Consider the following 72089-nt stretch of genomic DNA (forward strand, 5'->3'; position numbering starts at 1 on the left):
TAAGAGTAATAAAAGATATTTCTTGGGAGGAATGGGAGAAGAAGAAATCCATAGTATTTAGAAATCTTGCTTCAAATCTTCATTAGAAATGGGGGAAAAAAAAAAAAAAAGCTTAAAAGATAATGAGATTTGCTTCAAAATCATGAGATCTGATACACAAATAAATTTGGGGTAATTTATCTGCCATTGAAATTTTGAGCCTCTAGAGTGTGCTCCAGCCATATTTTCAAGCATTTCCTCAGAAACTGAAATGTGTAGATACTTTATGTCCAGTGAAAGCTGAGATGCATTCATAAAGGCAGTAATTCAGAACAGAGAACTGTGATTTCTTAAAAAATCTGAACATTTGAAAAATATAAAATATATCTCATTATAAAATTAATAAGATCACATAACTAGCACTACAGTAGAATATTAGAAATATAATAGAGGAGGAGATTATTAATGACAGAAGAAGGCCTGGAAATGCATATGCATTTCTGAAGAAAGGAAGAAAAATTTCTTCTGGTGCCAAGGAAAATAAACTCTGGAATTTAGGCTGTAGCTTAGCAAGCCTTTTGAGGTATCAGTTGTTATCCTCTCAATAAGCATCAATACCAACTGCACCAGAGAGACTTTTCACAATATTGAACACTCTATGCCTTTACAAGTTATGATTCCTTAAACATAAAGAGGGTTGGCTTGCAAAATGTTCCATATTTGCTTTGCAACAATTCATTTTCAGCTTCTTTTATTTGTCTTCCAAGGCTTTTATCACATTATTTTTAACATTTCAAGACACTCCAATATCTAAGGCTAGAAAGGTTGTTTTTATTTAAAAGAAAACAGGTTTTTAAACTAGAAGAGAATCACAAAACATCCCTCATTAGAAGTGACTTCGAAATGTTGCGTGGCCCAACATTTCATGACGAAAGGGAGCCCTGAAGAGATTATCTAGCACCCTGTCCAACGGCATCTTGCAAATCTCCAGTGGTGGGGATTCCAACACTGGGGAAGATGTTCCGGTGAATGATTCTTATCGCTGTAAAAAATTTTCTTTCTTATATGGAGATAAAACCTCTACTGGTGCAGCATTTACTTAAATACTGTGATGATGTGCCCCCCAAGCCTTCTATTCTCCAGGGAGTAGGGATCTGACTCCTTCAGTCCCTCCTTGCTGTGCAGGTTCTCCAGCCCTCTGTTCATCTTTGTGGTCCTCCCTTGGACCCTCCCCACTCCATCTGCCACTTTCCGGAGTTGTGGGATGAGAACTGAACACCGCACTGCCGGTGTGGCCAGACGAGTGCTAAGTGGAGTGGGATGATCACATCTCTGACTCTGCCAGTCACAGCCCTGCGGACACAGCCCAGGATCTGACATGCCTTGGCTACTGTAGCGGCACAATGCTGCGCCCTGTCCACCAGGAGCCCCAGGGGTCTTTCAGCAAGGCTGCTCCTCAGCCACACTTCATTAAACTTCACACTGTTCTTGCTTGCCCACTCTTGCAGTCTGGCCAGGTCCCTGTGCGAGATGGTTCTCCCTTCTGACATGTCCATCTCGACCACTCAGGTTGGTATCACCAGCAAACTTGGTAAGGGTGCTTTTAACCCCATCATCCAGATCATTTATGAAGATGTTGAATAGCATGGGGTCCTGCATTCATCCCTGGGGTTTTTGACTTGTGGCAGGCTTTCAGCCTGAGTACAAACCATTGATCACTACCCTCTGAGTGCCTCCTCTTAGCCAATTTCATTACCATCTCACAGACCACCCGTGCAGTCACTTGCCACTTTGTGCAGGAGAAGGCTGAAGGAAACCATGTTGAACACTTTGCTGAAGCCAAACAAAAGGCTGAAATCTTAAGGAAGATGCCAAACATTGCACTAGAAGCATGAAGGCTAGCAACCCTGTATCCACTAACTTAAGCATTTACTAGAGACCAAATCAACATGAGATGGCAGTGCCTGTTGGCTCTATCAAGTCCACACTAAGCCCCAACTGTTCTGTTCACAAATAAGAAAGCAAAATTCTGTATTATGCATTAGATGTGGAATACAATTTAACCATGCCAATAATCTTCTAATTTTTCCAGCAGTTCCGCAACAAGGATGTAGAATTAACCATGGTAACAGGCATAAGCGCATTCAATTAATATTTGTTCACTGACATGACACATTTGCTCCACTGAATGCCTGCATGATAATTTGATAAGATAGAAGATTCTAAGTGGCGAAAAAAGGCAGGGCTTTGCTCCTACATATTCAGACTCAGATGGTCAGTAAATTTGAATCTTATACTCCATTTTTCCTACTGTCCCTAAGTTGAAGAAATAGCACTTGAGATTCTCCTTAAGCTTCCCATGTCACACATTGGCCAAGCTTCAACTAGGGCGATGAATTCTCTAGCCCTCAACTCGTCCTATAGCCCAGTGGCTAAAGCACTCCTATAGGCAGTAGATGGACATCAGACTTCTCTGCAGCCTGTGAAGTGTGTGCTGTAAGTACTAAAAAAATCAATAGAGTCCTTCTATTGACCTGGCAAGAGTATGAATAGCCATCAGATTAATTTTCCTGCAGCTTAAACCTATGAATTTCTCCATTAACAATGGTAGTATTTATGTTAGGTTGGTAAATGAGGATGAAAAGCTCTTCCTTTCTGGCATAACAAGGAATAATAAAAATTTAACACACCTTAAAAACTGTATGGATTCAGATCTGGTAGCAGGTAATTGTTGAACTGTGAAATATGGCTTCATAATCATCTGATTTGTCACTCAGCCCTCACCCAGGTAACACACACATAGATTTATTCCGGAGATTTACTTAAGCACGCACTCCGGTATTCATGTGTACACGCTACACTCTGCAAAGCCACGCTTCCAAGCAGACTGGAACACAGCCAGATTTCCTCATACAGTTGGGAGAGACAGATTTCCTGAGGGAGAAAAACTACTGTCCAGAGTCTGACAAACAGTTCCAGATGCATAAAGCAGTTCAAAAGCAGACAGGTGCAGCACGTGGGCCGGGAGAGTAAAATGAACAAAGGATGGTGAGAACATCTTGGCAGAGACACAGTCAGGAAATAAACCCATGTGATAGTTGGACTTCAGAGTGCGTGGCAAATCGCTAATAGATTCTCGTACAGAAAAAAGATTAACAGGAACTGGCATTGGCCTCCATTTTCCTATTCATACCCTGTGCAGGGCTTCATCAGAATAGCAAACACTATGCCTCAGCTATAAACCAGTACACAATAGCCCCATGCCAGGCCTGTGGCTCACAGAGAGCCTTTAGCTTCTGCAGTGTCTTGATTAGCTCCCTGATTGGGCCTTTCTCACAAGGGCTAACACAAAGACGTATTTTTCTACCCAGCGAGTCAGGCTCTGTCCTCCCCTCTCTTACACCTGCTGTGTGTGCTTCAAATATTAGAAAGACAAGGAGCTTGAAAATACTTCTGAAGCAAGCATCATAATTCAACACCATTGTGAATTTCATTATTTAAATAAAATGCTATTACTAAGCAAATCTCATGTTGCTCATGAGATTGTGCCTCAGATAGTAATCACAGTGATTTTTAACTGAGCTAAAAGAATAGAAAACAGTCTGGTAAATACAAGAAAGCTGGTACTGAGTTCATGGGACACTTCACTCCAGTATAATATACAAAGAACTGAAAGAAACCCTATGGTTTTATGAACCAGCTAATGAGGAGTACTACTGAATGCACACTGCTAGTGAGCTTGTTCAGGGATTGACCTTGTAATCACCAGCTATAGAAACATGTATGCAATGAAATAACACATCCATAGAGAATCAAGTTTAAAAAAACCCACCAAAGCATATGATTTTTGCCACTCTAAAAATGAAACAATTTAAAACATCATGAATTATAACCAAAACTTATAAGGAGGAAACAATGTGAAAGCAGGATGCAATTGAACCCAAAAAGTATGGGTAAACACAATGAGACTTGTTATCCCTCAGTCACCAAAACAATCTTGATAGTGAGTTCAAATCATTATTACCTGATAGCTGTGTATTATGACTTTGAAGCAAACAATTCCAACAGTCTCTAGACAAGCCCTCATGAGAATGCGCACAGACTACCAAATTCTTGTTGCATTTGGTCTCATTTCTGCAAGAACTCCCAAAAAACAAACTTTCCCTTTTGCCTATTCAGAAGTCTGGATGCACTGATGGTGAGGAGTGCGACTCCCTGTTGCTTCTCCTTAGTTCTGGTTCATGCTCCAAGGCATGCAAGCACCTGGAACATTCTTCTCAGGGCACAGCAAACAAGAAGCAGCTCCTTCATTTTCTCCTCTGTGTCCCTCACAGTTCTTTAATACCTGCCTCTGTTTTCTTTCAAAGCTGAAGTCAGTTCTTCCCCTACAATCATGCACAAAACATACAAATTCTGCAGCTGAGTTGCTTTGACTCAAGTAAATCTCCATCAATTTCTCAATATTATCCAGTAAATTTATTGTGTTTATCTTTCTATTCCTTCACCTAGCATGCCAGGCAAGTGATTTAAACCTGCTCAATATTTAAGTTCAGATGGGTAAGGATTCAACACCTACAAGTAAAGACAAACCATGTGTGCAGTACAGTCTATGTATTAGTGTTTCTAGCTACAGGAAAATGTAAGGCAAAAGCCTTGACCTAATTATGTATATCTATATTTATTGCACTACACATTTCCTGGCCCAACTACAGGAGCATAGGTCATTGCCTTTCCACTAAAAAAACTAAGAACCAGTGAGGTTCCTAAGCATGGCTATAAGAAGCCACACAAACTTCTCATTGATCCACGTGACAACTTCTGTATTTTGCAAGATGGTTTTGTGACATCAAAAACATCCTTGGTTCTCAAAATTGTTGGCAAACATGACAAAGCCATAAGAAAACAAGATAAACTTTCTATTAAAACACATGTGAAATTCTGTTCTAAGGCTACCTAACTTTATTTGAATAACCGAACTACAGATTTTTCCAACTTGTGAACTAATTCTGTAAAACTCAGCTGAACCAGAAACACTGCATTTTGGTCTCTTACTAGGTATTCCCAATAGAAAGAAGCCATAAATGGAGTCACTCTTCTAATATGCTGATTACTTCATGATCTCCCTCTCCCAAACCCTCCCTTAACAATCATCTGCTCTAAACACCAGAGCAGCCATATGTTGATGCAGAATATTCTTTTGTTAAAAAGCTCTCCTTTACTCCAGACTGGCTGCAGGCACAAAAGTTCAGGCTAAAAAAGCTCATTCAACATTTGTGTTTAGACATAAACTCTTCAACATATTCCACGTTCATAGACGGGCTTTTGGCTCTCCACTCTTCTGACCATCTGTTGGAGGGCAGGATGCCCACTGATGTTAGCCAGAATCTGTGCCACTTGCCAAAAGAAAGGGATATATAGTCCTTCAAGTGACATCTGTTTCACCAGAAGCCCTTTTCTCCCTGAACAATGTTTCATTTTATCTCAGGCACACTTTTTGAAAAAGCATTAAAAAGACAAACTAATGAAAAACCCTGGAAAGTATTGAAAGGGAAACATAAGGATGGTCAGCATAAGGGTACATTTCACACATCTATGGAGAATTCTTTTAGTATTAAGATGATGGGAATATTGGAAGAAAATTGTAGGTGCTTTAGCTATATGGACAACCTCATGGCAGATGAAGTCACCAAGGCATAAGAATAACCACAAAGGACTCACTGTAATTTCCCCCAAGACAACAGCTGAGCTCTTAAAGAGAACACTGGAGGAAATGAATGTTTAATAAGATAATGCCTTTTCATGTGCATGAAAGATAGAAGAAAGAACAAGCCATTATGTACCCTTAATCAAATCTTATTGATTCGGTGAGACACACGGCACTTTGTGTGTGAGGAGGGATACCAAACAATGCAGGTTGTCTGTCCTCTGCTTGTAGACTTATTGGGCACACGTAGAAGTTGAGTCCATAATGCAGAGCAAGCACTATTCAATCCACTAACATTCATGAGATTTCTGCAGAACATAATGTCTCTGGCAGTTACATCCTAAACAGACTTGAGAAGTATTACCAACAAATGGACCAGAGGAAAAGAGGAAAATTGATGAAGGAAAGAGGGAGAGATCATCGAGGAGTCATTAGCACTTATAGAAACATAGAGATGAGTATGATAGAGTGACTGTTTCTGGAATGGTGAATGAAAGGAGGGTATATAATCCAAGAAGATACAAAACTCATCTCAGAGACCTATTGACTGCATTCACTCAATCTTTTGTGCATTAAACACATACATCACACATAGAAATCTACACCATAAACATCTAATCTGAGCTCTGAGTCCGAAGCTGACTCCTGCTCTAGGAGTTCTCATTCAAGATTAGTGATGATTTGTCCTGGATATGTGTGCTTCATCGGATTATGTAGCTGGGTTAAGGCTAAGGCATGTACCCACACCAAAGAGCCTGGAAATGTTCCTGAGCTTCTCAACACAGAATAGTGATACAACCTTTTTTCCATCCAACAATTTGAGTCCATTGAGGACATTGAAAAAAGTCATCTCTCCCATTCCCCCAAGATTTTTGTCCTGTTTCAACTGTGTCTCAATTGGAAAACTGAGCTGCTGAAGTACTACTTTTGGTAGAACAATTTAAGTTTTAATCTAGTTTAGTTTCAAGGTAAGCCAAAAATTATTTGGGCTTACCTTAATATGCTTGGCTGCAAATTAAAGAAATTCAGCAGCTGCTACATTGAACAGCTGAACCATCTTCGCACTGAGGGCGGAAAACCGCATGTCATGGGATGGAAAGGACAGCTGGGAGCAGCAAGTGTCACAGCCATCACTAGATGAGCCTCACCACTTGTGATTCAGCACCCTCACTGCTCCTATTCTTAACACACTGGTCTTACAAATATGTAGTTCTGAACAACTGGCTTTCCCATTTACATTTCGAGCAGTATGTCATTTGTATAATAGTAACTGTAGAGCCTAGGTGACACTAGAACACCTATATTGTGCAAGAATTACATTAGTATTAGAAAAAACATCATAAAGCATCATAGGAAATCTTGGCAGTTATGGTTTTTTTTTCCCATAATATAAGACACAGGGGAAAACTGAGTTATTTTCAGTTAAACTGCCTGGAAGTAAAACCATGGAAAATCTGAATAAAATTGAGCTAATGCTTCTAAGAAATTGCTAAGTACGTAGCAAATCTAAACTGCTGGATTAAACTCAAATAGTGGAACTTATTACATAAGAACTACCCTAGAACTATTCAGCATTTGGTCAGAATGGTCCAAAGGGGTGACTAAAGGTGAGAAATATAAAGTCAGGCTAAAAAAAATCATAAGTATTTTCTTTCTTGATTTTCATTTTCTGGAGACATTCTATCTGTTTGAAACTCCAGCACTATGCCCATTCCCAAACTCCCTGCTAGCTACATACCCCTTTAAAAGCTCTGCTCCTAAGTTCATGATAGACCTGATCAGCAACCATCCTTGCAATTTCCCAGTGAATTTACAGACTCATATTCCTATTTGAGTTAAGCTTCTTCCCAAAACTGAAAATTTTAAATATATTTCCTTTTCATCCCAAGCACTATATATTTTGAAAAGTATGCAGACTCCCGTATAAGTTTCCAAACACACATGGTACATGGTATATGCATAACTTTAACTTCTGAGGTCACACATCTCAGCACATTTAGTCTAGAATATTTAAAAACAGAAACAGTGGCAAGCATCCTCTTTTTTTTTTTTTTTTTTTCCCTTTTAGTCAAAATTGAATGTAGAACAGACATTGACAATGAATCATAAAGATGATTCATCTTTGGTCAAGGCTAAAACAGACTGGCAGGCCAGTGGTTTTAAACACTGGGGCCGTGCTGCTGTCTTTACTATATGTCTTGTTCTACGAGGGGTGAACTTGATTCCTCAGTCTAGTACTGTCAAAAAACTTATACACTTGTTCTACAGACTGATTTAGATGTAGCGCTACAACATCTAACCTTGGATGTTTTCATATCCAAACAGGTGCCTTGGCTCCTATATAGTGCAGCTTTGAATGGAGGGCTAACTCAAGTCAGAATAAGCAGTTTAAAACAGCAGATTTGTTCCTTGCCTTCCCCTGAGAATGGTTATGGATCCAGTATACTGAATTTGCCTCCACAAGCCAGGGGTGATGCTGGGACAAATGGCATTGCATATTTTATGATACACATACCTCTCAAATTGATGGGCCTCAACCTAGGCTCCAATGAGGTGAGTGCTTGTAATTAGTAACTTACATTGCCCCCTTCAAAAGGCAGCAGAAATACTTTTAGAAGAGGTAAAAGTATGCCAGAGCTTCCTGTCCTTTGGAAAATAGATATCACCTGGTGATAGAGCAGGAATTCACAAGTTCAAGTTCACACATTTAACAAAAAAATCAGAAAATATTTTTAAAAGTGAAAAATACTCCTGCTTGATTCTGACACACAGGTGAACAAATAATTGTTTAGGTTACAATTTATGTAGAGTGAATACAAATCACACATTGTATTAAGCTAAGAAAATACACTAATAAATGTGTGAAATGTGTGAAAAAATCATGTAATGATACACATATAGAAAGAAAAGAACTATTGTTCCATATAACTATGTATCAACAGCCTGGAATTCTTTCAATACTTATTTCCTTATAGTACCAAATTTTGGGGTTATTTGAGCCGAATGGCTCTTATCCACACACAGGGCTTTATTTTCTTACCATTTCATTGAGGAAAGAAACCCAAAGCATTTCCCAAAAGTTTTATATCTTGTACTTTTGGGATTTCATTTGGTTTGTTTGGGTTTGTTTGTTTGTTTGTTTGTTTTCCAGTGGTAATATGCCTTTGGATATGAATATATTACAGCTTTAGTATCGAAGATTTTTTCATATAGAAACTTGTTAGCTTTTGCCTATGTATTTCTATTTCTGTGTCCTTGGTAGTAGCCCAGGACTTTACATAAATTCTAATTAGCCTCACAAACCTTGTGGAACAATGGAGTCCCAGCAGTTCTCCCCAGATTATTTTCCCAATGGCTATGGATCTAGGTTCAGTTCCACTGAAGGTCTTAAGGAGGTAACTGCTATTTAAAGAGGGTTTCAGCTGCTACAAATGGGAACAAGAGTCTTTATAGGTCTGGACCAGTAAGTCTTACCTGGGACAATATGAGAAACCTCAAGTAGTGGATGAACCGAACCCATTCTACCATAATGCAGGCTGGTATCCAAACTGCTTGGATATTCCTCAGCTTCTCAAAAGTTTGAAAGTCAAGGCAGATTTGCAAGTTTGGTCATTTATTTTATTACTGTGATTAGCAGACAATTATTCCCCAAGCAGGGAGAAAATTATGTGTGTTTCAGAAAAGATAACACATTTTAGGCATGGAACTATCCATCATGTCAAAACCTGGCATGGCTGAAGATCTTCAGCATTAACTTTTATGCCAACGTGTGATATCAGACAGACTCTCATGTCCTGTCTGATTGCTTAAAATAACACATTGCCATTCCTTTGGGGTTACACCACTACTTTATGTTGATATAAATAATGGCTGTGTTTTAAGCTTCCTTGTAAGATGCTCCATAAAACTTGCTAGGTCTAATTTCAGAAACTTCTTCAGAATAACAACACCATGACCAAACAAGACACATTTTTTCCCCCTGAAATATATGTATATGTCAGAAAAACTGGTCAATAAAAAAAATATCTGCGTGTTAGGCTATTTTGATACAAGAATGTTGCCACTACAGCCAGCTAGATAGCATCTGATAGAATAAAAAGTCCTCCATGGAGAGGCTTCCAGGCTGCCATGTTGGTTTGCTCTGCCTAAAGCTTTTGCTTTCAGGCCAGCATTTACACTTGGTATTTCCTGCTGAGAACTGTGTTATTTCAGAAAATATTCTAATACGCCCAGCAAATCGAGGAAAATGTACTGAAGTTGCACATAAGGCAAGATCTTTGCAGTCACTTTCTACACAGTTGCACTTGGTCTATAACCATTTCTTCAGTCCAGCCAAATGGTTATCACTGACACAGACTTACACAGTAAAATCACCAAGTTAATTAACAAAGCTGTTCGGTTATTTTGGTGAGTTCTGTGAAAATTAACATGATTCCAATCACATCAGAACCTGGACTTAGATATTGGAGAAGAGATGGTACTGGTGAAAGACAGGCTGGTGTCTGCAAGAACCAAGGGTGTGCAATAGAGTTTTGGCAGCATTTATCTGATTTAAATCATGTTTAGCATCTACTGGATGTGGAAAAAATACATTATACTTCTCAAGATTAAATCTAAAGTTTTATAAAAAGGAACAAATATTCACTTGTTATAATATAATACCAATGTAAACAACAAAAAGAGACAACACTCATCTGAAGGTGAATTTGCAGGAAATATCACTGATTAACTTCCACCAGACTCTCACACTGGATATTCAGTACTACATATATGATATCCATGAACTTTTCAGAGCACAGCTAAAGCTCATTTTCCTCCACTGATGTTTGAAATGTCTCTCTGTGTCAAAAGTATTTTATTTTTAGCAAATCAGGAGTTTACTATTGAAGCAAAAGATTTCAGTCAAGTAAATTACACATTCATTTAATATATCAAGGTGGAAAGAGAAGAGGGGAGACAAAGTTTCTTTTCTGCATGAATTTCCAGATTGCGGCATTACAACATTCTCTTCCAGATTCTGCCATTTAATTATTTCACAAAACGGTTTAAAAATGTCTTCCTTGCTGTTTTGAATAACACAATTTCTGATTGCCAACTCAGCATAATTCTAGCTAACAGAAACAAAAAAAATCTGGACAAAGACAACTGTAAGGCTGATCTGCTAGAAGCTTCCATAAACAGCGGATGACAGCAATTTATTTCTAGGGAAATTCTTACTCGACTTCTTGTTTATTAATATGGAAGTGCTGACCTAGGTAAGAAATGTATCTATGACTACAAATTCACCTAGCAACAAGAAAATTCTGGAAGCTGAATCCAGGTAATTCTAATCAACTCCGACCAGTTCTGTTAAAGGAGTATATGCTGATAATTTGCAACAGCTTAAATAAAGTTTAGCAATTAGAGGGAATGTAATACTTTAAAAAGGTACTCTCTTCCAAGCAGTCCATTCTTGCATTTGATCATCTTTTAACTTCTTTACATTCCACATTTCTTAGAATGTGTGTTTATTCTCCTCTGAATATGCTACAATTGCCAAATTTCTGGACTTTTATATGCCTTTTCATTAAAAAGTTCACAACTACATCTGTCTGGGATCTATGAATCTGTGATTTCAGTTTCACCAAAGTAAATACATGTTTCTGTGGAAACATATGAAAAATAAGTTTTTGCTTCCAGTACCACTTAAACATGTAGAGACAGAGGTCAAGCTGTGGTTTTGGGAAACTGATGGTTGTCTTGAGATATGCAAAGACTCAGTTTTTGAAAGGAGACTTTCTTCATCCTAACAGCTACAGAAAGGAGGCAGATTAACCACTATTATTTTAATTGTTATTCTAATACATTATCTTCCAGAATCCTGTACATTGAAAGTCTTACTTTCCTATATAGCTGCAGATTATTTGTGTGAAACATAATCCCATATATATGTTGCTTCTCTTATTCCAGCACTCAGACTAATCATCACTGTCATACCAGCAACACTTTTGGGGAGAAGATATTTTAACAGGAGATTGTGTCTCCTTTATTAGATGCAAGATAGAGAGCAGTAATTAAAATAGAAAGGAAAGATCTATGATTACTCATGAAAATTACTGTTGATCACAGCAGAGCAAACACAATATTACTGCTAGATTATGTCCAAATCCTACATGGCATGATACCTTTGATTTCCCTTCTTATGTTCTCTACAACTGTGGTGCTTCACTCAATTAAGTAATTTTCTCAAACAGTGAGATGTCATTTGACTGTTTGATCTTATTTAGAATGACACTGAAAATGATTTTTCCATCTCAAGAGAAATATAATTTTTTAAGTCTTCTCTTTAACTGAGGAGAAAAAGTAAAGATATCAGTAAGAGATCAAAAAAAAGAAAAAATAAAAGTAATTTAAGCATCTTATTTAACAGCTTAAAAACATTTCAATTTTAGAGTGAAGTTTTGAACTATTTCAATGATTTTTTGTAAATCAGATTTTCATCAAAAAATGTTATACTTAACAAAGAAACAATATTCTGAAGAAGCCCATGCATATTTTTAGTAAAAAAAGTAATCAGTATTCTCTGATTGAAAATTTTTTCTGGTCTAATTTGAATCTAAAGTCTCAAACGCTTTCCCAAAATATATATACTTTTACAATGTTTTTCCAATCCAGACATAGTAAAAACTATACTAATCCTGTCCCTCCTTTTCTCAATGTCTACTTTCCATTTCAGCAGGAATAAATATTAGTCTCACTTCAAACCCCAATTCCAGATTTGCATTTTCCTAGAACAATTTTTTCTTTAACTCTGAGGAATACAATAAATCTCAAATGGCATATTCTAATGTAAGACTTTACTTATCTGTTCATTGTCATACGTGCAAGAATTTACCAGAAATATAGATTCCATACATCTTTGCCTTCCAATCAATATAAAAAAGCAATCAAATCAAATCTGTAACATTTTTTTAATATATGTATTTTCAGCAGGTTGTGATCCTTGGCCCAGATATTGCATTTAGTTACTAACAACTTCAGTAGGCAGATGGCCACCCAAGCTGAATCATACATAACCTTATTCAAAGTTATTAGGGAAATTGAACTTGAAACATTATGAATGAAGCTTGTGTTTGTATGGTTTAACTAAGGTTATTTGGTGGGGATTTTAAAAAATATTTTTAAATAAATGGATGCAAGCATCAGTGAGATAATCTACATAAAATAAATTTGCTCATCTACTCAGGATTCTGTAAGTTTTTCAAACTCTAAAACTGGTTAGTGCCATTGTGTATCAGCAAAGAGAGGAAGTTAGAAGTCCAAGAGCAAAGGGTGGGGATACCTTGTGCCTGGAATGCACAGAGTTCCTAGCGAGCACATTTCTATGAAGATAACAGATAGATAGATAGATAGATAGATAGATAGATAGATAGATAGATAGATAGATAGATATAGATATATAGATCACTTAGCACCACTAACAGTTCCTCTAAGAGTTGTATTTCAGAGGACATGCTGGTGATTGTAGTTTAAAACGAAATTTAGAGTGCAGATTACAGTCTGAACAGAGCTCAGAGGACTAGCAAATACTGGGATGGACTAACTAACAGTGAAATACAGACTGAACACATCTAGTTTAATCCTATATGAACAGACAGATGTGCTATTTTAATTCTGAAGATTTAATAGAACTGGGACCTGATTGAAAAAAGTCTCTGGATAAAAACATTTGTAAGGTCAAGTGTTACTAGGAAGGTTACATTTTGAAACAGAAGAGAAAACCATCACAGAGGTGTAGAAACATGTTTTACTTCAGCTTTTCGCAGCAATCTTACAGCAACATTTTATTTACAAAGGAGACAACCACAAGATGGCTCCTTTCATATGATGCAAGCTGAAATAGAAACCATTTCTGATAACACGGGCTGCTTAGTTTTTTTCATTTCCTTTCCTGAACAACTAAAACACCAGGCACCAATCGCTGATGAAAACGTGGTGCCACAATCACCTTGTTAAATCACAGTTTGGGGAGGAGCACGCTCTTTTTGAGAAGTACTAAACCGCTCAGATACAAGCATCTAATCTCACTGCACAGGGAGTAGGTTTCATGAAGACTTGCTAGGCTCAGAGACAGATGTTTCACACTCTTCACCTTTCTCTGGATTTTTGTTTCCTCTCTTTTAAGTGGAAATGACACTTTAACCTTTATTAAATACCTTCCCATGTGAAGGTTTCTAGATTATTAACAATTAATCTATCTAGCTTTCCAGACAGGAGTTACTCACTGAATCCAGGTAATCAGCAAGTGAGGTTTATATTCACCCTAAATGACAACTTTTTCTCTTTCTTTCTTTCTTTCTTTCTTTCTTTCTTTCTTTCTTTCTTTCTTTCTTTCTTTCTTTCTTTCTTTCTTTCTTTCTTTCTTTCTTTCTTTCTTTCTTTCTTTCTTTCTTTCTTTCTTTCTACAGTCAGGCCACAATTTGAAGGTGAGGACATTAAAGAACCTTCTCGTTACTTTGGTTCAGGCTCAATATAAATGGAAATGGTTTGCTATTGATTTCTTACAGTACTGTTTTTAAACACAATACTGGTATTTTGCCACTCAAGAAATGTCAATTTTCAGTTAAAACTGGTAAGGAATGTGGGGAAAAGAAAGGCAGTTTGTCAAAATGACAAGAATTATACTTAACTCCCTTACCTTTTAGGGACTAGACCTCTCAGCTGAGCACAGCCCAGATGATTCACATATATAAAGAGGAAGAGAAGAGAAGAGAAGAGAAGAGAAGAGAAGAGAAGAGAAGAGAAGAGAAGAGAAGAGAAGAGAAGAGAAGAGAAGAGAAGAGAAGAGAAGAGAAGAGAAGAGAAGAGAAGAGAAGAGAAGAGAAGAGAAGAGAAGAGAAGAGAAGAGAAGAGAAGAGAAGAGAAGAGAAGAGAAGAGAAGAGAAGAGATGCACAGAGCAGAATTGACAAAGCCTTTTGATGAGAAAGGTCACTCTTCCCAGGCTCATAAAAGATGGCAGCATTACAACTGTAGTGCAACAAATCTGTTTTTATTTATTACCCACGAAATCACATCATTTCCTAAGCAGCAAAGTTTTTAAAAAGGGCTTCTTTACACATGACTAAATATTTTCCCAATGAACTCTTGGTTTGTCTTGTAACCCAGCCTTAGTTTATTCAACAGTGAGATTGCTTTCTCCAGAGAAGGCAGTCAGAAATGGGGGATGGGAAAGGGAGAAGTTGGCTCTGTCTACAGGGCACAGCTGCTCTTTGCTACTAGCCTCCAACAGAGTAATATATCAGTAATTATTTGAAAGTCAGACAGATTCCCTGCTTTTCTTGCCAGACAAAACTCTGAGAACTGAGGAGTGGAAAGGAGGATAAAGGACTTTCAGTTTACTGTTTTTCTACTCATTACTCTTTTTTTCCATGTTAGCAGCTACTGCTGCTATTAATTTTCTGATCTTTGTACCTCCAGAAGCCTCACATACTATGCATACTCAGTTTTAGCACTGGAGCACCAATGCTTCTAAGTTTATGAAATTAGATTTTACAAAATGTTTCAGCTGTTTTACCCAATAACTTCCATCTTCATTCCAATTCTGTTTTAGGAGGGATTTAAATAAACACTTGGTCTTTGCTGAAGAAAGGTGAAGACAGCCAAAAATCTAGATAATAAAAACATACTTCAAGTGGTGCACCACTCAGCTGTGGTTTAATTTAACCAAAAATAGGAAGTAAATCTAATCTTTGAACTACTCCCTGAAAGTAATGAGTCAGCCTCTATTTACACTAGAAAAATGATGGGAAGTTCCCACCATTTCTAAAAAAAATCAGGGCATTAAAGAAATGTCACATTTTCATTACAGTTCACTGAAAGATTTGGGGAAAAAAAAAAAAGGAAAAAAATAAGAAAAAGAAAAAAAGAAGATGAATAACATCTAAATAAGTCCATCCTTTTTGAAAATCATCCTTAAAGATAGGAAAACAAAACACAAGTAGCTACAACAATGACCCACAGACCCAGAACTAGATTCAGGCATAATGCAGGATGTAGACAGCAATTCTGTGACAACCTCCTTCAAACACAAGAGGTTTTATGGGACTCAGGACCAGACAAAATTTGAGGAACTCCTTATGTGACTGGGCACATCAATTCAAATGACATTTGTAGAGAGGTGTTAGCCTAAGAAGCTTTCAGACTCTCAAGATATCGATCAGCTCTGTGCAGGCACAGCAGAGAACTTGTGTCAACTGATCGTGTTCTGCAGCAGCACCTGACAACCAGGACAAATACTCTTGGGCATCTCAAATAGCACTAGAAATGTATGTATGGGCAACTAAATAAAGCCCTAGTGTTAACCAGTGCAAACTTGCTACAGCAAGAATGGAGGAATTTAAATGAATTCTGTATTTGATTAAATTTTAAAGTACTTTTTACAAAAATGCCCAAAAACAACAGAACACTGACTTTGTCCAGTACAAATTATTAGAAAATTCTCCATATTCAACCTCTCTGATAAGGAAAACAGACAAATATAATTTATTTGTCTCAGAGTGGCGCAGAGATGACACACTACAGATAAGTAACACAGCAAGTCTGTTTTCACAAACCACGCGTTTAAAATAACGTGTTTACTTTTTAAGTATATACTTGTTAGACTAGTGAATATTCATGAAGTCTTCATTTATAGATCATTTTATTTCTGTGCCATTAGCCAAAAGAGAACATAAAAGCAAACTTAGCTAAAATATAGCCAATCTCTTCTTTCAGTCCACTTTGCCTATAAGCTCTTGTGTGTGTTTTGCTGTTTGAAATGTAATTTTGTCAAATGCCCCAACAAAACGTGAAGTCTACCTCCTTGATCTGACGAACGATCAGATTCGATCAGAAACGAAACAAAGCTCACTTCCCTTAAAAGACCAGGAATAGAACTGAGGATGAAATTCATGCAAATAGGACTGCAAATAACTACTTTTTTTCAAATATACAAAAACGTGTTCTACTAGGTTTAGTAGGTAAACTCTCTGAGTAACTTAAAAATCAAGAATGTATTTTTTAATAAATAATACTGCAAGCATTTGCAATACTATTTACTGCATTCCAATAAAGACTTCCATTTAAAAAAAATATATTAAACATTAAAATGTCTTTATATAAAACATAAAATGCAAAGAACCTAAAATGTTACATATTACTGGGCTCCTTTTTTCATAAAAGTTTATAAATCACAGTTTAACCCATGACTGTCAATTTCTTGAATTATGCCACATGCAAACAGATCATAATAGCAGGTCAGGAAAACTGAATCTATCATCTAGAAAGAAGTTAGAATCATAAAACAGACATGTATTTTATGTATCTGATCTTCTGCACAGCAAGATTGTTGAAAATCTCTTTAAGATGTGTTTTGTTCTGTACAGAATCTATTCACAATAATGATAGAGAAGCACAAAAGAATACATTATAATGTAATTGAAATGAAATGTTAAAAAACATTTAAAACACAGAATTTCTGTCCTCAGTTTCACAAGACATGACAGCAGTTAAAGATTTTATTCCTATTAAATTAAATTAAGTTAAATTAAAATAAATTGAATTAAATTGAACTTATAAAGTCCATTGCCAAAATATTTTAAGGAAGTCAAAGGAAATGCAGAATATCAAAACATACACATTTTTACACTTATCTGGGTAATGATTCACATTTCAAAAAATGGAGAGACAAGTGTGATTTCATTTCAAGGCATTTGCCAACCACAGACTGATTAAGGAATCAGTGTCATATAGAGAGCACTCTGCTGTACTATTTTGGAACTTTTGGTGTAGATCACTGCATGGAAATAAAAAAGATTGACCTCATAACAAAGAGTTTAGTCACGAAACAAGACATACCAGAGTTCATTTCCACATGCCAAATTCCTGCATAGTATTGTTAAACCTCTTCCCCCACTGCATTTTCCTTCCTCCTTTCCAAAAGAAATGCAGCAGTAGTTGTCTACCTTGTAGGAATTACTAGCAGGTAAATGAAGTCACTGTCCATAAGGAAACTAGCCTGAGCACTGCCTTTGTCTGGTGTGGTAGCTTCTATATCCCTGTATGAGATAAAAAACACAAGCAAATCTTGAACATTAATCTTCTCAAGGTCAGGAACCTTTAATTTTTGTTCCTCTTCACTACAACCCACATTCTTTATATTTATTGCCTTATTGCCTTAACTATTGACAATTATAAACAATATGTGAACAACTATGTCAGTGCTTACACACGACACTATAAAAAACATTGTTTTTTCCATCTGGAAAACCTTGTTCTTTAATACCAAACATTTTAGTAAGGTCCATTTTATGACATAAACTGTGGTATAGGTTGGGGGGTTTTGTTTTGGCTTTCTCCTTGGTTATTTTCAGGTTTTGTGTGGTTTGTTCTGGTTTGTTTGGATTTTTTTTCTTTTTTTCTTTCAATTGCTCCATCATATAGGCTTTGCATTGTTTAATCCCCAAACAAGGCATGCAGATATAAAGTGTTAGCATTTGCCTAGCCGTACATGGGAAAAAAATCCCCATAACCCAGGATCAGAAGCGCATACAGGATGATGAACTTTCAGAGCTTTTGAAAACAAAGGCCAGGTCCAACATAAAATGGACGTTTTTGTAAGGCAAAGGATAAGGGATTGAACTGCAAGTTGCTGGAGCTGAAAGTACTCCCTCCCCTGGCCAAAGCATCCCGTGCTTCAGTGTCATCATCTATAAAAGGGCTGATTTGTAATCCATCCTCCATTGCACATTATTCTGAGATCCATAACTTGGCAGCATTCTAGAAGCTGAAGTGATTTTTTTTTTTTGGTGAATATATAATAACATACAGGGGGTACAAATATTAGCTGCAGTAATGCCTCATGTTGAAATGCCTTGTCTGTATATTCATATCACAATGTTTTTTACCTCAAAGCACTTTGATTAATTGAGCTTCTTGCCACCACTCGGGACAGAATTTTATTATTCCCTTTTTTGAAGATTAAAAAAATTAAACAAACCTCTAAAGTTCAAATTAAAAAAAGACAGCTAAGGTTAAAACAAAAGTTTCTGAAAGCAAGATTTCCATCTTCATATTCTGACTTGATAAATATAGTCATGAAAATATAGTCACATTTCAAGTTATTTTTATGAATCTAGAGTTAAATATCTCGTTACAAGACTTGTGCTTCTAGTCCTAAATACAGAGAGCTGTATGTTACTTGACTGTGCAGATCAAAAAACAACTTGGAGAACACACACAAAAAAAAAGGTGATTCATTTTGCTATGATTTTTACAGTCTAAATCTGTGGTTTCTAGTTCAGGCCATTCCTTGATATTTTAAGGAAAATCTTAAGCCAAATCTCCAGTTTGCTGCTGCAACAGCTTTCTGGAAAGGACCTGCTCTACATGAGAGCAGTACAATCCAAGCAAACACCCACTCTTTATTGTGCCTTTCCACAATGAATGAATTCCTTAATCACCTTCTTGAAGGCTAAAAGAATTGCCCCATATGCTGAGTGTCCAATTCCTTTTCTAAAATTTTATTTATGTAAAGAAAGAGTACTTGCCATGGGATACATATGTCAGAGGGGTGTTTCGTGCTGGGCTATAAGCCAAGGCACAGTTCTTTCTGTGTGCAGTTTTTCTTTATCCTGGAACCTTATCTCTGAGCACTGGGTACTGTACACACACAGCTTTACATATGCCAAAATGCAAAAAGCCAAGTAAATGTGAGGAATGTCTATGGAATCACAACTTCTGAGAAGTCAGAAGTCCTGTATTGAGAAAAAGAGATTTCACAGTATGTCAATGATCAATTTAGCTTGATGTTAAAGAAAAGCTTTTTAGATGCCTGGGTTTCTTGAGACTCTTAACAGAAATGTATTTGTACCTTCTTTGCCTCAGAATATGGCTTGCATTGCTTAATAATGTATACTGAAAAAGGGATACTCCTTGACACCCAGACAAGCTGTGGATGCTCCCAGAAGTGTGCAAGGCCAGGTTGGATGGAGATCTGAGCAACCTGATCAAGTGGAAGGTGTCCCCGTTCATGGCAGAGGGAGTTGGACGGTTTTATCCCTTCCAACCAAAATCATTCTATGCTTCCGATTCCACGATTTTCAGGGACAGATGAGTGTACTTAAACAACTATACCCTTCATTACCATCAATTACATTTTACTGGCGTCAGAAAAAGTCGTTCACAAATACTTTGGACAGAAAACAATTAGGAGCAACCAACAGAAGTCCCTTAAAAATTCTGCGGAGCCATCAAGGATGAGTTTCTGGTTGCAATTTAAGGTCTGGCATTGTCATTTTAACCAGACACTAACGGGGCAATCCTTTGGTTTGCAATGCACAGAGCAACACAAATCCATAGCGACCTCCGAGTACTGAAGCTGGCTTGACAGCACGTCCATGGCGTGCGGGAACAAACAGCGCGGCTGCTTGTTTGAGCGCCCCGCGGCTCAGCCCTGCCGCCGGCACCTTTTCCTTGCGGACACTCGGGCAGGCGCTGTCCCCCGCGGCGCCGGGGGAGCTCAAAGCGCTCCCGCCCTGCCCTGGCCTCACCGGCCCGAGGCGGCGAGAGCGGCTCTGCCACCCCGGAGAACGGAAAACCCGGGCGCGGGGCGAGGAGAGGGAGACAGGAGAGCGGAAGGGAAGAAGGAAGGCGAGGCAGGCGAAGCCGGAGGGGGAGGAGGAAGGAGCAGGACGGGAAGGAGAGCGCCGCGCTCCGCCGCGCCCCGCTCGGGGCCCCCTGAGGGCCGCTCGGCCTCGCCCCCGGAGGGCGGAGCGTCGCGCGCAGCCCCGCCCCGCTCCCTTTGTGCCGGGGCCGCGCGCGCCAGCCGCAGTCGCCGCCGCTTCCCGCCAGGGCAGCGCGTGCCCGCCCGCTCCTTTTTCCCCCTTCTCCCTCCCCCATTCCTTCCCGTTCCCTCTCAGCGCTTTCCCGCTCGCCATGTCGCTGGGAGCCGGGCCCGAGGCGGGCTTCTCCAGCGAGGAGCTGCTGACCCTGCGCTTCCCCCTGCACCGCGCCTGCCGCGATGGGGACCTGCCCGCCCTGTGCGCGCTGCTCCAGAGCTCGCCCCGCTCCGACCTGGCGGCCGAGGATTCCTTCTATGGCTGGACGCCCATCCACTGGGCCGCGCACTTCGGCAAGGTGGGGCCCGGCCGGCGGCGGGAGCGGGGGTGGGAACGGGAAGGAGAAGGGGAAGGAGAAGGAGGGCGCAGTTCCCGCTCGCGCGCAACGCGGCGCCATCTTTACCCCTAGCGCGCGCTGTGCCGGGAGGCGCCGCCGCGCCCCCCCCCCTCCCCCCGCTTTCCTCAGCGCCTCCTGCCGCTCCTCAGGGAATCGGGCGGGACGGGAGAGGACAGCCGCGGCGCTTGGCTCCGTTCCTGTCCCCGCGGTCAGCGAGGCGTGGGTGGCGCAGGTCACGGGGCTGCCGGCACCTGCCGTCTCGGCATCACTCATCCCACCCCCACTGCCGGCGGCGGCCGCCCCTCTCCCTACCCGCTGCTTTCCCGGGTGACAGCAGCGGCCCCGCGCTCGGAGCCGACCGACGGCGCCCGGGCCACCGGCACAGGATCGAATGACGAGGAGCGGCCCATCCCCTCCGGACACCCCCGGCGGACCCCGGCCGTGCGGGCTGGAGGCACCGCCGCGACCCCTGCCCCGCCCTGGGCTGATCCCCCTTCCCTGCCGGCCCTCCCTTCCTCCCTCCCGCGGCGCTTCCTCAGCGCTTTGTCTGCGCGGTCTGGTCGCGACCCGCGTGGTCCTCAGGCTCCGCACCTGGAGACCGTTGTGTTGTGGTGCCCGTGTTATGACAACCGGCTCGTTAGGAGTTTGGGCAGAAGGTGCTTGTTGTGCCTGTAAGGCGCTCCTCTTTTGCCTTCGGTAGGAAAAATTAATTGCGGTTCATACTATGGAATTTTCTGCGTTGGCGTCGTTGCATTGCAGAAAAGACCAAAACATGAGAAGTAGCTACGATAACTTCACATCTTAGAATGAGTGGTATTCTAATTTCTCCATTTTTACATAAGCATTTCCTGTTTCTGATGCACTGAGTATCTCAGATTATGCAGGATTCCAGCCTAGAAGGTTGGGATCTCTTGTTTTTTTCTTCATTGATTTGTCTTGAGTTCAGAATTCGAGGGGCTTTTGTTCTTGTTCTCCCTCCCCTTTCCCACATACTTCTATTTGCTTATTGGTTGTGTGCCAGAGGAGGAAGACTGATGTGCTTAGGCACTTGTCATGGTTTATAAAGGGACATTAGGAGATGATGTCTATACGTTATGTGATCTTATCTGCACTTGCTTCTTTGGGAAGCTTTTAGAAGCAGCTTTAGCTAAGTAGTCTTCCAGTCCTAAAACAAAGCAAACCAAAAACCCCTAAACCCACAAAATCCCACATGTAGGACATTCTTTTATCTGTTCAAAAAGAATCTAATAATCTGGGCTCTGAAAAAAGTGGGGTGCCTTTATTTACCTTGTGAAGTATGCCTGTAGAAAATATTAAGATACTAATTTGCCTAATAGTCTTCTGTTTCTTTTCTCTATCTTGTAAGAATTTCTTTTCAGTATGAGCTTCTGGCAGTCTTGCTTTTGCAAGGTAGTGGTTATTTGTTTATTGGATACAGATTTTGGATAGCGTATGTGTTGTTTTGTGTTTTCCTTTAAGCATCTTCGGCTTTCTGCTAACCATCCTAGGTTGAGTGAGCTTTTGTGTGCATTCCAGTTTCTGTTAAAGAGACTCTTTCAGGAATAGCAAACAAAGGGAACAAGTCGACCTGCAACATCTTGTGCTTGTATTTGTATATTCATTCTTAGATATGGGCAAAAGTTGATGTGGTGGTGTTACATATGGGGGATAATCTGACAGATGAAATGGGACTTGCAAAGGTGACATAGGCTATAAATGGGTTTTATAGAATTTTGCATATATGTTTTTTCCTAAAAGTCATCACATCTAGGCAGCAATTTGTGGAAGTTATGTACCTACTTTGTAGTTAGTTAAGTTGTGTTCCCTTCTCAGAGCCAAAGACTGCACAACACTTTGCAGAAGTTACAGTAGTGTAATTGGATCCCAAACCCGACTGGCTTTGTGTTTGTGTGGCACAGTTACACTTGTACTTTTCACCAGTTAACACACTGTTGCCAGCAGTGACACAAGAGCTGCTCAGATGCATGTCTCACATTCGTATATATGGCTTTTTTGTTTCTCAGAGTACCACAATTTTCAAATACTAATTTTTGAAGTGTTTGTTAACAGTTACTGAACAGGTCTCTCTCTTCACTTCTTAGATTTTCTAGATTTTGTGGGATTTTCACTTGTTTGGTTTTTTTCTTTTTCTGGAAGAAATTATATGATGATGGAATTTCATGTCTATCCATCTGATATAGGGATAATTAGTAACATGGTCCACCAGACATGTGTTGGTTCTCCCTGCAGCTCTGTAGGAGGCTGAAAAGACAAAACTGATTTAGTTCTTTTCTGAAACTACTTTTAAGCAATGAAATCTAAGCCAGTTCTTACATGTACACGGGTGTGTGCCTGCACACACTGCAGGAGTCCAGGTGTAGTGAACTTCAAAAAGAGTTTTCTTTCCTCTGCTTATGGCACAGGTTGAACATGCACTTCATCAGAGGGCAGTGCAGAAGAATTTTACAGGAAAGCTGTGTAGAACTACATTTTTGCATGCAGTTGTAGATATGCTTCAGGAAGGTTGTAGCAGTTAATTTGGTTATAAATGAATATGTGAAAGAGGAAAAAAAGGTGGTTTATGGGAGAGGCAAATACTGGTGTAACACTGGTACCAGTAAAAATGGGGTCTCTTGCAACTCAAAGTGCAAACACAGAGTTCTTGAATAACTTACTCTAAAACATACTTCTACAGCTTGCAGGTAATACTTAAAATACCAGCAAAGTCAATTGGAGGTGATGGATATTGCAGCTCGTGTTTCTAGTTGTAGTATCTGGGCATTTGATGACAGCATGGACCTCCTTTTAGAGATAGTAGCAAGTGCAAATTTAGTTGCTGTGTTGAGTACCTGTGGTGGAGTTTGTATTTTCAGGACATTCTCTGACTCCAGAAAAGTGCTTGTCTCCTGAGATATGAATTAATTCCCGTTAGAGTTTCTTTATTTTAATTGGAGTTAATTATATAGTGCCCTAAATTAAACTGGTATTCCATAGATTTCTAAGAAGATGGGTCAGAATGTAAAAATGCTAACAGTCTAAAAAAGCTACCAGAGGGGTAGCAAATACAGGGCTTGCATAAAAAATTTGATTTTTAATTCATTTTGTTTTGGACTAATCTTAATTTTCTTTTTAATCACTTGCAATTGAATTTTTATTTTCTCTGACCACATCTATTTGCTTGTGCTCTTCTCCTGCTTTTGTTTTTTGTCACTTGACTGTTTACATTATAGGAAGCAAAACAGTAGTAAATATGTTCTGCTTCTTTTGGAACAAAAGTGGTAGAGAGAAAAATGCCTGTCTCTTGCTTGGTATTTTGCCAGTGTTGAAGGCCTGTCTTTCTTCACTAAATCCATTTAACCTCTACTTTAGGTTGGAAAATATCCACTGTATTAGATTTCGGTTATTTAATGAAAGTGGACTTGTGTGTCCTGAACTCAAGCATAAATGATCAAGTGGGATATTGTTTCATGTCATGTTGACTTTTCCAGTTCATGGATGTAGTTCATCTCATTCTTCCATAATGTTGGTAGAAGCAAGAAATGTTGTATTCATTGTCAGAGTATGCAAAAACAAACAAACAAACCCAATGTTTAAAAATGAAGGATGCATATCATGGTGTGTGGCCATCTTAGATTTAAACAGTGCAGGATAGTGCTGGTGAATCAGGTTCTGTGTTTTTCCCTTTTCAGTTGATGGGCTGTAATGCCTGTTTAATTAAGGAATTCTTTCAGCCCTGTGCCTCTGCAGGAAGCATTATTCTTTCCTGAAGTTGTAATGCTGGTCTGGAAGTGTTTTCAAATTAACTCTTATTAATAAATTCTATTGTAGTGATTCTAAAAACTGGCTGAAATTTATTTTTGCCTTCAGCTACCACAGATGAACCTCTTGGTGTAGTAGCTGGAGGAGTGTTTTCCATCACATGACTTATTAATAATTGCAGTGTTAAAATTAATAATTACTAAGGATTGACAGCAATATTATGGGTGCTAGCATGTGAACATCAAGGAAGGTCTAATATTGGCAAATACCAAATGTATTCAGCAGTCTAGTGTTGGAGTTATAAATTTTCTTGCACCGGTTATTTGATGTGATTTTTTTTTTTTCCAACAAAAGTGCTTGTTTTCTTTTGAAAAGGTACTTTGTCTTTGGCAATGTTGATGTTTATGGGGCTAGATTCAGTAATACGCAGTATTCCAGTTATCCTCACTCTTACTTGATGCAGTTAGTGAGTTCATAGTTACAACTGTGTCCAGCCTTAACTCTATTCCAGTCCAAAAAAATAACTTCTGTATATCCCAAAGGGTGGAGTTCATATATGTTTGCTTGAATTATATAAAGGACGGAAACAAATGAAGTTCGCAATGTATTTGCAAAATTAACATAAAATACTTCATTACAGTGGTTGGTACTTTTATCTCACATGTGTAATTCAGCAAGATCAGGAGTTTACAGGTTAAGATAGAGAGAAAGAAGCAACAGCATCAGGATTGTAACATTCTTCTCTATTGCTGTATGTCAGCCTTTCTATCTGAGTCAAGCTGCCAGCCTGCATTCAGAAGATTTTTAATTGTTCCTTTATGGACAGACTATTCCACAGCTGTGATGTGGCTGATGTTTTCTTTAATTGTAACACACTGAGACACCCACAGATTTGTTTCATATGAACCAATGCCTGAGTCGGTGTAAGAGCCTTTGTTTTGCTGGTGCATTTGTGTGCAGTGGTATTTGTTTTCTACCCACAGTAAATGGATGCCTAGACTAAGCTGTTTATTTCTGCGTAGTGAGTTCCTTTTCCTATCAACAAGACAATGTTACTGTGTGACAGGAAAGGAGTGTTGTTTTGACTGTTTTTGAAAGTTGAGGTCATCGTAGCTGTGGTTTGTCTAGTTTCTACAAATGAGGAGCTATGAACCTGTAAAAATAGTATCTTGTTATCTGACACTTCTGGTTATTATGTTAGGGGGGAAAAAGGGCAGAATATAATTTGACAAAATACTATAATTTTTTAAAACAAAAAAGGTTTTTATTATTTTTATGGTGCCACAAACATGCAGCCTGTTTTGTTTTTAACAGTTTTTTTATCTGAAATAACAAGAAAATGGTGGAATTAATTTATTCCTTTTATAGATTTAACATATTATATCTGTTGTTAAATATTAGTTTACTTGACTAATCATCTGTCACTCCAGGAATACATTAAAAAAATGAAAAATCTTTTGTTTTTCTGATACAGCTTTCTATAAGCTCTCCTAAGAGTACAAGTTCAGCATCTATATATCTCCTAACACCACTTTCATTTTGGCAAATGTTATCTGATAATATCTGATTAGTATCATGTTTACTTGACCAGAACTCTTCTCCCCTCCCCACCCCCCCCCCTTTTTTTTTTCTTTCCTCCCTTTCCACCCTCTTAACAAAAGTGAACTGAATCTCTTGTAATTAGGACTCAAGTGTTTGTCCTCTTTTCTGAAATTAAAGGTGAAACTCAGTTTTGGAGGTGAGAAGTACTTCTCAGGTATGGTCTATGACCAAGTGAGGAAGGAATTAAAGAGGGGGGAGGAAATCCTAAATTTTGTATTGCCTCGTTTTTCATTTATGTAGTCTTACTAGTAAATTGAGCCCTTCTAGGTTTTATGTATTTATTTAGCACATGCTATTTGTCATAGCACATAACGTAACGGTTTTGGATTTATTTTCCCTCATGTCTTTAAAGCTGGAGTGCCTAATGCAGTTAGTAAGAGCTGGAGCTTCTGTAAATGCCAGTACAACACGTTTTGCTCAAACACCAGCCCACATTGCTGCTTTTGGAGGACATCCACAGTGCCTGAATTGGTTGATTCAAGTGGGGGCCAACATAAACAAACAGGTATGGATTAATGTATATTTCATGTGTGCCTATAGTTTTGCAAGGAGTGTCTTGATACCTTTTTATGACATGTATAATCCTTACAATAACATAGAGATATTTAATTTTTGACATCAGCTCAAGTCAAATGATTTAATGATCAGTTATAGACATTTTACATTACAGTGGAGATAGGACAAATAAATGTCCTTTAAGCCTTTAGGGGTTTGGAGGATTTTTTTTATTTTTTTTTTTTTTAGGAATTGACATTTTGCTGCTTCATGAACAAAATGGTAATGTTGCCTTGGTATTGGCAGCATTAGCAAATACTCTGATATTGTAGTGCTGCTATAGGAGCAAGAAAAAGATTAGTGAGGAACATAATACTTACTAAATATGCTAAGAATTGAAAAATTTACCATTACCTACACAACCATGAGATCTTTGTGGTGCTTCATGATTTACTCATGCATCTAATTACTAGTAAGGGCTGCCTTGATTTATTTCAAGGTGCATCTAGTTTTATGTTGTTTTTCTTTAAGATTATTTCTAAAGCTTTTCTAGTAGATTTCTGAAAATAGATCAGAAACATGTACTTTATGTACTTTACTAACAAAGAACAAACGGGTGATTTAAAAAATTTCTTTTGGGTTTTTTTTTACTATAATTTTCATTAATTTTACATGAGTATGTTATTTATTTGGTAGCAGAGTGCATTAATATAGCAAAATTCTTGCAAAGAACTGTTGTACTCTGGTACAGTTACAGAATCAATGCTTAAAAACTATCATGTTTTTGAAGAAAATGTTTGAAGTACTGAATGAATCTGTTATGTATGCTGGGCATACATAACATCCTTTCTAATGGTAATCAAGTATTTTTAATAATATTCTATGAGAGTAATTAATACTCCAGCATATGCTGTTGTTAAAAGCTGTGGTATAGCACAGCATCCTTAAAATGTCTGGCCTGTTAAATCTTGCATCATACTTTTCTTGAAATATTTAAGGGCCAGACTGCATTTTATATGCAGTAGAGTTAAGCTAAGTCTGCTGAAGAACTAAAACATTTGCATTTCTAGAGTTTGGTTCTTTTTTTTTTTTAAGCTATGCAAAAATAAGAAATGGGGAAGTTTGTGTTGAGTTTTCAGAAAAGAAGTCTGGTGCATTGAGAACAGCTGTGAGACACCAGGAGAATTGTAGAAACAATGAAGGTGGCTGGATGCAGAGGCTATAGATCGCATCTTCTCCTTGATACCTGACAAAAGTAACTTATGCAATAAGTTATTGCTGCATAGTGGTAGAACCTTCAGAAGAGAAAATACAAGAACTATAAATGCATCTGGAGACCAGGTAAGAATGTAAAGAAACGGTGATTAGAGAGGAAACATGGCATGCACAGAATAAAGATATACGAATAACTGCTAAATGAGAAGAGAAGAATGAATGAAAGTGAATGAATGAGGAAGAATGAAAGTTTCCAGCTATGAGGATAAAGAGAAGAACTGACCAGTGAGGTTGAAATGGAGTTGAAGAACAAGCTTGATGTCCTGGAACATGATGAGGGGGGAAAAAATCACATATAGTGAGTGAGGTTGTCGTGAAGAAGAAAGTAGCAGCCAGGTCCCCGAAGAACAGTGGAGAGATCTCTCCATGGGCTGAGGGCAACCTGCAGATGACTGTAAAAGAAAGCAGAAGGCAGTATTATAGGCAGTTAAAAATGGGCAGGAGACTCATTCCAGCTAAAAGAATTTACTAAGGCAAGCCAGTGACTCAGGAGTCTGTATGTTGATGGCTTGTTGTCAGAACAAATCGTCCTTCACGTTGTCAAATTTTCAGATAGTGATGATAGTATCCTGTAGACTTCTAGAGACAGACTTAGGCAATGACAGACCACAGACACAGTGGAGAGGGGTACTGAGAGCTGACACTGGGTGCCTTGTATGTCGTTAATGGTTATGCTTGAATGTAGTAACTTTTTTTGCCCTCACAAAATACTAATTGAACATATGACAAGAGGTATTTTAGACTCAGTTCAGTGATAAAATAAGATGCCTCTGGTTAATTAAAATGGTAGTAGGAACAAAAAAGTCTCTTTAAGTTCATAGGATGCAACTGGTCAGTCACTGTTTTTCACATGCACGAGCACTGAAAGCTAGGCAGTGTGCATTGGTGATAGCTAAAGCAGAAAACTCATCCCACAGATAGTTGGAATGTTTCATACATGGCTATGTAAAGCATAGTGCATGCTTTGCTATCCCCAGTTCCCTCAGCTGTTCATTGAATTGCAGTCAAATTCTACTATTCTTGTTTCATTTGAACTCCTTAAATGATCTAGGTTCCTTATTTAACTTGTAAGCACTTTTAGGTGGTCATCTGGGGTTTCCACCCACACATTTGAGCTTTTGGAGCACTATTTCCTGATGTGTATTTTGTTTATTCCTTCCAGCTCGCTGACTGATGCTGTACTCCAAACAGACATAGTCACTGGCTAATGCTTGTGTGAGGACAAGTGTTCCATGGACACTGGATACAAAACACATGCTGAGAAAGATCTGGGAATGCTTGATATTTAAACTAGTAAACTTTTCCTTCCACACTGACTTCTGGTCATTGGCTACAGACTAACCCTTCACTTCTGGAAAAAGAAAAGAATAGCTTCTGAAAAGGAATCCACCCAAGTCTCTCAGTTTTACCGTAAACCTCCGGTACTCAGTAGAATTTTACATGCATGCTTTCTCATATCTGCCCTGAGGTATTGTAATGTAGCTCATGCTAACTGCCCTGAAGTCTAGGAAAACTTAAAAATGTCTTACCTTGTTGCTGGTGACAGTTGTCCAGGATAATTCTCAGGCAGCAGCAATGAAGGACAAATGCTGAAAACTGCTTGTCCCAGCTGTACTTTGCTCCCCAAATAAATTCCGTGAGTATATCCTGTGGTGCCCAGCCCTCTTATATAACTGTATGTGCTGACTAGAATCACATATGTCTCTCATCAGTGGGCAGTTCCTTCCCCCCAGGATCACCATATAAAAATGCACAGGAGGAAAGCTGAAGTGCCAAGCAATGGTCTGTTTCGACCCAGCAGTGGATTCAAGAGAATGCCTTACTGTTTCTGATTTTTTTTTTTTTTTTCCCTCAGCAGGCTGCGCCTGCTAATGGTTCTTAGTAGTGTGACTCAGGACCTGCATTTGGCTGGCTGCCTGCTCTAGTTCACTGTAACAGTCCAAAGCAATTATACTGCTACTTTTCCTGAGGATTTTTTTCTGATGTTTTATACTTGTCACAACACAGATTGATTCTGGGCTGTTGTACATATTAACATCAGATAACAAGTACTTTCTGATTTAGAAAACCATTAACTTCATTTAAATATATTTTGCCTCTAGCCTCAGCCTATTAAACATTTCTGTTGTATGTTGCCTTTGTTGATTGACCAAAAGAAGTGTTGTGTGGCCTGTCACAAAGAGAAGGGAAAAGAAATACTGCACCCTTACAGGGGATGCAACTTACTGTTCATGCAGTCAGTTAACCATCACATGGCATTGGGGGCAGATAGTTTTAGAAGGGTTAGACTACCCATAGCAGCAAAAACTGTAAACAGCCTGATATCCTTGGTGGGGAGGAAGAAAACATTCTTTTGCTATATTACAGATTTTATTTCAAGCAACAATTAGGACTAAATCCAGATAAAAAGATACAACCAGTTCTCATTTGGACTCAAAAGCCTTTTTAGCAAAGGAGAGATACTTTGTGTTCTTTAGTTTGTACTTCCTGGCTTCAGAAAGGATAGGATACTGGTTGTAAGAAATGAGTAGTGTTTGGCAAGGTAATCATCTGTTAGAGCTTGAAATTCAGTCAGTTGAGTTAAGGAATGGAGTTAGTTTGTATTTCTTAGCAAGTAAGGGCTTCTGTGTCTTAGTCAGGTATCATTACTGGAAGTATTTTAGAAGTGCTTGCATAGTGTTGAAGTTTAACCTCATTGGATACCTAAGCACCACACAGCTGCTTCCTTGTTCCCTCCACTCAGGTAAGGGGGGAGAATCAGAAGGGAAGCATGAGAACTCATGGATTGAAATGAAGAGTGATTAACAGGTAAAAAAAGGAAACAAAGAAAATTAAATCCCAGAAAATCAAGTAATAAAACATTTTTAAAAACCTCACACCCCTGCCCAAAAAACTTTATTGCTCATCAGTACCTGACTGATGGCCAGCCAGTGCTGGAGCAATGACAGTCCCAGTTTTACTTGCTGAGTGTGATGTCATATGATATGGGATAAGCCTGTGGTCCCAGCTGTGCAACATCCCAGCCCTCTCCTAGCTAGAACATTGGTGTACAGAAAAAAACATTTTGCTGGTCACAAATCTAAAATGCCTTACCAGGTACTATGAAAAAAAATAACTCCATCCCAGCCAAAACACTACACAGTTGAAAGCTTTTAGTGTAGGTGTGCGTGTGAGCTTTTTATTGGAAAAATAAATTTCTGGTTGGGTGGATTATTTTGGTTTTCATTTTGTTTTTTGATGAATGGAAGGAATGTAAAGGTACCAGTGAGTGAAATCATTTGAATCATATGCAGCGACTTGGAATATAGAGAACAAAATAGGAAATGTACTTGGAATTCAACTGGACCATTCTCAAGCCAAGAGGATTCGGGTCCTAAAAAAGACAGATGGAGGAAAAATAGAGTAAAAAATGGCTTTAGACTGAACTGAAATACATGAAAGAAGCCTGGGGAGAGAGTTTGGGAAAAGTATTTAATCAGTAGAGGAAATGTCTTTTGAGGTTAAACAGCATAGTGAAGAACTGGAAACTGATTAATCAAGCTGAGATAGATTTACTGGTTATAGCCAAAAAAAGTAAAAGACTCTTGAGCCATATAAAAAGAGAATAAGGAAGGAAGCTAGATGTTTATTTAGTAAAATGAAATAGATGTCAAAGGTAATCTAGTCATGACCCCAAGCTAGAGAAGACTGCCCTTTTCTGTGTGAAAGGGTAACCATTCTCTCCAAGGAGGAGGAAGGCATTCAGCAGTGAGTTGCAAAAACTAAGTGTGTATGTGATGCTTCATATATTCTTTTTGCCATTTCTTCAAGAGCACTGTGCACAAAATATTTAGTAGCTACAGAACCAATCTAATGTATTGAATGCTCAATTAATGAAACTTGAGTTTCTATTCATTTATTTATAATGCATCCTCTAGATTGTGAGACAAGTTTGGGCTGTTGGTGCAGTGTTGCAACAGAGGGACAAGTTCTGCTCGAGTTGTGAAAGGCCAGTACAAGTCATTGATGCTCCCTTTCCTGGAATATTATTCCAAAAGGGATTGTATCAGACTCAAACACAGATGGGTAATTGACCAATTTAAAGGATTATGTGGTTTTATCAGGACTAATGAGGAATTTATAGAGCTTCTCAAAATAAAATAACTTCTTTAGCTCCACATAGCTAAAAAGAGATAGGGAAGGAGCATCTTATACATAAGAAAGTGCTGACATGCTGGACCCTGAACTGCTCTCAGAAACTTCTTGGAAAAATCTGTTACTTTGTTTTCCTGTTTGGTCACGTCCATTCCAGTTGTTGAATCAAACCAGAATTGTTCTGAGATTCATGTAGAGTACTTTTGTTTTCTTCTGTATGCATGATTTTGGATGCATTGAAAAATAAGTAAATTTAAAAGCTGTATTTCAGTGGGGTGTGTATATATATATTTTCCATTTAGTCTAGCTTACAATCTAGAGATATTTTCTAAGGAGAGCTAGGAAAGTGTTTCAGTGTGAATATATTTGGCCCCTTATGAGAATTTCAAAGCAACGTAATAGTAGTGATGACTGAAATTTGGATGCTGTAATTAAAAGGAATGCTACAAAAATCTAAATCTGTGTATTCTGTCATTTTTAAAGTATGTTTTGTAATTCCTTTGCTTTAGACATGTGGTTTTCTGGGCCAGTGACTGAAAGCAGCCCTTCTTAAGACATGTATTTTCTTCTGAAATACTAATCTTTTCTGTTTGTGATGGCAGTGGTAGCTGCTATAAGCTTAGCTCATTCTTCTAACACAGTGCTGGGGAGTCCTTCTGCAAAGATCTTCTCTCATCCTTTTTGTGTTTACCCACAGCAATGTTGTAATTCATTTCTCTAGATCTTACTGTGGGCAGTGTGCCAGGTTTATGGGGCTAGGGGGGATACTCTTATCTCTGTCATATGCTTAGCCAACTAACCCTAAACTGAACTTCATATTGAGTGGCTATCTTTTAACATAGGGTTGGGCTTGTAGATACTAATGCTAACCAAAAGAGGCAAATCACTTTCTGTACTTTCACCACTTTAACAAAAAGGGGGGGAAGGGAGAAAACCATAACAGAATGATGAATTGAAGACAGTTTCTGTGATTGTAATTTTTTTTCTGGATAAATTAGTGTCAAATAAATTTCCATGTGTGAAAGTTAAAAAAAAATGTATCCTCTCAAACTTCTCTCTCTTGCTGTTACTTCAGGGTAAGTTATAAATAGGAAAAAATGCATAAGCTTCATTGGAAAGCAATCTTCTATCCATCAGCTGCTGACATCCACTTTGAAAGAAGAGCTGTATAGACCATTTCTAATCTCTAAGGCATTTGCTGCTCTTTTCTGTGTCCAAACTTTGTCAGGCTCAACAATTTTCCTTAGCTTATAAGAAAGTAAACTTTGGTGCCATTAGTATTCCCTGCTGGGTATGCTAGGTAGTTCACTGTTTGGCTGAATATATGTCTTAAGCACTGGTATGCTGCCTTACCCTCAGTGAATTTGTAACTTTTTATAAAAATATTTCACCCTGAAATAAAATTGAGAATACACACCTCCTAATCTAAAATTCATTTTAAATTTATACTTACACAGCCTAAAAGATAGGATTAAATTTCTCAAAAGCTTGGCAGACAATTTAAGACACTTAGTAGCTTCTAGGTAGTTTGATCATATTTTGCATATATTCACATTGCAAGTGGAGCTAAAGTGTAACCGCTACTGTGGAGTTAGGCATGACCACTGTTGTGTGTAAACACTGGTGAATCTGTAAAGCTTATTTAATAATTTAATTAGCTATTAATTTAAAATTTAGAAGCTAATGTTGATAATAAAAGGAACAGGGAAGCTAAACTGAGGCACATACAGTTAGAACATGTTTAAAATCTGGAACAGACTAGAGAAGTCTTTTGAAAGTTTAGAGACAAGGAGAAGTGGGAAGAAAAAGCAAAAAACCTGCAAACCCTTGCTACATTGTGGAAGTGTTCAGAATGAATCTCATTAACAAAACAGTAACAAACATCTACTACAAACAGCTACTCCAAGGCAACGTTTCATTACAGATTCTTCTCTGTGGTTCTTAATACTGATGGTTAATTGCAAGTACTGAATTTGCTCTCCGGCCTGTAGATCATGATGCATGAATTTAACTGCTGCTTGGATTTGTAAAATTGTTGTGGATCCTCCCTGTTACCTGTAAGACAGTTAATGGGGAGGAGTTGCCTGGAAAGCAGTTCTCTGCCCCCTAATATGTCTGCACATTATGAAAAAAAAAAAAAAAAAAAAAAAAAAAAAAAAAAAAAATTGGATGTACTGGCTAATAATAATGGAATATAAATTGATGAAGAAAATCAAAAAAGACGAGTATATAGGGTGTGAATCAATGTGTATATGTTGGGAGAGATTTGGCCAGTGCAATGAACACTGGGCATACCTGTATTACAGTACAGCTCTCCTGCTGAGTACTGATGGTGCAACACTCAAGGACTGAGTCAGGGTGTCAGCAAGATCTGAAAGCAACACAGTCCTACAGGCTCAGTCTTGCTGCTCCTGAGTTCAAGAGGGCTTGCACAGTCTGATGTATTGGGAAACGAAAGTGCCAGGAAATGAAGGTGTTAGAATAATGTGTTCTGGTGGTATTTGTTGGGATGGTTAATGAGTTTTGCTGAATATGAGTCTGCTGATTGCTGAGCTGTTGGATAAGGCTTATCTTGTGAGTTAAATGCCTTCAGCGTTACTTCTTGCTAAAAGTCTAATGTACATGACAGCCAACTGCAGACTTTAAAGTAATGATAAAGTACATGATGTATTTGCTAGCTAATAATAAATGCTGCTTTTATATATCTGCTGTCTTAATTAAACTGAGTAATGTAATAGTATTTTAATTTTTAGAAAGATTATGCTTGACAAAATGTAGTTTGTCTTTACAGGATTATGTTGGTGAAACTCCTATTCATAAAGCAGCACGGTCTGGTAGTATGGATTCCATAAGTGCCCTTGTGGCTCATGGTGCGCAAATAGAGTAAGTGAGGTTTTTTTTGTTGTTGTTGATTGTTGTGTGTGTAGCTGACTAACTTAGATTGGTAAACATAGATACTAATTTCAGAAAGAAAAGTCAAAACAGCAGACATGATCAAAATAATGACAGCTAGACATGTTCAACTGTAATGAAGCCTAAGATATTTTGCATGTCTAGTAATAAAGTACATTTTCTTTAAATTATACCATTGTGCTACATTAGTGTTGCACATACATCTGATACAGTAAGATATTTATTGTGCTTCTGTCAGATGACCCCAAACTGTACACTTTATTTAGCATGTAGTTACATTTTGCAAGAAGTCTACACCTTGCACTGGTGAATAAGTATAGAAAACAATGCAAAAGGCAACATTATGTGTAAAACTATAATTCACACACTTCACCATTAGTTTATTACTGTTTGTTAGTGAATTGTGTATTTGCCCTGTTAACTTTTTTCTTTAAAGGTTTATATACTGCAAAAACATTCAGAAAAGCTCACAAACTTTTGAAACTTACAGCATGGACAAAATGGATGCAGTTTTCACCTAGAAATGTTGAGTATAAGCTCTATGGCTTATAAATAATATCAATACTTTAGCATTTTGTTTTAACTAGAACTAGTTTTATTGTCTTAAGTGGTAACTAGTTACTGTATTTTAACGTGCACTATGAAACTTTGAAGTTGTAAGTGAAATAAGAATCATATAGTTAATTTATTGTTTTACCCTTTGGTTTCCATCTTACTGTTTTTGTAATGCTGCCTTGATAAATCTACCATAAAATTTAACTCTTTTAGTGGTGTCATAGAGTATTCAGGCAATATATTACCTTTTAAGTTAATAGTAGTGAACTAATTGCTTTGTATGAGGAGATTTCTTTATAGAAAAGCAAAATAAGCTGTCTCATATTGACAAGCAAGTTAAATCAGTCTTAAATGTATAATTTCCCATTTTTCACTCACTTTTGGATATTTTTAAGATAAACTTGGAATTAAATTTACTGTGGAATTGAGCAAACCTTAATTATCATCATCAATTAGTATGTAATTTTGTGGTTTTTACAAAGTAGCCAAACAAAAGAAAAGTTGTGGAACTGCATAAACAATGTGAAATGGGTGATATCTGTCTTTGGCCAAAGCTATTTGCAGCAGAAGCAGCATAGGTTTATAGCAGTTTTAGAGAACAGGAAATAATTTGAATTCTCAGTTTTCTAACTTTGAATTCCACCTATGTTTCAAGTTTGATAGGTAATTAAACATCAGGTCCTGAAATGGTAAAATCAGGGATACCAATGCAAAAGGCTTGTGGAGCAACCCAAGTTTAATCATTTAGAGGATAAGGAGTTGGCCCTGTCATCTGAGGGAGTTAGTTATTGACTGATGGGGTGAGGATTTTTTTTCCTTAGAATCCAGTGTCCAGGTTCAGTATGTTAGATTAAACCAAATCCATGTATATGCTTTTGACACTGATTAATTTTGGGTCATCTGATTTTGAAAGCTGGCCCTGATTAATGGTTATGTAGATTTCCTGGTTTTTTAAAAAACTTGAAAATGTAGATGCTCTAAAAGTTTTGACTCCTTTATTATATGGCTTCAGTTAGAAGAAAAGGAGAGGGATTTAAGCCATGTATTTGAGTTTTAATTTGTATATGTTAACTGGAATGATAATTGCCTGTGTAAGACCAAGGCGAGAATTTTATGAAATACAGAACTAAGCACTAACTAGAATTAAACTGCTGATCTGTACTGATGATGAATAAGTACTTTTTATTTTTACTGGGATTAGATCTTCTAATCCATTTTTTTCTTTATTTCTTAGTATAGTTAACAGTATTGGAGTTTCATAATGATTAATTAAATACCCCTTGGGACTGCAAATAGTTAAATATACTACTTTTACATGATATTTATAATATGCATCCAGAATGCCATCATCCCTAGTTTTTTATAGCAAGTAGAACAGGGATGCTAAGATTTCATTATCACACAAACACTAGTAACAAGTAATATGATATTGCAAGAAATGTATTTTTTTGTTTATGAGTTATTATTGGGATACTGCTGTTAAAATTAAGTAACTTGGACTAGTTTATTAGTTTTAATAAAATAGCCTAACTTGAATTTTTCTAGTTTACTATATTTCAGGCTTGTTAGTGTATTGCTTTTACAGAGAAAGACTGGATGTTGCAGTCTATAGTCTCATTAAGCTGTTGCATTGTTTTCCTAATTGATGAGAGAGAATTTCGGTCTCTATTCCTTTGTAAATTTTTAATAATATTAAAAAATAATAATTGCACCCTAGTGAAAATATTTTGATTTTTTTTGTGGTATTTACCTTCTCATTTTAGCTGAAGCATATTCTGTGCACAGTATGTCCTACAGCCATAAAAATGGTTGCTCCACTAACTATGGTATTCATGGACCCTTGAAGAGGGGGAAGCAGGTGCTCACAATGTCCTCATATGAGTGAAAAGGTTTGCTGTGTAACTGACTTTTTAATGTGGATAGTACCTTTTAAAGTATCCATAATTACTGCTGGATTTTCACTAAAAGGCATATTGATGCAATTTATGTATTGTTAATTGTGTATTACTTATCATTTTGACAGACAAATGTCCACAGCTATTTATGGAGGAAAAGCCTTCTTGGTGCCATGTTTTGTTTTGCTCTTTTGCACTTATTATGTAAATGCTGTGTTTTAATGTAATTACACAGATTGTATCACAGCATGTATAAAAATACAAAATTCAGCTGTAAACACAGGACACTGTTGAATCAAAAAGGAGCAGATGCAAGCGTTGATTATCCTGACATGTTTAATGTCCATTTGCATGCGGTGCACTTGTGCATTGTGTCCACTTATTTCTGAATAAAAATTCTTCTGCAGCTGTCATTTAAGCAGTTGTATATTCCTTAGTGTCTTGATTTAGAGCCCAGAGCGACGTTGCAAACACTGCATTATCCTGGGATAGAGAGAGGTGTAACTTGTGGAATGTGATGTGGCTTGGTATGCACCCATCCAATTGAACACAAGCTCTTGCTTGCTTAAGGGTTTTATTGATCATGATCATTGAATAGTATTGTGGAAAAGCTTTTTATTTGCCTGCCAGAAATCTTCAAGTTTTTGGTGAATTTGGATTGTATACCATGGTGGAATGTTATGAGACCCCAAAGAGATAATTTCTTTTCTAGTTTAATATACTCTGGTCTCAAGGTTTGAGTAGAAGTGACATGCTGGGTTAAATAAACCATTACATCTGTTTCCACCAGATGACATTCATACTGTGATGTTGATCTGGTTTAGGCAGACACTTCAGCCACTTTCTTGTTAAAGCTGTCTGACATTCATCTGAGTGAGTAAATTCAATGCCAGAAATGTCCTATCTCTGATGTTAAGTTTTTCAGCAAGACCTTTATTCTCATTCTTTGACAGGGACTTACTTAATTTTATTTCTTCTTTTCAAACTCATGTGTCACAAACTGCATTGTGTTGTTTAAAAAGGCAATATTATTATCTTCTTCATGACTGCTCTCCATCCTCCATAACAGAAATCTATGCTCTTTGATTTTTTTAGTGCTGCATGAGTCCTTTGGGAAATTCTTGTATTTCTGTTTCATTTGACCACTCTTGTGATATCTCACCTTTTATTCTTCTCATTTGTATTTTTGAGATTTCTTGACTTTCTGAAAATCAGTCACCTCTAGTGAAGAGACAGAAGAGTAGTGATGTGTCGTTTTCATGACAATACAGAAGTTGGCCACTTCTTTGTGATGTGAACCCTCAGTTCCTTTTCAGTCTGGAGGGGAAGCTTACATGGCCTGTTCTCTTGAAGGGTCTCAGGGCCCAGAAATCTCCTGTCTTGGTTAATGGAGATCTTTGATTTCTTAAAATCTTAAGAGCTACTTGCAGGTTTTTAATGTGAGCTTGTTTTTCTTCGCTGGCTAACTTAGCTACCAAACTTAATATTGAACTGCAGTCCATTTCTGGTGTTAACATACTCGTGAAGTGCCACAACTATGTCACTTTTTAACTTCAGGAGCTGTATTACAGCATAGATTCAGTGCAGAAGAACCAACATCCTGCTTTCCTACAGCCATTAATCTCATCTTGAGAATAATGCTTCAGAATCTTACTGATAATTTGGGTTTAGGTGCTTTTTCAACAGAGAGATTCTTATCTGTTAATTAGTATATTAATGGTTGTGTAATCCAAACTCAGACCACTTCATCTTTTTTTTTTTTTTTTTTTTTAAATAAACTTGATTGCCTGATGGCATCCAGATACTAGTTAGACTGCTGGATTAATTGTTGTTGTTGCGTTATTAGACAGTGCTCTATAATTAAGGAGGAATATATGGCAATTCTTATTTAATTGTATATAACAAGCATTTTAAGGGCAATCACTGTAGTATTCTTCTATTGACCATTTTTCAGTGTAGAGGATACACGTGTTGGAATTTATTCTGCCTTTCTTAATTTATATAAATTCTTATGGAAAGGCAAATTCAAAGTGGCATGTACATTTAAGTAGTGAAACACTGATTCTCCTTCAAAAAACCTGTAAGTAAAGCTTGGTAATTTCTTCAGTGTTTGGTTTCTTGTTTGGTTGCTATGGTTGTAGCAGTAGTTGAGGTGGTATTGTAGGAGCTTGTGATTATGAAGTATGGCAGTAATTTGGATTTAGTCCGAAGAAAAGATTTGGAAATACCAAAGCAGAATGTGTATGCATGGGTGACTGATAAAAAAATGAGAGAGGCTCAGTCTTAGAGTAAACCAGTCTGGAAAAATGTAGTTTTCAGAGTTACTGACATTCCTGATAATTGCAGGAAGCTGGGGCAAACTCATACCACTGAATTCCTGTTCAGTTTGAATGCAGATTATTCTTAGTGGGGGTGGAATAACAACAGTGATTACTGACATCAGTTGGAAAATAGTGCAGAATATGAGAGGTTGTGCTTTCTATGTATAAAGTAAAATCCATCATAAAAGCAATGATACCTATGACCTTTCTGAAACATGAAGAGGAAATTCACTAGATACATGTGAGCTTGATATAGGTTAGCTTATTCATTAGTGAGAAGCCTTATAGCCCTGGTTTCTTGACTTTTATTCAGTCCAGGAGAGCTGGATAAAGAATATGGAAGTGTTACCAAGACTTATATGCGGATAGCTCGGATTTCTGACAGGAATGTCAGGGGTTTTTTTGTTGGGATTGGTCTGCCTTCACGTAAGATGTTGTGCTAATGTTCACATTAATGTGTGCAGCTTCCCTTAAGATAGATTTTTTTTCTTTTCTGCAGGATAAGCTATTCTGTTGCTATTCTGGCTAAAACCTGTGTAACAGTTAAGTGGAGAAACCCAAGTGTTACAAAGTGGAGCTTGGCCAGAGTTAAACACAGTGAAAAAAACAATTATATCCCAAATATAGTAGTCTTACTAGTTCTGATGGTTAGTCCAGATGTCAGTGGTGGTGATCTGTGGGGGTGCTGTGCTTGATCTGGCAATAGTTTTTGACTAGATAGGTGATGAGATGATTGTTTATTGCAACATCTCCTCTAGCCTGCTGTGTTGATTTAGGTTTTGTTTGTTGATCTGGTTTCTGTCTTTACTGAAAAGTTGTTTATAGACCAGCTAGTACTTAGTAGCCTCTGGACAAAAAAGCCCAGGAAGTAGTTGTGGTGTGGCCCAGAAGAACTTCAGGTTGGTCAGAAAAGTTTTCTCATGTGTGTCATGCACTACTGGTTACAAGGTGTATCTCGTGGCATGAAGGCTTAACAAACCATGGAAGAGCTTTAGTAATTATAACTTAGGGAAAATATTATTCTTCAGCCTCATTCTGTTTTGCTTGATTTGGCTCGTATGTGATAGATAAATTTTCTTATGATGGGAGAAAAATCTAAGTTAGAAAAGCTTTTTTTTGTGAAGTTCATTTATACTGGTTTTATGCATTTCAGCAATTCTTTAATCCAGAAGATTTTATGTCTGCTTGGGTAAACACATCAAGTTATTTTTGGCACAAAAACAAAAAAGAAAAAAGAATTGTGTTGTTTGATGGTGTCCCTATTACAGTAAAATAATGAAAATGTCTACTACCTGTAGTCCTTTCATTCTTGATTTTTTCCCATGCTTTTGGCACAAAAATACCTTAACATTAATTTACCTCTTTACTCAGTTTTATTTCCAAACTTCCACTGTCTATGCTTTTTGTACTGAACAGCTTGAACTTTCTTTTAAGTTTGGCACATTTGAGAGAAGCTTACTTCCTTCATTTCTCTGATTCTAGGCTATCTTTGGGTTTCAGTTGCTATGTTGAGGAGAAATAATGTCATTTTATTTGTTATTAGAGTCATCTTGGGAGAAATCTGTTTCGCAAGGTTGTTTTATCTTTTCAAGTTAGAGTTTGCTCTGAACCAGTCCTCAACAGTTTTCCGTTACACTATCGTCATTGTCATTGTTAGGAACTTTATTTGTAATTCTTGCTCTCTTTCTAGTAACAAAAGCAACAGCAATGATAGTTCTCATTGTCACAAGGTTGACTAAGTAGCTCTTACACTGTCTTTGTGTTTATAAAGTGGCTGCAGTACTATAAAGATGCTTGTTTGGAATTTATTTTCACTAGTGTTCTAGAAAATACTTCCATTTTAGTAGGAAAGGTCTTTTCTTTTATGCTGTATTACAATCAGACTGTTGTTTCAACAGTTACCATAGTCTTTCATCCCTTCCCTTTGTGAATTGTGTTTAGGAATCACTTCTTAAATAATTAAATATGAATTTTAGAATATTGTTGCTGGTACCAGGCTGAGTCAGGCCTATATTGTTCAGGGAAAAGTTTACTTGGAAATATGAATATTTTGTACAAAAGGTACTGAAAATAAAGTGCACTGTCTGTAGCAAAGCATATAAATGGGAATAGAGATACAACAAAAAATCCTGATGGTGATGTTTGTGGTAATTGCAACATTGCCTGTCATGGTTAATGAATTCTTTCTGCTGCCAATGTTTGCTCAGTCAGGAGTTGAAGTATCTAGGAGCTAATTATAGCTTCATAATTCATAATGAACCTTGATTTTCCAATGGAGAAAGTAGCTTCACAAGGCAGAATCCTTCTGTCCAGTATATTCCTCTTGTTATGATTTTGGAGGATGTTCACAGGAACTCTTATCACTGGTTTTAAAAGTATAAAATAATTTAAGCTGCCAAATGCTTTGTTGTGAAATAAAAACTTGGCACCAACTTGTGCTTTTGTAGATGCCCTGTGTGTAATTTTAGCATGAATTTGTATAGCTGCTCCAGCAGTGACACACATCTGTTTAGTTAAGATTATTTTTCTCTTGGTATCTGGAAAAAAAAAGTTTGAAACAATTTTATAACGTCTGTATTTGGACACCAAAGGGTTAAAACACTTAAAGTTTCGTATTTTAAAATAATTCTGCTTTAGAAATTTTAGACTAGTGTACTACTGTTTATATAGGAAACGATTTTTCTCACTGTGGGCGTTTTAGTGTTCTGATCTTTTTTTTTTTCTCTTTCTTCTTTTGTTTTGTTTTAATCCTTGTATCTGCTAATTTTTGTATAGGAATAGCTACTAATTCTTTTGAGATACAGCCTACTAAATTTAAAGTAATTGAAGCCATGAGTTGACCGGTAACTTTAATCCATTCTATATAAATTTCAGTGAAGAACTGAAAAATTGGTTTCAGGGTGAAAGTTATAATGCTTTTAAAGGCATAAAAGGCTTAGTATCTTGTTGTTAAGGTGGTCACATGATAATGGCTTACATATTGAATAATGTGCTACAGCACTTTATGTATGTTAATGTACTTTTAATCTTAATGTTGCCTGCAAATATGTGATCCCTTATTATATAAGTTTCCTGTTTATGCACCATTGCCCGTTTAAATCAAACAGAAGATTCTGAAACTGTAAAAACTACACATGTCAATGTTTTACAGCTACGTAATTCGAATTGACTTGATTTTTTCAAGTAATCCTAGAAAGGGGGAGCATTCCATATAGAAACTGCTGAAACTGCCACAGGTGCTTCTCCGAAAACCTTACAGTTGTGGCATTGAATGTTCAGTATCGCTTCCTTTCTGCACACAAGGCATACTGTTGAGGTATTTGTTGCGGTGATTGGTTTTAATGCTAATCTAGGAATTCAGATATAGAATCTATAGATTTGCATGCTTTGCTTACCCTAATTTACAATTATCTACATTTTTATTTGTAAACTAACAATAGATAAGTTGAGAACAGTAATTTTTAACAGATATTACATTGATATACGAAAACTGTGGTTTATTTTCTTAGATTGTCGCATGGCATTAACAAAAACACAGCTGTAGGTGCTGTAATCACTATTTCGAATTAAACATTAAGGAGATTTTTTTATGTATAAGATTTTCAAAAATACATATTATTGACATTTTGTGTAGCAAATGTTTGTTTTGTTTTTCAAGGTATGTGACATTATAAGTTGAAGATAGTGTATTTCTGTGTTAAAAAGACAGAAATCTACTTGGGTTTTTTTGCCAATGAATATGAAAAATGAACAATTAAAGCATCTTAGAAGCAATTTTTTTAAGTAAATTCAATAGCGTTTATAATTCAGTGTGAGAAGCACAAGTCTTTGTTTTCTTTCTACAGGTCTTTCGAAGAGTAAATTCTCTTAAGTTACACTGAAATAAATCTCTCTTGCACAAAGTCGTATTTAAACAATTCTAAATTTTGAGTGTTGTTTTTTGGGTTTTTTTACTTTCTATGGCTTAGCCATAGTGGAAGCATATCAAATATTTTTTAAAAACTTGCCTCAATTATTTTCCTTCCTTTAGTAAACTTCTTAAATTAGATTGAAATAATAAAAATTTTCTCCTAAATAAAACTAAACTGAAAGTTAACTTTGTGTTTCTGTACACCTGTTTGGCCAGATAATTCACTTGTCTCTTGGTTTTGAGCAACAATTGAATTGTGCTCACTTTGAAAAAGCATTTCAGAAGAAGGAAATGCCTAAACTCATGCTTCATCAGTGTCCTCTTTTGAGCTGCTTTTAATTTAATTGGATACCAGGCCTCTCAAATGAACTGGGCATTTAGTATGGGAGTTCAGATGATATCAACACAGAGGCAGAAAAATGGATACAAAAAAAAAAAAAAAAGTCCTCTTCATGCCAAGATCAGTCAGTTTTGAAGACTGCCTGTGGACATCACTTGATGGAAGAAGAAAAACATGTTATAAGAGTGTTGTTTTAAGCACTGTGGGTCTGTGAATAAATGTATATGCAAAAGTCAGTGTTAACTCAAAATATCAGTGTGTGTTTTGAGTTTATAAAACACCTGTCACTGCAGAACAATGCAAGTGTCATATGTCAAGAAACTTCAATATCACCTACTTATCCATATTCAGACTTTCGCCATCTTTTCTCACGGATTTTTTCTGTTTAGAATATGAAAATGTATCCTTCCTTACATTTGGCTTTCTTCTTTTGTGTTGGAGTTAGCACCTTATGCTTCTGTACTTTGAAGAAAACAAGATGTTTTTATTCCCAACTCCTGGATTTTAGCCTACAAGATGGCTGAGGGTAAATAATACCATGCTCCATGATTTTTGTTTCTTGTAATAAGAATTACATGGAAACAGTGAATAAAGTATATTGCAAAACATTGCTGCTAAGTGGCAAAACCTGAACAGGACTCAGTCATTTTCCAAATACTGGAATTGCCTTGGAAAGGATGCAAGAAATGCGTTTGATGTTCCTAGCTGGAGCAGGTGCCAACAGAGGAATGATATTTTCAGAGCTTTTGTTTTCAGTGTCCTTTCTTCAGTTTTTCCACCTCTTCCTGTAGCTAGACTGACCTTCAGCGTTGTCTTCAGGTTTGTTTTTGTTTTTTTTTTTTTAATTACTGGAGAGAGAAGGATTTAAGTTTTTGTAGCCCTGCTGCCTGATTTGACAGTAACTAGGCCAACCTTTAGAAAATTCTGCATCAAGTCAATGAATACTGTTTAATAAAGACCAACTAAACATAAAACACATCACTTCCCAAGATTTACTCTGATTTTCTTCCTTCTATCCTTCCACACCTTCCTTACTGCTGGCTTCTTCCTTCATAATGAATTCATTTGAAAAATGTAGTGTTTGTAACCTGCTATTTGTCTTGTTTCAGCTAGAAGCCTATCCTAGAGACAAACCTTGAAAAGAAACAAGCTTGTCCTTACGTTTGGCATCTTTGTCACAAAACAAAAAGTTTTTTTAAAAAGCCAATAACAACAAAAACCCCTACAAAACACAAACGTAAAACTTGCTAGACATTCCCATACTCATTTTTTATTCTGAGTAATGCAGTTGCAGAAATAGCCCTGTCATATTTGCTGTATGATTAGCAGTAATGGAAGGACAGTTTGCCTGAAGATTCAGTATCAGTGTGTTCTGAGCTTCTTGGAGCTTCTACTGTTTCTAGGTGTTCAGGATAGAAGATCAAAGCTGGTACCAAAGAGATTTTTAATTTACTAAAAAAAATGGAAGATGGGTGGAAAAGAAGATTTTTTTTCAACACCCATGACGTTGTAGTTCTGTCCATGTTGTCCACTGGTTTACTTTCTTTCCAGTGTTTTCCTTTCACAGCCCAGGTCTTGAAGTTACTTTCAGTTATAATACCTTTTACCAATCTTTTCTCTTGATGTTAGCAGCTATGATAAATGAAATACCTTTCAAGGGACGCTTAATACTGAAATGGCTTTAAAATTACTTGAATACAGTTATCTCTGACTTTTCTGCTTGTTGATTTTTCTTCCATTTTTTAGCCACGCTTTCCATGTCACATGGCTACTACACTTTGCAGCCAAGTGAATCTCATGCTATTCCCTCCTCCTTTTCACTGGATAGTCAGTTTGCATATAATTGCAGTTCATAACCAAGGGCTGCAATAGGGATTGAACTCCTCTTATGTGTGTTTGGGGCAGTGAACCATTTCTATTTTCATCCGTATAATCCATTCTGTTTACAGTAATGACACTTAAATTCTTAGCTCCTGGGATAAGCTGAGGCAGACGCTGAACTGTCAGATATGGGCAGCAGATTTAGTATTAGATGTGTTCCTAGTTATTAGAGCTGTAACAGCATGGTTCCACTCTTGAGTTTAGATTAACAGTTTTAAGGAATGGTCTAGTACATATCCTAGCTCTTTAATTTGTTTAAGTACTCCAGGGTTTCTGGAAGGACTGTATTACACTGTTTTTCTGTTGCAGACTCAGAATCCACACAGTAATTGACAGTATTTCTAAATTATTTTGAAAATACATCATCTCTTCCACTCTGGTAAAACTCCACTGTATCTGTTAAGAGCATTTTCTTTCCTATTTTGTTCCTGTTTGCATTAGCAATTTTTTGATTACTTGCCTTTTGTTATGATAGGCTGATATGGCACAGCTGGTTCTTGCTGCCTTTTGTGTTCCCACTGATAGATTTTTTTGCTCCTAGAGAAAGCTGGAGAAATCAGCTAGAGGTAGGTCTTCTTTATCTTTCTAGCCTGTTTTTGAGAAATTGACAAAACGTTTCTGCAGATTTTGTCAGCTTTTCCTTTTCTCCTTCCTGTCAGTATTGGAATGCAAGCCAGTATAACACAAATTTGAAAGTATATGGAAGTCCAAGAATAATTAGCCTTTGATTAAAACCATAGACAACTGTGTATAGAAAAGATCCTCGAATTATTAAGATCCTCACTGTAAGTGAGCAGAGAGAACTTAAGAATTGTGTTATCTTCCAGTAACATTTGTTCAAACAGTTTCTAGTCATCTGGAACTTACAATCTTGTTACTTCATTATAATAGTCTTACTTCATTGAATTTTTTTCTTTTCATTACAAACTTGATAGACTAAATTCAGATTCACACCTTTAAAAGAGGTGTTTCTAAACTTCAGAAGCAAGCATGTCAAATTCAATAGGCTTGAATCCCTTGAAAACCTATGCAACGCTTCCAGAATATTTCTGTAAAACAAGCACATCTTTGTCTATCTGTTACAAATAATTAGCTTAGAAAGAGGTAGGAATGGGACAGATCTTAAATATCAAAGATCATTACATTTTAAAATGTTGCAAGCGCTAACTCCTATATATTTTGTTTCTGGAAAAATTAATTTTTCTTTAGCAGAGTTTGTTTGTGTAGCTTTACACATGTTGATCTTAGTTTATAAATCTCCAAATGCCTCTGGCATCTTACATTGACAATCCTTTGGAAAATGGTGACTTAAGTGTAGTCTCTTACAGTTAATTTTGAAAAGCAGAGCTAGTGTTCAGTAGTACTTGCTAAGTAATGGAATTACTGACTCCTTGAACTCCTGTTAAATTAGGTGGCCATAAAATACCATATTGGTTTTGTCATTTTTATCTTTGTGTAACTTATTTTGCTCTTAGACTTCTTTTACTCTTCTTTTGGGGCTTGCAAATTTAAAAACAGAATTGGAGAACTGAGCTTTTCTTCTTGAACAGAACAGATCTGTTAAAATTTCTGTTTCCTAAGCTGTAGTTTCATTGTTTTACATCCTTATGCTGCACAAGTGAATCAGAATTACTAAGTGTCAGGTGCTGCTTAGCAGCAGCTTCAACAGGTCATCTAGTTCAGCAGGGGAAAGGATTGACAGTAGAATTTCTGATGACATAGGCAGCTCTTAAAATGAGGGAAAGAGACCTCTCTCCAGATTCATCAGTCTTTATACTCTAAAACTTTCCCCTGATGCTGGCTTTAGTTATCCTTTGTTCATATTAATCCCATTCATATGCTGCCTACACTGGACGCACAGAACAGATTATTCACTTTGCAGCTCTCCTGTAGGTATTCTAATGCCACCTCGAAGTTTCATTTCAACCTACTAGGTTTTTCAGTATTCTAAATTACTTTCTAAAGCACTCTTGACTGCTGTTCTGTGGATTTTCACTAGTAGTCTTAGTAAATAATTACTTAGAATAGTGTAGTATGGAATGAAATTAACCCTGGTTTAGGTTATGGGTTTTGTGATTCTGTAGTATATTGGCTTATCCATTTATCAAAGTAGTCTTGCTGTAATAGTTTCTAAAGCCTTTCTTATAGCAAGTAAGTTACAGTGATCTAGGAAGCAAATCTGGGCTTTGTTCTTTAAATTCTTCTCATGAGCTGGAGTTTTAAGAGAATCAGGTCTATTAATCTTCATAATATGTTATCTGGTCTGTTTCTGGATTTTTAAGTAATACTCTTGCTTAAATGACTGAAGCCAAGAAACAAAAATTCCATTTTTCTGACTGGTTACATCTGTCTGGAAAAATATTAGGAAAGATTAATTGGCATCTTTTGCATAATCATCTAGTTTTGTCATTCCTGGCCTTCTTGACTCCGCTTTTAGGCTCTTCCTCATGAAGTTAGCCTAAATTGCTAAGCACAAGACATCCTGTGTATTTGTGTAAATGCATGTGATACAGCACTTTTTCAAATTAAACCTCTACATCTCTACATGTCTTCCCTGATTTCATTCCTAACCTCCTTGATGCACTAGAATATGCAAAATCCACTGCCGTTCTCTTGTGCACAGAGAAGTCATGGTTGAAAATACCAAAGCAAGTCCCAGTACTTATGATGTCACACACTTTGAAATGAGAAACAAACCAGAAACAAAAGTATAAGCAAAGCATAACTAAGTATAGCATCTTTCTCTATCTTGTACTATATATGTATATATTTTGTTGTTAGGAAAAAATAGTGATGTTGTTGTTACCTTAGAAACCAGAATGCCATGGACAATTGCCAAGTCATGTTAAGTTTGTTTTGAGTATTTGATCTTCTGCTCAAGTTAAAGCAATAGATTGCAGAATAAACTGCAGAAGATTGTAAAATTCAACACTTAAATTAGTCTGAAGTTTATGTAAAGATCAGCTACTTCAGACTATTCTAGAATTAAGCATTTTGAGACGTTTAAATAGGAAGATGGTTTAAGGCACATAGTATATTGATTTTATTTAAAAGTGTATTGTCTCCCAAATTTTGCTGAGAAGTGAGATATATATGCAAAAAGTTAAGATAGTTATAAAACTAAGATTGATAACTAATTTCTTAATGGAAAGTTTGCTAAGTGTATGTTTTCTCTCATCACCAGCAGATAGATAGTCAGTAAGGGCAGCAGCAGCAGCCAGCTGGCCTGATGAATGAGTGTAATCCAGTTTCTTTGTATTGTACAGCTTGAGAAATGCCAGTGGCCTGACAGCAGCAGACCTTGCGCATACCCAGGGCTTCCAAGAATGTGCCCAGTTTCTCTTGAACCTCCAGAATTGTCACCTGAATCGTTTCTATAGCAATGGCACCTTAAATGGGGTTCATCAGAATGCAGGTCCCAATCCATTCAGTGGTGGGACAAGTCGAAAGAGATCCTTTGAAGATATGGAGTCTGCTGGAGTTAAGAAGGCTAGAACAGAAGGTGAGACCCGAGAGGTAAAAGGGATGGGTTGATACTGTTACTGAGAAAGGAAAATAAATGTTTTAAAGTATTTTGGAGTGGATGTTGAGTATTATTGACAAACTCACATATCTAAGTTACATATTAATACAAGAAGCAGATTAATACAATTATTTCATGCTGCAAGATCCCAGTTCTCCCTATCATCATCTTGGCGTGTTCACAGATTTCTGTTTCCAGAGAGTGCTAAAGCTGCATGATGCTGAGAATAATTATGCAGAGAAGTAGGAGCTGAAATTAGCTTCTACTCATTCCTCAGTTTCTTCAGCTTCAGTAATGTTCCATTGATTCACAGAGATGCCTGGGTGTTCTGATGGTAATTTTCCATTCAGGGATTAATTCACAGTTCAGAAACTGCTACGTAAGGTGGATGGAAGAAATTAAATGCAGAAGTTTTTCCCAAGTCAGGAGGAGTTATGCCTGTAAATTAACATACTCTAAGTTTCCAGGATTGTTTTCCAAGGAAAGCTGCTCTCTTACACAAGGGTGTAAGACCATAATGAACCTTAAGGTTTCCTATGCAGCCTTGTATGTTGAGGGTACTGCTGCTTTGCCAGCAATGATGGAATAGTACAACCTAAGGATTCTTTTTGGTAGCTCTGTGTAGAAATCTTTTTCTTAGAAATACCTTGAATAACATGGTTGAGGAGAATTATCTTCTTCCTTTCTATTGGTCATCCCACTAAATTCTTATTAAAAACAAGGGAATAATTCTGCACTCAAACTTCCTTTTTCCTGGTGATGCTAAAGGATGCTTTTCTTTTGCATCAGGAAAGGGACTTCATAGGTCTTCATTGAAGATGCTTCGTTCAGTTAAAGTTGATTTTCTCACACAAGGGACTTTCAGTGAGCCAAATAGAATGGGCTTAAACAGTGCTTAATTCCAGATAGCAAAGGGGTAATTGATACCTAAATCATGTTTCTAAATATGACATATGCAACATGAATCACATCAGTATCAACCCTTCTAATTGTTCACTACTTGCTATCCAAACGCCCCTTCACCTATATCAGGATCAGAGACTTTAACTGGGTATTCCATTGCCAGTCATAAACAGGATATGTTCCTTCATGTTCCTTCTTGATCTAAATGATAAATTTAATTATGGAGAAGAGTCCCTGTGCAATGAAATACAAGACTTCAGGAATAAATATTTCCTAAGTAGCTACATAGGATAAGAAATCTTGCCCAGTTCACACGTGTCCAAAACAACTGCAGAAAGATGTTTTCAGTCCACTCATCTGCTTCCAGGAGGCACTGCTTGAAGTCAAGTTACCTTACTTTGCATTTTGAAGGGCTGCTCCATCTGAGTGTTCCTAAGCAGCTGTCTCTTTCAGAATATGCTCCAAGCTAGTCAATAGGGCAGCATTTCCTCACAGTCTGGGGGAGTGACACTGTATCTGCATTACCTTTCACTGTACAGAGTTCCAGTACCTAATTTAGATTGAGCAAATAAACACAGTGCTTGAAGGGTGAACAAGTGCTCCCAAGCAATTACAGGAATGTTGTAAAAGCAAGCAGAGTGGGTAATTTTTGAAATTGTTAACAGTATGACTTTTTGAGACCTTCACAAACAAGTGCAAAAGCTCTGCTGCTATTGCTTGAAGGCTTTTGGGGTAACTAAGAGATGGATCTCAACTGCGGAAGCTGCTGTCTCTAATCTGACGTGTTTGCCCTCGTAGACATCAGCATCAGTAATAACTATTGCATTGATGTCAAAAGTCTCTTGCATTGAGAATGAGTCACTGTTCCTGAGGCCTTTTGGTAAATAACAGAGCTGAGTGATGAGTTATCAGTGTATCTTTGTGCTTAGCTAGCCTTTTTACAGAGCAACCCCAATTTTGTGTTAATTTTAAACCCTTAATAAAAGCACGTTGGTCTGTTGTCCTTTAAAGACTATTTGCACAGGAGATTCCAGATGTTGAGAGGTTGAAGCCAACCTATATTTGCAGGGAAAAGTCAGGTTTTGATGGCCATACCCCAAATCGGAAGAATCCCTGCTTTGAAACTACTTGCTATGACAACATATGTTCCTTACAAGAACCTGTAAGCACTAGAGTTGAGAGAAGATAAATGCTTAAGGTGTGCTTTGCCCTGGAGTAACTAAGCTGGGCAGTGGATGGGCTTCACTTGTTACTTTTTATATGCACACCAGTGTTATCTGCTACCAGGTGCATAGTACTAAAAAAAGCCTTAAACCTCTAAATTAGGCAACGCTGATACATGATACACTGTGATAGAAAATAATTACTCAAATGTAATTAACAGAAGTAAATTGGTGATCACTTTCAGAATATATGCCAAATATTTTCTGATTTTGACTTAGAAACATACACCGGATTTTATGTCCGTTTTTCTGAAATCACTTGCAGAGATTTCATCCTGCTTTCTGGGAAGGTTAGCAGAGGGTGTTGCACAGGTTCAAAGATGATGATGATGATGATGATGATGCACACTGAGCCAGCTGGTCACACTGGCTGTATTTGTGTCAGTCGTAATCCTGGCCCCTCTAGTCTAGCCCTCAGCAGATTGACTTGTACTCTGACACGTGTGCTGCTTACAGCCAGTGCTTCCGTGTCGTGAGCGTCAGCACAGGTGCTTTGGGTGTTCTTTGTGAGGTGTAATGGAGGGTGTTCCTGGAACTGGACCCTGGAACTGGCCATCATGAAACAGTACTTACATATTCCTCTAGATAACTAAAAAAAACCAAAAGGTCTTTCCCTTCCTGGTTTAGGGTAATTTGAAGCCTGCTGATCCAAGGGCCTGGATGTCATTTAAGCCCTCAGTGATCTCTTTGGCCCTGGAACACCTCAGGGCTTAAGGTTCTTTAAAAACCAGTAGTTTACGAAATTTTTGGATGTGCCCAAGGTAATGGGAACTGAATTGCAGTCCACCAAAGCAGGCATTTATAACAAATTAAGAGTGTGTAGAAAAGCATGTTAATGTCAGTGTGAGAGCAGGGCAGGGCCTGCTGGGATAGTAGTGGAGCAGTGCTCTGGGTAGGCACAAGAAGTAGTAGTGAAGTCAAGCCCATCTTGCATATTAAAGCATTCCCCTCGGCAGTCTAACCACTTGGCAGCTTCTCTCAGAAGACAGTTCTGCCTATTCAGCTCTTGAAGAGATCCCTGGAACAATGTGGTATGATAAGGGTGGATTACTAGGACCAGGCCCTTGGGAGTGAAAAGGGGAGCAGTCTAAACTGACTATAGACAAATATGAGTTGGGCACATCTCCTGTAAAGCCTAAATATGAGTAACTTAAATTTCTCTTCATTCAACTTTTTGTACATGAAGCTATTAACTTTAACATGTAGGTGCAAAGTCTAATAGGTACCTGAAATTCTCTGTTTTGCTTTAATAATCGAAGTACTCATGCTTTTGTTGGCTTGAGTTTTCAAGTGGGTACTAATGACTAAATACAACTTTTTTTTTGTCAGCTTACAGCTTTGATGGCTTAATACCAATGCTGAATGGAGGAGCTGAGGACGATGCTGACAATATGCATGTTGATAGAGAGTTTGCTGTTGTATCAGGTGGGAGTGGACAGTTTCCTGTTAACTACAACAACATTCAAATGGTTGAAGACACCAAACAACAGGAGAGTACTTCTGTTGGACCAAAAGAAATTGAAATATACACTGTTTCTGCAATGCAAACTCCTTGTCGTTGCAAGAATCAATATGCATTTTATTTTTAATTTAAGTATAAAACTTAGTCCTTTATTTTTGCACATTGTTGTCTGGAGTCTTGAAAACTATTGTATTGCTGTAACACCCATTATATTGGGGGTTTAGTAGGTATTGAAAATCAGCTGTTTTCATGCAATGTATTGTAATGGTGAAAGAGAAGGTTTATTAGTAATTTCTTAATATTTCAGGTAAACGGAAGTCCATGATGACTGTTTCACTTTTAAACCTGAGGCTTGCGTTACATTGTGCCTTGCTTCTAGTTGCTATAATTTTGAGTTAAAGGAAATTCAGAAATAAGTTAATTTTTTTTTTTTTTTTTAATTTTGATTGAGTAGATAGTAAGAAGATTTGATAGGGAAACATCCTAGCTTTGAAAATAACGTGACAAAACTATATTCAAAACAGTACCATAAATACTATAGAGAATAGTCTAGACATACACCCTGTGTTCAGAACTTGCTCAGATACAATGACATAAGTGCAGGATCCTGCTGTGGGGTTTTTTATGTAAATAGAAGACCAGACATCACACTTTTAATCTACTGTTTGGAACTAGGGTACCTCGGGAAACAGATCTTGTGTTTTGTACCAATCGTCATGAAACAGTCGAAGTGTTACTAGCATTGGTCAATATTAATGCTCTAGACTTTTTAAGGGCTGTTTAACAAGATGCTTTTGGTAGCAGGATGTGTATAGAGTTTGATTAAAACTGCCTTGAGTCAGCCTTCTTTGCACTTTGTAGGTTAAGTCATGGAGTTACTACAGTAGTGCATTATTACATTCAGAAATTAGTTTCCTATTTATCAATTTTTTTCTGCCAGAAATATGTTCATGCTTTGTACCACAGATCCAATTCAACAAAGGGAATGATAAATAATAGATATTTTAATATATTATGAATAAATATATATACATATATATAGACAATAGTTTAAAAGTAGACTATGATATTTTCCAGTGATAATTACTAAGTGTTCTTATTTATGGAAAAACTATTTTATTTCATAAATATGCTCTATTACTGTATTACTATAAGTGTTCATTTTTAACCAATAATAACATTCTATAATTATCACTAGGACTATTCATTACCTACTTCTGCATATGAACGAATAACGGTGCCAGATTTATTAAATTTTATTTGGCAAAATGAGCCTATAATGGTTTCTTTTTAACCAGTTAAAATTTTGCACTTTTCAGTTAATAAACACTATATGAAACTCCTTCTGTGCGTTTTCATCACTGAAGTATTAACTTCGATGTATTGATGTATTGATGGGGGTTTTTTTTCCACTTTTAATGAGAATTCATGGTTAGTGAGTGTGGCTGATGTGGTTATTTTAACTGATGTAGGGACTAAACAGGAAACTCCAGTTAGTACATCCAGGGAGTTACAAACTGGACACATTTCTTATGTAACATACTGGTGTCTGTGAAGTATCAGTGTTGTAATTCCTACTTCAAATTATAGCCATGCAAAAAACTGAGAAAGAACCAAAACTCTAGATTCTTCCTTGTCAGACAGTGGTACTCATTATGTGTCACTTAAATGGGAACCCAGTGTTTTACAAATGTGGGAAGTTGCCAGCGGACTAAATTAACTGAATTAATTTGCATACAGGCAGTAAATGTAGTCCTGTTTTGCACATGGGTTTATGCATTCATGGAGACATAAACATATGTGCATGTATCCAAGGATAACCACAGAATGTAAAATCTTTAAATGTCACCACATAGCTCTGTAGTTGCTATGTTTGCCTTGCTCATCTTTACCAATATAGACATAAATTATATTTTAAAGGCAGAATATATCATGCATTTTTTGTGCTAGTACTTTTGAGTACCACTGCAAAAACATGCATTTCAGACAGACTGATGAAATCTGTTCATGGAAACAAAACCTATTGTACTAATTACTAACTTCAAAGGGGAAATTGTTTCAAAACAGTTGTCAGTGATTTTTGCATGCACACTTTTAGAATTTTGTTTCCTACTACTATTTTTTAGTCTTCTGTGCACTCTGCTGTTGCTGTTGTGTGTAATTTTGCATGTGGATTGTACACATGCTATTGTAAACATAGCATTAAATACAAACCTGCCCAGTATGTTATCTAGCAAGCTGCTAGGTACATTGAAGTACTTTCTGAATAAAGGAACTTGGAAACATTTTATATTAGTACCCCAACATACCATTTCTTTGTTTGACTTATTTCAGTGCTTACTGTACTGTGAGAGTTACAACTAAAAAGAAAAAAAGCCACAGTTAAATTACAGCTGAAAAATGGAAAAACACCACTCTTCACCTTCTCACAGATACTCAGTTCTTGTATGTACATAATCTATCCCAAAGAGGACATTACAGTTAAGGTGGAAAGATCACTATTATTCCACCCTTGTAAACACTGCCCAGAATGTTGTCTTCTGCACTTACTACATACAGTTAAATGGAAAAAAAAAAAAAAAACCAACCCAAACCAAAACCTAATCTGAGAAGTTTTCATTGTCTTGCAAAGATTAATATAGGCGTATTTTCAAAAATGTGGGTAGATAGTTGCGTTTTCAACATAAGACTCCATGCCACAAACTTACTGGTCAGATCTCATTACTTGGAACTACCTACATTGTTATAAAGAAAGGATAGATTTATTTTCAAAGCTGTGTATGGAAACATTTTTAAGTAAGTGAAATATAGCAGAGACATTTTGATGTATTTCAATTTATTCTTAATTGTTGGTGACAGGTGTATTTCTTAATGCAGATATGAATAGCAGTAGCTCCATATTGAATGCACTGACAAATGGATGTGCCATCAATGGACATTTGGATTTCACCGCCGCACAACAGCTCAGCGGGATGGATGCCAGACGTGAGGAGTGCTTAGCATTAACGCCTAACGGAGTCATTCCTGGAGTAACTTCTCCCAGTAGGCATCGAATTCATACCAGTAACGGCACCGAGGAACCGGAAAAAGCCATGAGTAATTCCACCGATATGTGTGGATCTCTCCACCTGAATGGAAGCCCGAGCAGCTGTGTTTCTAACCGGCCCTCATGGGTGGAAGACCCTGGAGACACTTTGCACTATGGACACTATCATGGTTTTGGGGATACTGCTGAAAGCATCCCCGAACTCAGTAGTGTTGTTGAGCATTCCAATTCTGTCAAGGTCGAACAGAGATACGACAATACTGTCCTAGGCACAATGTATTTGTACCACGGTTCCTAGATGAATGACATTTATATCAAATGCATATTGAGATTGCTACCAAATGAAACTGGGGGGACAGAATCCTCACACAGCATTAAATTTGAAGATCGCAACTTGTTGCTATTTTTACACTTTGTTTATATGAAAAGCAAACCTTTAATTTGACGGCCTTATACAATAGTTGTAGTTTGTTGCATGTATGGGGCTTATTTAGTGACAAAATAGGTGCTGTCATGATGGAATGTTTATTGTTTTAATTTTTTTATTATGGAATGTTCTGGTTTTGTATTTTTTTTCTAAGCTTGTTAACACTATCTTTCCCTTTTTAGAGCTGTTTTCCCTTTTATTAAAACAATGTTTAACTGAATTTTGTGAAGAAAATGTTACGTATGTGCATCACTTAGAGATAAAGATTCTTCTTTTACGTATCTTCTGCTGAAGCTATGGTAGCAATATCAATGCCAGTTCTCACTATGCAAGGTTGAAAGTGGCAATCTTCTGGAGCTTCTCTGACTTTATAGTTTGTACATTTGTTTGGTATAATTAGATGTTCATCTTTAATTTTTTTTCAGACGAGTTGTTTAAAAATGCGGAAACAAATTTGGAAGAAGTTGCTGTTTCACTTTCTGTAGCATAGAAATGCTTTTTGTTGTTGTTGGGCTCTTTGGCATTACAGAGTGGGAAAGTGGGCTGCCTTTTTTTGGTTGCGGTTGGGTGTGCCTCGGGTTAGCTCTGTGGTGGGTTTCTTTGGCTTCTCTCCTTTGTATGTGTGCTTGATGTTTTACCATAGCTCACAGACTGGAGGCATGTTGGCACTGTTCTGCTTTGTACACAGTTTAAAATTGCTGTTACTCGTTATAGAATTTGCCAAGTCAAAATATTTAAGTTTGACTGTCTTGGATATACATTTATTGTCTTTTTTTTAACATACGCTTTGAAAATGTAACGTTGTGTATGTACTCTTTGGGCTATGCTCACAGAAAATACATTGTATTTAATGCTTAATACACAAATGAAAATTCATATAAGTGCACTATATGAGCACTAATGCTATAAGTTGCTGCTTGTGTTATAAGTGAAGAGTTGGGAAGAATATGGTAAATGAGATAAGCCCTCTGAATTGTGTTGATTTTTTTGTTCTTGTTTTGTTTAAAAAGGGACCTTTACAAATTGGATTTTAAAAAGAAATAAACATATTACTTCGTATCTGAATATTTTGTTTAGATGTTATTATTTTAGCAGCAAGTTGAGAAAGTGTTAAATAGTTTATAAGTCACAATTCTCATCATCTTTCTTGGTGCTGCTGTGGAATTTCTTTTTGTCAGTGTATGAAAGCAGATGGGAACAGCCCAACAGGTTGTCCTTGACCGAATTACAGAAACACAAACTGGATATTTGGTGTATGACAAGTTGCATCAGCCTTCAGCTTAAAAGTCTCACTCAAACATTTTTAAGCAAAATGCTACTCATTGCAGAGAAGTCAGTGTTTGAAATAGCCTTTACATGGCTCACTAGGCACAAGCTGCTCACAGTGTATTCAGATTGAGAGTAGGACTGAGGAAAACTGACAAGTTCTTTAGCAGACTCAGCACCTTTTGGAGACAAAAAACCCAAAAAGACCATTAGTGAAAGCTGAGTGTCACCTGAGATGAGCTGCTCTGGCATGCACATTAGCGACTTGTGCTTGGACACATGCACCTGGGCCCTGTTTTCAGATGGTTTGATTTGCTGGTGCAGTGTCCAGAGGAGCACATGCCATTGCCATTGTACTGACACAAGACAGTGACTTGTACTTCAAATAAATCAAAGCAGCTCATAATAAGCACTGCCATCTTACCTTTATGGCTGTAAACTGATCCCTAGAGAGTTTGCTTTGGGTACAACTAAGTTGGCATATGAGGGTGTAATGTTAGGTACATAATTTTAGCAAGATAAGATTTATACTCTGTTCATAAGGCAAGATTTTTGGGTTTTCATTCACTTTGGTTTTCATTCACTTGCTCTTACACATATTTTCACCTAAAAGTACCTTGGGAGACATTGTACTTCAAATTCAAAGGGAGAACTTAGAGCTTTATTTTAAAAAGCACTTCTGTGCCTGTGTGTTCAGCCATGTGCTGATAGGCAGATTTCAAGGTCTGTATCTGTTGTCAGGCCCAATGAAGCCAATGGTTAAATTAGGATGACGTGGAGAAGACCAGTGAGGGCCGTATGATGTAGGTGTACTATGTGTGTCCCCCAGGTGTCTTGGTCTAGTTAATGATGCAGAAGGTAGAACTCTGAGTATGACTCAGGCAAGAGCTGAGGTGTATCCATTTTAAAATGTCAAACAAGGACAAGAATTCGAAAATGGCATTTCTGCAGGTGCTCTTTGAGACAACGTATTTACTTACTGCAGAGGCCATCTAAAATCTTGGTTTTAAATTATCCCATAAATTTTCATAAAACATGAAATAGGGAATCACAGAATGCCAGTGTGGTTGAGGTTGGTAAACACATACCCGAGTGTATGCTGCTGTTGTGAGCCCATACCACACTCACAGGAAAAAAAAAATCTCATGCTTACTTGGAATGTTCTGGTTTTCAGTTTGTCTTGTAATTTGAGATGCATGGGAGCAATAAGTTATAAAAGTAATGAGCTCAGCAGATCCAGCTGCACTTCTGTGCTGAACTGGTAGGTAAAGAATTGTCAAGCACAGAATGAGTTCTGCCAGCTGCGGCTGTGTCTTTCCATATCACAGAATCATAGGATGGCCTGGGTTAGAAGCGACCTTAAAAATCATCTACTTCCAAACCTCCTGCAGTGGGCAGGTACATGTAACTCTTGATGATGCAGAGGCCTTGTTTTTAAATATCTTGCTGTTAAAATACAGAAGACTTTCCTGGGACTGCTGTGCTAGACCAGCTGAGGTGGTCTGAGAAGCCTGTCAGAGCTCACAAACTCTCTTCAGACCTGAGTTAACAAGTCTCAGATTCTGCTGACAGCAGTGCTGAGCCATTTGAATGAAGCTGTTCTTTGCAATTTCTGAAGAGACTGCTGGGTTTTAAACACCTGGAGTTAAAGTCACAAGATTTCTGCCTGGCAAGGGCAGTAGTGCTGTAGGACTGTTCATATTTAGGCCTTTTGTCCAAGTCTCAAATTTTCAAGACTTGAATCAAGCAAACTTTTTTCCTTTTTTTTTTTTTTTTTTTTTTTTTTTTTTTTTTTTTTAGGTGTTGCTTTGTCTTACTCTTACCTTGGTTCTGGAAATGGCTGTCCAAAAGCAAAGTTTTCTTTCCATCTGCCAGATGTAACTGGATAGCACTACTGTGAATGTCATACGAAATTCACTAACTGGTTATTCTCACCATCTTCCTTATAATCTCTTTGACGCTCAATTTTGTGTGAAATTTCAGTTTATTTCTTTCTGGCTGATGCAGACAGTTTTGCCCTAATTCCTCCTAAATTCCCTTCCTATTTTGTTTTTCAAAGCCATTTGCAGAGTTTTGGCAGAAATACAAGTCAGTACAGATTCAGGCAATATTTTGATACAGAATATTTCTGACTAAGTAGTTAAAATTAACAAAATTAAAAGAGGGAAAAAGGCAAGTTTTCCCTTCCCTTTACACTACTTATGTAGTTGCAGTCCTTAATATTTTTAACAATCCCGAGTCCAAAAAAAATCTAACAAAAAGATTCTAACAAAAAATCTAACAAAAAATCTAACAAAAATCTAACAAAAGCCTAAACTTCTAACAGCGATGAAGGAAGGCTTTCATTTGAGATATGTATTAGATTAAGATGAGATGCTGCTTGGCTTCAAGAGCAGGTGCAAATAATTTCACACCCTGTGAACTTTCCTGATAGCTGGTCTTGCATTTTACTGATCAAATCCTGATTCTTGCTCTGTTTCTCTTTGATGAGCTAGCAGAAGACACTAATACAGTGCATTTTACTATGTTAATGAACTATCATCCTCCTGCAGCCTCAAACTGAACCTCATCTTCCTCTTTACATCCAAGTTACAGATCCCTACGGAGCTTCTGTCATTCTGATTACGGATGTAATACATCCAAAAGAGCTGGCTCACAATAGATGGAAATTAGTCCTGAGCAGATAACAGACCCAGATGGAAAAGGGTTCCTTGCTGTCCCACACATTAGAGCCAGCCTACAGTACAGCTGTTACCAGTCACACACACTTTCTGACCTACAGCCTCGCACACATCTCCACCTATTTTGTGTCTGCCACTTCCTCCCAGTCAGTGAAAAACCACCTTCCCCCAGCACAGAACTGCCCAGTTTGTGTTTCTATGCTGACACAGCCAGTGCAGTACATCCTTTATGCCCCTGATCTGGGAATGTGGAGCAGCAGAGGGTGAGGTAGCTGGACCATTCCTCCCTTGGTGGTTCCATTAGATGTGACATGCACCGTAGCTTCCCACCCACATATTCAAACCCTGATACATTTTCTCTGGGCTGGTTACCAACGTGGTGAAATTCTTTTTAATTGTGCTTTTAGGGGGGTTTGTGACAAACTCCACGCCTTCTTTGGCACTCTTAATAAGTGATTTTTGGGGGGGTTGGGGTGTTTTGTGGGTTTCTTGTTATTTGCCCCTAAATTCCAAGTATGGCTTCGTGTCAAGGTGCAGCTAAAACTAATTTCTTGATGTTCCAGGATGGGAGTCCTGGATGTCATGTTTGGGGTCAGGTAACCTGGGGATGGAGCAGTGCTGTGGATGTTCTACAGGGACAAAAAGGAATAGAAGTGGCATCTTCCTGTGCTGGACAGTGCTGTGCAGCAGTTAGGCTGAAGCGTAAGATGCAAGATTGGAAGATGCTACCCTGGGAGCATCCCATTTTGCTGCTGCTGCACGGCTGGGGTACACAGATTCACGGAGCCAAAATCCTTGAGACCCAGCTGAATCAGGGGAAAAAAAAAAAAAAAAAAAAAACAAAAAAAAAAAAAAAAAAAAAAAAAAAAAAGAGTCTTGTGTAAGCAGGATTTACTATTCCTGGCAACTGGTAACTACATTTCTGCTGCACTGCTTAATGACTCCCAGACATTTCACACCTCTCCTTCCTTTCCCAGAGTTTCCTGTCTCATATTGGTGCCTGGTTGTTCACAGGCAAGGATCAAAAGAACTCTGGTTTAAGGCAGATGGTTTATTTTTAAAGCATATCTGGCTTCAATTTTTTTTTTTTTAATACAGTGCAATAATTTATAAAAGAGCCATCTACTTCACTCTGTTATGAACATTATTAATATCCAATTTAAAAGCTTTACCACTCTCAAAATCATATGCCACCCCCAAAAAGCATAATGGATGTTACCTGTGTTATGAGAATGAAAGCTGGGCATCATCTCTCTCACCAGAAAGCCTCAGCGTTGATGAGTAACTTCTCTTTCCTTTCTTGAGATGGAGCTGCACATACAGGACTTGATAACCATTTCCAGATCAGTAGGAATTAGGCTCAACTGACTGAAGTGCAGCCAGGGGAGACACACATTTGACACTGAAGACAAGTGCCCTGGCTTAATCACTAATCTGAGCCATGTTCCACAAGGGAAATAACCAAGTACTTGAAGCTGAACACAAAGTTAAGCTGTGTAGTCTTAATTATATTTCTTTTTGCCAGCTAAAACTGTAAGTTAAAGGAGAAAAAATAAGTTTGTCAAGTTTCTTTTGCTGCAAAAGCAGGATGTAATGTTACTGCAGAGGAAATACCACGTATTAGTAGAGTTCTCCTTTCGATGTTACTGGAAGGTCAAGTGCTGTTTGTAAGTACTAGCTGGCAGCTCAGTCTCACCAAAGATGCTTGTGCTTTCCTGTGGCAACCACAAACCTCATAGTGCCTGCAGGTTTTGCCAGGTTTTGTATGGGGGAGCAGAAGCTGAGGGTGTTTTTCCTTTATTTTATTCTCATTATTTCTAAAAGGTGTGATTTGGATCAAGTGTCAGTAACATTATCTACCTAGCTTAGAACCTGTAGAATATTTTACTTCATATTCGACACACAGAATAATACAAATATTTTCTAAAAATCAGTACCAGAAAGATAAATTATGAAAATCAGGCAGGTACACAATGTAAGAAGAACCAAGCCAGAAGAATACGCATGATGTAGAAAAGCACTTACTTAAATGATAGTTCCTGAGATCAAGTAATTCTTCCTACTATAAGATGTCCAACCAGAAAATCCTATAAATTCTAGGAAGTGCAAAATCCTTAGGATTTTTTATACACAGTACATCTAATAAAATTCCTAGGGATTTATTTATTGGACTATATTCATAATTAATATTTCAAATCTGCACTTTCAGCTGAAATTCTAGTATTGATAAATCACAGGGGTGTTTTCCATTAGCTGATGGTTTGGACACTGTTTCACTAAAACTGTCACCACTTGCTAGATAGATCTTCACTCTTCATCTCGGAACATCATCCTGCAGGTACAGGTTGGCATTGCTGACAGTAATCAACACTGTTGATCATCCCTCTTTTGAGTGCTCAGCAATTCAGTACATGAGCAGTGCTGCCTCCATCGATAGGGGCAGCTGTCCTGGTAGACGGTAGGTGGCAGTTTTACAGGAAGCAGGAGTATTCCAACCCCTCTTTTGGAGCTAAGGAATCACCATTATCCATGCTGGTGTGAAAAGGAACAAGGATCTGAACTACAGCAGCAGCTCCCACCTTCACATTCTCAAGGTGCCTGCAAAGCCAGCTTCTCCTAACCCGGGCAGCCCCTGCCCATCAGCAGGGTGGAATTGTGCTAGACCTGCCGTGTGGGCTGCAGGGGCAAGGGGCTGGAGGGTGAAAGGTTTCAGATAGAAGGAAAGCAGCAGTGGCAGCATGGCCCTCACCCCTGGCAGATCCCTCTCCTGGCCCTCACCCCTGGCAGATCCCTCTCCTGGCCCTCACCCCTGGCAGATCCCTCTCCTGGCCCTCACCCCTGGCAGATCCCTCTCCTGGCCCTCACCCCTGGCAGATCCCTCTCCTCCGTGTCCCTGGTGCCTGGCCTCCCCTGCTGGAGTGGCACAGACTTGGTGGATGCATTGGCTGTGGCAGTTGTTGATGAGCTGCTCTGACCAGCACTGCATGGCCCCAGCCAGATGTGTGCCAGCTGGATGCGCTGTAACCAGGTTAGCGTGGCACCAAGCCCAAAAGAAGAAGCCCTATTTATTGGGTCTTTGGTAGTCTGCCTGAGGTTAAGCCTGCCATGACCCCAATAGTAAAAGGCAGAACAGCTGAGGGAATAATCCTGCTGAATCCAGAGACCAGAGAATAAGATCATCCCTTGGACTCAATTTGCAGAGTGGAAGAACCGAGTTATGCACAGGTGACCTCTTGGACAGGTCAGCTGGGTAGTGTGAGACTGAAGACAGCAAACCTGAGAATGATCGCCTCTTTTCATCCTGAAAGAAGTTCAGAAAACTTCTGACTTCTCAGTCAGCACCAATGTGTAGGATTTCCCCATCATTACACTATTTATGGTCTGCAGCCCTGAGTGCGGCTCTGCTCTAACCCCACCCTGGATTCTCTGCTGTTCCCTGAGGGTGTGCAGAGCTTGGGCAATACCTTAAAACTGAAAGTGAAGAGGCACCGGCAAAGAGAGAGAGAGAGAAAGAAACCAAAACTGATTATTCCAAATCTGCTAAGAAAAAGAAACCAAAACCAAAACAAGGAAAAACAATACTTAGGATATCAAACTGCAGCGATGGAGGTGCATAGCTCGCAGGAGAAGGGAGGATGGGAAGGAGGTCTCGGTCCTGGTGAGGGCTTCCTTGCTTTGTGGAAGCCTAAATACTGCAGGAAGACCCTGGAGCGAGAAGCAGATTCCACATCCAATTTCCCATCTGGAAAGGATTGACTGGATCAAACAGGACTGAAATAGAGGACAACCAGCTAAGAGGTTGGAAGAACCCTTCCAGCAGCTACTTTGTCCCTCTGTCCCTTCCCAGTGCCTGAAGCCAAAGGTGTGCAGAACCCCTGGCTCTTCCCAGCAAGATGCAGCGCAGCTCCTTTGTCACTGTTGCCTGCAGCAAGCAGATGCTCCCCCACCCTGCCTGGGGCTGCTAGCAAGGGGCAGTTCTCCTTCTCAGCAGAAGCCACGGCTGCCAGGGGAGGGTAGGTGGTTCTTTGTGGCAGATCAAAAGCAAGCTCCAGTCACTCCCATTATTTCCACTACCGAGGCTTTCAAGGACATGTGCTGGTGCAGTGAAAACAAAAACTCCCTCTCAAATGGTGAGGGGAGTAAACTGGGAGACAGTCGTGAGAACAGATGCTTGACATAGAATAAAAATGGGAAAGGACAAAAGCAAAATGGGGAAGGCATTAAAGAAGCCCCAGCAAACATTTAGTGCACTCCCACACAATCCCTTGTCTGCTCCAAATGTCTAGAGGTGGGTTTCAGTGAACTTAGGAACCTCTGGAGGAGTTTAATCGTTGCACATTGCAGGAAGGGGAGCTCAGCATGTGCCTCGTGTAGCATTTAAAATGTGGGAGGTTTCTATCTTTTAAACTATTGCATGTTGAGTGTACTGGCTGAGTTGGTCTCTGGTTGCACCTTTATTTCTGCTGTGCACATCAGCTCTGGTGCCCTCTCGAGAATCTTCTCCCTGAGACTGCTTTGTTCTGTAAAAGGGAGTGGCATTGTGCCAAGGAGTGTGTTTTGGCTTGCACAGGGGACTGCAGAGCACTCTTTCTGAATAGTGGTTTGCTATGCTTTAGAGCACATGGGCTATGGAAACATATGGGTCCCTCTGCACAATTTAGATGTTAGGGAAACAAGCCTTTGTAAGGAAAAAAATGGTGTTGTATAGGCAAAGAGACAGACTGAGTACTGTGCCAGATCCTGGGCCAGAGCTATAGAACTAGGAAGCTACTGAATGAACCGACACCACAGGGAAATGGGGAGACAGAAATTATCATTAAAAATCCAAGCAAACAAACAAAGAAACAAAAACCAAAACAACAACCAAAAAGAAAAAAAGGAACAACAACAACAAGAACAAGACAGACTCTCATCAAATACAGTCTCGATAGATAAAATCAGCAAGTCAATTGGGCCGCACAATAAAAGCCAAATCTTGAGAGAAATAAACCACTATTAGCTGAGGAGTCTGAGGACAGAAACATGCTTTCTGTTTCAGTGTCCAGAATGAGAGCAAGTGTGAACATCTGAACATCTGCTTCCCATGGCCACCAGGAGCTGGTGGTGGCTTTCCACCACAGGCATGGAGGTCGATCTGCCCGGTGCCATGGGAGGAGCAATCCTGCCTGCTGGGTGACCTGCCAGGGGGTGGAGAGGGTGGGAACAGCGAAAACCCCGCCGCACCTCCGTCCCCACGTGCAAGCTGTCAAAATCAGATCACAGGAGCCCAGGAGAGCTGACTCAGGAGAGCTGTCTCTCACTTTCATAGCCCTCACACGGCTCTAATGAAAGCCTGAATCATCATTACTTGCTGCCGTGATTAACCGAACAAAGGCAGCAGAAAGCTCCTTGGGGATCCCCGTGGATTACTGACTGCTCTACCCATCCTCTGACAGGTGGCTGTAGTAAAGCATCAGAGAAATGTTCAGGCCTGCTCAGTAAGCTACTGACTCAACTGGCTGAATTGACAAATATGCCAGGGCCCAACCACTTATCTCTGCTATGCTAAGTGGGGACCACGCACCACCTCACTCCCTGAACCCCTCATTGTCATGGGAGCAGTTTAAATTAGTGCTTGGTGAAATGAATTTATGTGCATTCTTCACCACCTTTTCCTTTTGAATATATGGTGTTGCACATGGGAGCACTGTAGCCAAATGGTCACCTCAGTCCTGTGTCCATTCTCAGGGGGGATAGAGTGCACATACTGGAGGATTGCCTCGTCCTCCAGTCACTCATGACACCCCTCCTAGAGCAGCCACACGCTGCACTGATCATCCCAGTCTCAGCTCCAAGGAAGTCGCTGCCCTCCAGCTCCTTCACCCTCTGTCCGTACCTCGTGTGCATCGTAAGCCCTGGCCTTCTCCTCATCTTCTGTTACTTGGTGAAGATGAGACAGGGATAAATATCAGCCTACAGCAGCTGATGATGAGGCTTTCTTGGGTTTCTCTAGCACATCAGCTACTGCTGCAAATTATAATGAATACATTTTTATTGAAATAAGGTTTTGAACTCTGGCTTTCAGCACTCCAGTCCTTCCTGTGGCTAGACTAGGGCAACTGCTGGAATCAAAAGCCCACTTGTGCAGCTTTCTTGTGTTATGAGTAGGTATCTCTTGCTGAACTGCTTTAGTCAATTCAGAGGTAATGGAGAAAAAAACAAAAACCCCACCTCCTAAAACCTCCGTAGAAAAATAGAGCCTGGAATTCATTTCTGTTATCAGGTGTAAACATTTGCTGGAGAGAAAGTTGGATGTGAATTGAAGACTTGAAAGAAATTAAATTACTTGAGAGGATACTGTAATTGAAAAGAAGAGAAAATTGTGTGTTTGAAATAAATTTATTTGCTACTACTGGAGAATGGTAATTGAAAAGAAGAGAAACTTGTTGAGTGAAGCATTTGGTACTGATTTGAGAGGGAAAAAAAGTACAGGGCTCTTGCACTCTGAAATTAATTTCTTGCTTGATTTGTAGTATCAAACTTTGGAAATACCTGTATCCATTAAATTGAAAGTGTGATGTCTTGCCCTAGGAAATCTGGCATTGCTGTTTAGGGACAGAAAAACATGGTGCTCTAAGCCTGCTCCTCAACTCTTACATAAAGTGGAACAAGGCACAGATGAAGATACAGTGGTGACCCAGTCTGGGCTCCTCAGTACAAAGGAGACATGGAGCTCCTGGACTGGGTCCAGGGGAGAGCAACACAGATGATTCAGAGACTGGGGCACCTCTCATGTGAGGAGAGGCTGAGGGAGCTGGGCCCGTTCAGCCTTAGGGAGAGATGACTGAGAGGGGACCTCACCAACCCCTGTCAGGATCTGCAGGGAGGGCGTCAAGAGGGTGGAGCCAGGCTCTGCGCGGTGGGGCTGAGCAATGGGACAAGGGGCAATGGGCACAAACTGAGGCACAGGAAGCTCCCCCTCAACAGGAGGAAGAACTTCTTTATTGTGCTGGTGACCATACACTGGAACAGGTTGCCCAGTGAAGCTGTGGAGTCTCCCTCACTGGAGATATTCAAGAGCTTTCTGCACCCAATCCCGTGCCCTGTGTTCGGGGATGACCCTGCTTGAGCAGAGGGGTTGGAGCAGATGACCCACTGTGGTCCCTTCTAACCAGACCCATTCTGTGACTCTGTGGTTCTGTGATGGCAGTGCTAGGTCTAGATTTCAGATGCAATGTCACCAAGGTTTTCTTCTCTGGTGGGGAATGCCCACTTGTGCATAAAATTTACCTGAGGGTAAAATGAATGTGCATCATCGTGAAATGACTCACAAACACACAACTATCTCAGAGAGTCATATTGCATAAGGAAAACAATGTTTGCCAGATTCTGTCTAGCATTTGATGGAGGAGCTGATTTGTCCTTCTTATAAAAAGCTAAAAAGGTCTAAAGATGAAAAGAAAAAAGATGGATGTTGCTGAACAGCATAGAGATTTCTCTGTAACCAAGAAATGGCTGGGAATGTCTCTCACACTGCTCCCACCCTGCAGTCCATACAACATCTCTTCTGCACCAGTAGGTGAGCTGCAGGCTCCCTGCACCATGGACATTTATGAAATATCACCCTGGGACTTTCAAGAGACCAACAGCTCTTTCGCTGTAGTTTCCACTTGCAACCCCTTTAGAAATGTACTCAGTACCAAAACATGGGCTGAAATTAAGGTGAAAAACAGCCTTGTGTGAAATTAGGTGAAAAACACACCTATGTTTTCCGCACTACAGATCCTGTAGATCGGGTCACTCTGGAAAACACCTGTGCTAGGTCTTCTCAGCCACAAAACCTACAAACTCAGCCTAGGAACATAGATCTGAGTTTTTTATCTCTGCCTGACACACCACTGAGTGCATTCAGGGCTGTGCAAGGTGCTGAAGGCTTTCATTGACGCCTCTGCAGCCACAGGGCAGGAGTGATTGATTGGCTGAGTAATAGGAACTTGCAAAAGGAACCAGTTGAAGGTGTACAAGAAGAGTGGGTGCCTTAAACTACTTTCTCTTCCTTGAAATAGCTCCGCAGGATAGACATGAATCAATTGCAGTTACAGTTTTATATTGTCATAAGGCTCAGGTCACTCTCAGGCTTCAGGGTTTCTCCTCATGTGCTTTTGTAATCCCCAGAATTGTGTTCCACTTTTCATAAAATTTACTTTTTTTCTTACCATCTACATTTATTTCTTTGTAAGAGCACATTAAAAATAAACAGCCTCCCTGTCTGTCCTCATGGAAAAGGTTTCAGTGCCCAGCCTGATGCCTCTCATTTCGGTTCCTGGCGCCGAGGGCTCGGCTGTCCCCTCTCCCTCCCCTCCCCACAGGCTCTGGGGTGTCTCTGAGGTGCCCCCAAAGCTGTCTCTGCCCCGGCTGGAGCAGCCCCAGCCTCTGCTCACAGAGCCAGGCTCCAGCCCTGAGCACTGCAGGGTGAACTCGCTCCGGTTATCGGCGTCTTTCTGCTCTGGGGCACCAAACTGGTGCTGCCCAGATGTGCTCTGACAGCGAGTGCTGGGCACAGGGGTCCTGCCCCGAGCTCCTCGTTGTGCTCCTGCTGTTGCAACCCCAGATGCTGCTGCCTGTCTCTGCTACCATCTCCTGCCCAGCTCGCTGCCCCAGGCAGTGTGTACCTGCATACCAGTTTCCCATATCTCTTGATTGCCTCCTCTCCATCAGTTTGTCTCATTACTCTTGAACCTGCCCATAATTTTGACTACTACAACATCCTTGGACAATGAGCTCAAAAAAACCTGTATTTTATGAAAATACAATTTACGTTTGCTGTCTCTGGTGGTTTCATTTGGTGACCCACAGTTCTGTGAGAAGCAATGAATAAATTTTCTTATGCAGTCCACAATTTTGTAGAGCTACATCATATTTCTCCTCAATCATCTGTTTCCCAAGCAGAAGAATCACATTCTGTTCAGTCCTTTTTTGAAGTGGATCTATACAGCATATTCTTGCTATTTCCTGTACCTCTTTTCCATTTCCATGATAACCTTTTGAGATGAGATGAGAGTATATGAAAAGAGGATGCATCATAAATTTACAGGGTAATGATGCATGCTGTATTGTGCTCCCTTCTTTTCCTAGTAATTACCGAGACTCTCTTTACGCCTTAACACTGAAATGGTGCTCTCGAAGAACTAACAGATATTTCTTATGTATTTAGAGGAAATAGAGAGCCCATCAATACTTGTGTGTATGTAGTTAAGATTGTTCTCCTTATGTGACCTCTGGTGAATGCTGTAACACCAGCTTTCATCTCTGCCTTTACTTCCAGTTCATTTGTGCCATGAGATTTTCTGCAGCTGGTCACAGTTCAGATACCTTGGGGTAATTTTGCAGATGTGGCCTTAGGGACATGGTTTAGTGGTGGACATGGCGAGCTGCTTTAACAGGTGGGCTCAACGATCTGAGAGGTCTTTTCCAGACTAAACAAACCTATGATTCTCTGATCCACCTCATGATGGATGCTTTTCTTCCTACGCCACTTACAAGTATTTTGAATAATGCGGGCCACAACATAAACTTCTCTCAGACTTCACCAATATTCTCTTTTCAGCTGCTTATTTATCGCTACTTTTATATCCCTGCTTCTAAAGCTACTGTTAAAGCTTTTGTGTATCCTTGTTTTTTCAAAGATCCTCGATAAAGCGACCTGGCAGAGGAATCAAAGGCCACCGCTGCACCAGAAGGTGCCCACAACCTAAAATCTGTGTCAGTTGTTAGAAACTGGATGGAACTGGCCTTTCTCAAATAATGCAGGCTCTAGACAAATATTTAGTACAAAGTCACTTTTACCAGGATAGGTAAGTGGGATCACAGCCCCGGTAGGAGGAGACCTGGGTGTTTCCCTTCAGGCAGGACAAAGGCTCCTCTGAGAAAGCTGTGCCTGAGCGAGCTCCAGGCTGTGCTGCCATTCGGTTATCACAGCGGAGGAGGGGAAGGTTCCTGCTCACTGGGTCTGCAAGGAGAAACAGTCCCATCCCTGAGGGAGGAGGACCATTCCTACTGCTTCGTGGGGACTCTGGGCTGCCCGGTTCTGTGCTGGGAGGCACCACAGCCAGTCTCACCACATGCTGCTTGGCAAGAAATTAGTTATGGCTTTGTTAGGGAAGAGGAAGAGTAGCCTCTCCCTGCGGCAAACCCAGCATTTTTCCGTAACCTCCCCGAAACCAAGGTGGACCTGGTATAAATGTGTCACCTGTATGCCTTTTACTGCAACATTTGAGAAATGCTTCTACACCTGGGGAGACTCTCTTAACAGGGAGAAGGTGCACGTTTTAATGGAAAGCCATCAGGAGAACTCACCCGGAGAAGTCCTGAAAGCCTGAAGCAGACAGCAGAGAGCTGCTCACTGACATGGGCTAGCTCTGTGTGGTTGTCACCCCGTGGGTCACAGCAGGAGGACTAGGGGAGTCAAGGGAGATGGCAAGGTGGAAATGCTGGAGCTGAGGCCATCCCCGTTAGAGGCACAAGGCCTCTACACCCTCAGCCCCAATAACCTGGGGCGGCCTTGCCACGCGTCTGCCGAGAAAGCCCAAAGGTGGCAGCTGAGGGAGGCCCATGCATCCATCCCACGGCAGCACTGTGCACTCCGTGGGTGCACACACGCCACAGAACCTGGAGTTTGTGCACACACAAGATCAGCCAGACCCCCACCCTTGCTCCAGCTGTGGCCTACGAAAGGCGTGTGAGAGAGCCGAGATGGGGACCGGGGAGAGGACCGCTCCGAAATGCCTGCCACAGCCATTGGTCCAAGGGCAGCCTGCTCTCAGAGGGAGCGCAACCTGAAGAAGCACGTCACCCACTGAAGGGATTCTCCTGCAAGCCCACCTCCCTCATACACCTCCTGGGCTGTCAGGATCAAGGGGGAACCCCTTGCTTCTTCACGCAGGATGCGCAGGACACAGCTCTTCTCTCACCACGGGGCACACAGACCAGCTCTCCATTAGGCAAGACCTCCAGGTGTTTCCAACCCACAGCAAACGTGGCATTCCCATCCTGTACACATCGCACTGCTTGCTCCGGGACCTGGCTGGCGTGCAGCAGTGGGACAGAAAAGCTGTCTGTGGCCCATCCCTGCTCTGGCACGTCCAGTGCCGGAGGAAGCCTTGAAACACGAGGGATTCCTTCAGCTACTCTTCACTTGGATGAAGCTACCGAGTGAGCAAGAAAACTGCTGTTAACCCTGTGTTTGTCACAGCACGGACAGACCAGCTCGCCCACTCCTTGCGGGTTTTTGCCTGTTGTTTCTCCTACAGCCTAATCTAACGGCTACAGAATTTAATTCTGAACTCAGTACTCAATATAAGACAGAGGTCTGTAGATCCTTCAATTTTTATTACTTTAGTGGGAATGATTACTGTGCCAGAGAGACAAAAATCCCTTTAAATAGAAAATAGTTTTACTTTTTTTTGTTCACTAGCCTCAAACCCTGTTAACATTGAATTTTAAAGGTCAGGGCTGGAGTAATACAACTCACCAGTTAGGTCTTCACCAGCTTATTATTGCACCAATTTCAGAAGGAGAAATCTGAGAAAATTGCCAAGGGAGATGGAGATCAGGCTGGCGACAA

The 72089-nt window shown here is 39.0% G+C and overlaps 1 protein-coding gene across 2 annotated transcripts; it reads left to right on the top strand.

Moving 5' to 3' along the window:
• Positions 1-20531: 20531 nt before the first annotated feature.
• ANKRD10 (ankyrin repeat domain 10) lies at positions 20532-57605 on the top strand. 2 transcript variants are annotated; one of them, XM_040055004.1, is made up of 6 exons: positions 20532-20837; positions 26590-26742; positions 34933-35024; positions 49223-49458; positions 52935-53030; positions 55945-57605. In XM_040055004.1, the coding sequence occupies exons 1-6, from the start codon at positions 20637-20639 to the stop codon at positions 56409-56411; spliced, it is 1245 nt and encodes a 414-aa protein (XP_039910938.1). In that variant the 5' UTR covers positions 20532-20636; the 3' UTR covers positions 56412-57605. The 2 variants fall into 2 exon arrangements, with proteins under 2 accessions (XP_039910938.1, XP_039910937.1); XM_040055003.1 differs by having other exon boundaries at positions 20547-20837; positions 55927-57605.
• Positions 57606-72089: the final 14484 nt, after the last annotated feature.

This window comes from Hirundo rustica, chromosome 2 (assembly GCF_015227805.2).
Source record: "Hirundo rustica isolate bHirRus1 chromosome 2, bHirRus1.pri.v3, whole genome shotgun sequence".
Lineage (NCBI taxonomy): Eukaryota > Metazoa > Chordata > Aves > Passeriformes > Hirundinidae > Hirundo > Hirundo rustica.

Coding starts and splice junctions, on each gene's coding strand:
- ANKRD10 (XM_040055003.1), top strand. CDS start 20,637: ATGTCGCTGGGAGCCGGGCCCGAGGCGGGCTTCTCCAGCGAGGAGCTG. Junction 20,838..26,589: donor GGGCCGCGCACTTCGGCAAG/GTGGGGCCCGGC, acceptor ATGTCTTTAAAG/CTGGAGTGCCTAATGCAGTT. Junction 49,459..52,934: donor TAAGAAGGCTAGAACAGAAG/GTGAGACCCGAG, acceptor TTTTTTTGTCAG/CTTACAGCTTTGATGGCTTA.